This window comes from Phalangium opilio, unplaced genomic scaffold (assembly GCF_054372755.1).
Source record: "Phalangium opilio isolate 3A_F unplaced genomic scaffold, DU_Popi_V2 ptg000390l_1, whole genome shotgun sequence".
Lineage (NCBI taxonomy): Eukaryota > Metazoa > Arthropoda > Arachnida > Opiliones > Phalangiidae > Phalangium > Phalangium opilio.
The window spans coordinates 6,076,942-6,138,266 of record NW_028324234.1 but is presented as its reverse complement, the minus strand read 5'-3'; the positions used below and the strand labels follow the sequence as shown (position 1 = coordinate 6,138,266).

Genomic DNA, 61,325 nt, shown 5'->3' with positions numbered 1-61,325 from the left:
GAAGGGGGTTTGTTTGTTTACGATTAGCTTAATTACTCGACTACTGTTTGTCGTAGCTCAATGTTTTTAGTATGGTTAGATGGGGGACAAATTGGACTATAACATACTCAAAGGACATCCCCGTATCTACAGTAGAAACAGAGTTACGGGCCTGCAAAGTATCGTCTAACTCATTTCCTATGGAGGGGGTTTGTTTCTTTACGTTTTGCTTAAGTACTCGGCCCCTGTTTGTCGTAGCCCAAAGTTTTTAGTATGGTTAGATGAAGGACAAATTGGACTATAACATATCCTAAGGACATCCCGGTATCTCCAGTAGAAACAGAGTTACGAGCCTGCAAAATTTATTTTCAAAAATCAAAAGTAACCTTCTAACAATAAGTGAGACAAAAAATAAGTTGACGACGATATTGCGGTAGCCTCAAGTTTAAAGTATCCTTGTATGGGGAGCAAAGAGTACTATAACATATCCAAAGGAGATCCCAGTATCTCTTGTAGAACAAGAGTTATGAGCCTCCAAAGATTAGTGCAAAAATCATAAGTAACATAATAAAAATAAGTGAGACGATACAAAAGTTGACGAACATTTTGCTTAATATCTCGGACCCTGTTTGTCCTAGCTAAATGTTTTTAGTATGGTTAGATGGGGGACAATTTGGACTATAACATATCCTAAGGACATCCCCGTATCTCTAGTAGACACAGAGTTATGGGCCTGCAAAGTATAGTCTAATGCATTTCCTATGGAGGGGGTTTGTTTCGTTACGTTTTGCTTAAGTACTCGGCCCCTGTTTGTCGTAGCCCAAAGTTTTTAGTATGGTTAGATGGGGGACAATTTGGACTATAACAAATCCTAAGGACATCCCCGTATCTCTAGTAGACACAGAGTTATGGGCCTGCAAAATATAGTCTACTGCATTTCCTATGGACGGGTTGTTTGTTTACGTTTAGCTTAATTACTCGGCCCCTGTTGGTCGTAGCTCAATATTTTTAGTATGGTTAGATGGGGGACAAATTGGACTATAACATACCCAAAGGACATCCCCGTATCTCCAGTAGAAACAGAGTTAGGAGCCTGCAAAGTATAGTCTAATGCATTTTCTATGGAGGGGTTTGTTTTTTCACGTATTGCTTAATTACTTGACCCTGTTCTTTCGATTAAAAATAATAACATATCTTTAGTGTAGCGGTTATCGCATCCGCCTCACTCCCGGAAGGCCACAGGTTCGAAACCGCGAAGTTTTTTTTTATAATTATCCGAACATTTGTGTCAAGGTCACATTATTTACATCCCCGTATCTCTGGTAGAACCACAGTTACGAGCCTCCAGAATTAAGTCTAATGTATATCCTATGGAGGGGGTTTGTTTGTTTACGATTAGCTTAATTACTCGACTACTGTTTGTCGTAGCCCTAATTCTTGGTATGGCTAGATGAAGGACAAATTGGTCTATAACATACTCAAAGGACATCCCCGTATCTCCAGTAGAAACAGAGTTACGAGCCTGCAAAATTTATTTTCAAAAATCAAAAGTAACCTTCTAACAATAAGTGAGACAAAAAATAAGTTGACGACGATATTGCGGTAGCCTCAAGTTTAAAGTATCCTTGTATGGGGAGCAAAGAGTACTATAACGTATCCAAAGGAGATCCCAGTATCTCTTGTAGAACAAGAGTTATGAGCCTCCAAAGTTTAGTGCAAAAATCATAAGTAACATAATAAAAATAAGTGAGACGATACCAAAGTTGACGAACATTTTGCTTAATATCTCGGCCCTTGTTTGTCGTAGCTCAATGTTTTTAGTATGGTTAGATGGGGGACAAATTGGACTATAACATACTCAAAGGACATCCCCGTATCTCCAGTAGAAACAGAGTTACGAGCCTCCAAAGTATAGTCTAATGCATTTCCTATGAAGGGGGTTTGTTTGTTTACGATTAGCTTAATTACTTGACCTTGTTCTTTCGATTAAAAATAATAACATATATTTAGTGTAGCGGTTATCGCATCCGCCTCACTCCCGGAAGGCCACAGGTTCGAAACCGCGAAGTTTTTTTTATAATTATCCGAACATTTGTGTCAAGGTCACATTATTTACATCCCCGTATCTCTGGTAGAACCAGAGTTACGAGCCTCCAGAATTTAGTCTAATGTATTTCCTATGGAGGGGTTTGTTTGTTTACGATTAGCTTAATTACGCGACTACTGTTTGTCGTAGCCCTAATTCTTAGTATGGCTAGATGTTGGACAAATTGGTCTATAACATACTCAAAGGACATCCCCGTATCTCCAGTAGAAACAGAGTTACGAGCCTGCAAAGTTTATTTTCAAAAATTAAAAGTAACCTTCTAACAATAAGTGAGACAAAAAATAAGTTGACGACGATATTGAGGTAGCCTCAAGTTTAAAGTATCCTTGTATGGGGAGCAAAGAGTACTATAACATATCCAAAGGAGATCCCAGTATCTCTTGTAGAACAAGAGTTATGAGCCTCCAAAGTTTAGTGCAAAAATCATAAGTAACATAATAAAAATAAGTGAGACGATACCAAAGTTGACGAACATTTTGCTTAATATCTCGGCCCTTGTTTGTCGTAGCTCAATGTTTTTAGTATGGTTAGATGGGGGACAAATTGGACTATAACATACTCAAAGGACATCCCCGTATCTCCAGTAGAAACAGAGTTACGAGCCTCCAAAGTATAGTCTAATGCATTTCCTATGAAGGGGGTTTGTTTGTTTACGATTAGCTTAATTACTTGACCTTGTTCTTTCGATTAAAAATAATAACATATATTTAGTGTAGCGGTTATCGCATCCGCCTTACTCCCGGAAGGCCACAGGTTCGAAACCGCGAAGTTTTTTTTATAATTATCCGAACATTTGTGTCAAGGTCACATTATTTACATCCCCGTATCTCTGGTAGAACCAGAGTTACGAGCCTCCAGAATTTAGTCTAATGTATTTCCTATGGAGGGGTTTGTTTGTTTACGATTAGCTTAATTACGCGACTACTGTTTGTCGTAGCCCTAATTCTTAGTATGGCTAGATGTTGGACAAATTGGTCTATAACATACTCAAAGGACATCCCCGTATCTCCAGTAGAAACAGAGTTACGAGCCTGCAAAGTTTATTTTCAAAAATTAAAAGTAACCTTCTAACAATAAGTGAGACAAAAAATAAGTTGACGACGATATTGAGGTAGCCTCAAGTTTAAAGTATCCTTGTATGGGGAGCAAAGAGTACTATAACATATCCAAAGGAGATCCCAGTATCTCTTGTAGAACAAGAGTTATGAGCCTCCAAAGTTTAGTGCAAAAATCATAAGTAACATAATAAAAATAAGTGAGACGATACCAAAGTTGACGAACATTTTGCTTAATATCTCGGCCCTTGTTTGTCGTAGCTCAATGTTTTTAGTATGGTTAGATGGGGGACAAATTGGACTATAACATACTCAAAGGACATCCCCGTATCTCCAGTAGAAACAGAGTTACGAGCCTCCAAAGTATAGTCTAATGCATTTCCTATGAAGGGGGTTTGTTTGTTTACGATTAGCTTAATTACTTGACCTTGTTCTTTCGATTAAAAATAATAACATATATTTAGTGTAGCGGTTATCGCATCCGCCTCACTCCCGGAAGGCCACAGGTTCGAAACCGCGAAGTTTTTTTTATAATTATCCGAACATTTGTGTCAAGGTCACATTATTTACATCCCCGTATCTCTGGTAGAACCAGAGTTACGAGCCTCCAGAATTTAGTCTAATGTATTTCCTATGGAGGGGTTTGTTTGTTTACGATTAGCTTAATTACGCGACTACTGTTTGTCGTAGCCCTAATTCTTAGTATGGCTAGATGTTGGACAAATTGGTCTATAACATACTCAAAGGACATCCCCGTATCTCCAGTAGAAACAGAGTTACGAGCCTGCAAAGTTTATTTTCAAAAATCAAAAGTAACCTTCTAACAATAAGTGAGACAAAAAATAAGTTGACGACGATATTGAGGTAGCCTCAAGTTTAAAGTATCCTTGTATGGAGAGCAAAGAGTACTATAACATATCCAAAGGAGATCCCAGTATCTCTTGTAGAACAAGAGTTATGAGCCTCCAAAGTTTAGTGCAAAAATCATAAGTAACATAATAAAAATAAGTGAGACGATACCAAAGTTGACGAACAATTTGCTTAATATCTCGGCCCTTGTTTGTCGTAGCTCAATGTTTTTAGTATGGTTAGATGGGGGACAAATTGGACTATAACATACTCAAAGGACATCCCCGTATCTCCAGTAGAAACAGAGTTACGAGCCTCCAAAGTATAGTCTAATGCATTTCCTATGAAGGGGGTTTGTTTGTTTACGATTAGCTTAATTACTTGACCTTGTTCTTTCGATTAAAAATAATAACATATATTTAGTGTAGCGGTTATCGCATCCGCCTTACTCCCGGAAGGCCACAGGTTCGAAACCGCGAAGTTTTTTTTATAATTATCCGAACATTTGTGTCAAGGTCACATTATTTACATCCCCGTATCTCTGGTAGAACCAGAGTTACGAGCCTCCAGAATTTAGTCTAATGTATTTCCTATGGAGGGGTTTGTTTGTTTACGATTAGCTTAATTACGCGACTACTGTTTGTCGTAGCCCTAATTCTTAGTATGGCTAGATGTTGGACAAATTGGTCTATAACATACTCAAAGGACATCCCCGTATCTCCAGTAGAAACAGAGTTACGAGCCTGCAAAGTTTATTTTCAAAAATTAAAAGTAACCTTCTAACAATAAGTGAGACAAAAAATAAGTTGACGACGATATTGAGGTAGCCTCAAGTTTAAAGTATCCTTGTATGGGGAGCAAAGAGTACTATAACATATCCAAAGGAGATCCCAGTATCTCTTGTAGAACAAGAGTTATGAGCCTCCAAAGTTTAGTGCAAAAATCATAAGTAACATAATAAAAATAAGTGAGACGATACCAAAGTTGACGAACATTTTGCTTAATATCTCGGCCCTTGTTTGTCGTAGCTCAATGTTTTTAGTATGGTTAGATGGGGGACAAATTGGACTATAACATACTCAAAGGACATCCCCGTATCTCCAGTAGAAACAGAGTTACGAGCCTCCAAAGTATAGTCTAATGCATTTCCTATGAAGGGGGTTTGTTTGTTTACGATTAGCTTAATTACTTGACCTTGTTCTTTCGATTAAAAATAATAACATATATTTAGTGTAGCGGTTATCGCATCCGCCTCACTCCCGGAAGGCCACAGGTTCGAAACCGCGAAGTTTTTTTTATAATTATCCGAACATTTGTGTCAAGGTCACATTATTTACATCCCCGTATCTCTGGTAGAACCAGAGTTACGAGCCTCCAGAATTTAGTCTAATGTATTTCCTATGGAGGGGTTTGTTTGTTTACGATTAGCTTAATTACGCGACTACTGTTTGTCGTAGCCCTAATTCTTAGTATGGCTAGATGTTGGACAAATTGGTCTATAACATACTCAAAGGACATCCCCGTATCTCCAGTAGAAACAGAGTTACGAGCCTGCAAAGTTTATTTTCAAAAATTAAAAGTAACCTTCTAACAATAAGTGAGACAAAAAATAAGTTGACGACGATATTGAGGTAGCCTCAAGTTTAAAGTATCCTTGTATGGGGAGCAAAGAGTACTATAACATATCCAAAGGAGATCCCAGTATCTCTTGTAGAACAAGAGTTATGAGCCTCCAAAGTTTAGTGCAAAAATCATAAGTAACATAATAAAAATAAGTGAGACGATACCAAAGTTGACGAACATTTTGCTTAATATCTCGGCCCTTGTTTGTCGTAGCTCAATGTTTTTAGTATGGTTAGATGGGGGACAAATTGGACTATAACATACTCAAAGGACATCCCCGTATCTCCAGTAGAAACAGAGTTACGAGCCTGCAAAGTATAGTCTAATGCATTTTCTATGGAGGGGTTTGTTTGTTCACGTATTGCTTAATTACTTGACCCTGTTATTTCTATTAAAAATAATAACATATCTTTAGTGTAGCGGTTATCGCATCCGCCTCACTCTCGGAAGGCCACAGGTTCGAAACCACGAAGTTTTTTTTTTTTTGCTTGGAACATGCAAAGACCTTTATAATTATCCGAACATTTGTGTCAAGGTCACATTATTTACATCCCCGTATCTCTGGTAGAACCAGAGTTACGAGCCTCCAGAATTTAGTCTAATGTATTTCCTATGGAGGGGTTTGTTTGTATACGATTAGCTTAATTACTCGACTACTGTTTGTCGTAGCCCTAATTCTAAGTATGGCTAGATGGGGGACAAATTGGTCTATAACATACTCAAAGGACATCCCCGTATCTCCAGTAGAAACAGAGTTACGAGCCTGCAAAGTATATTTTCAAAAATCAAAAGTAACCTTCTAACAATAAGTGAGACAAAAAGTAAGTTGACGACGATATTGAGGTAGCCTCAAGTTTAAAGTATCCTTGTATGGGGAGCAAAGAGTACTATAACATATCCAAAGGAGATCCCAGTATCTCTTGTAGAACAAGAGTTATGAGCCTCCAAAGTTTAGTGCAAAAATCATAAGTAACATAATAAAAATATGTGAGACGATACCAAAGTTGACGAACATTTTGCTTAATATCTCGGCCCCTGTTTGTCGTAGCTCAATGTTTTTATTATGGTTAGATGGGGGACTATTTGGACTATATCATATCCTAAGGACATCCCCGTATCTCCTGTAGACACAGAGTTATGGGCCTGCAAAGTATAGTCTTATGGATTTCCTATGGAGGGGTTTGTTTGTTTACGATTAGCTTAATTACTCGACTACTGTTTGTCGTAGCTCAATGTTTTTAGTATGGTTAGATGGGGGACAAATTGGACTATAACATACTCAAAGGACATCCCCGTATCTACAGTAGAAACAGAGTTACGGGCCTGCAAAGTATCGTCTAACTCATTTCCTATGGAGGGGGTTTGTTTCTTTACGTTTTGCTTAACTACTCGGCCCCTGTTTGTCGTAGCCCAAAGTTTTTAGTATGGTTAGATGAAGGACAAATTGGACTATAACATATCCTAAGGACATCCCGGTATCTCCAGTAGAAACAGAGTTACGAGCCTGCAAAGTTTATTTTCAAAAATCAAAAGTAACCTTCTAACAATAAGTGAGACAAAAATAAGTTGACGACGATATTGAGGTAGCCTCAAGTTTAAAGTATCCTTGTATGGGGAGCAAAGAGTACTATAACATATCCAAAGGAGATCCCAGTATCTCTTGTAGAACAAGAGTTATGAGCCTCCAAAGTTTAGTGCAAAAATCATAAGTAACATAATAAAAATAAGTGAGACGATACCAAAGTTGACGAACATTTTGCTTAATATCTCGGCCCTTGTTTGTCGTAGCTCAATGTTTTTAGTATGGTTAGATGGGGGACAAATTGGACTATAACATACTCAAAGGACATCCCCGTATCTGAAGTAGAAACAGAGTTACGAGCCTCCAAAGTATAGTCTAATGCATTTCCTATGAAGGGGGTTTGTTTCGTTACGTTTTGCTTAAGTACTCGGCCCCTGTTTGTCGTAGCCCAAAGTTTTTAGTATGGTTAGATGGGGGACAATTTGGACTATAACATATCCTAAGGACATCCCGGTATCTCCAGTAGAAACAGAGTTACGAGCCTGCAAATTATAGTCTAACTCATTTCCTATGGAGGGGGTTTGTTTCTTTACGTTTTGCTTAAGTACTCGGCCCCTGTTTGTCGTAACCCAAATATTTTAGTATGGTTAGATGGGGGACAAATTGGACAATACCATACTCAAATGACATCCCCATATCTCCGGTAGAAACAGAGTTACGAGCCGGAAAAGTATAGTCTAATGCATTTCCTATGGAGGGGTTGTTTGTTTACGTTTAGCTTAATTACTCGGCCCCTGTTTGTTGTAGCTCAATGTTTTTAGTATGGTTAGATGGGGGACAAATTGGACTATAACATACTCAAAGGACATCCCCGTATCTAGAGTAGAAACAGAGTTACGAGCCTGCAAATTATAGTCTAACTCATTTCCTATGGAGGGGGTTTGTTTCTTTACGTTTTGCTTAAGTACTCGGCCCCTGTTTGTCGTAACCCAAATATTTTAGTATGGTTAGATGGGGGACAAATTGGACAATACCATACTCAAAGGACATCCCCATATCTCCAGTAGAAACAGAGTTACGAGCCGGAAAAGTATAGTCTAATGCATTTCCTATGGAGGGGTTGTTTGTTTACGTTTAGCTTAATTACTCGGCCCCTGTTTGTTGTAGCTCAATGTTTTTAGTATGGTTAGATGGGGGACAAATTGGACTATAACATACTCAAAGGACATCCCCGTATCTCCAGTAGAAACAGAGTTACGAGCCTCCAAAGTATAGTCTAATGCATTTCCTATGAAGGGGGTTTGTTTGTTTACGATTAGCTTAATTACTCGACTACTGTTTGTCGTAGCTCAATGTTTTTAGTATGGTTAGATGGGGGACAAATTGGACTATAACATACTCAAAGGACATCCCCGTATCTCCAGTAGAAACAGAGTTACGAGCCTGCAAAGTATAGTCTAATGCATTTTCTATGGAGGGGTTTGTTTGTTCACGTATTGCTTAATTACTTGACCCTGTTCTTTCGATTAAAAATAATAACATATCTTTAGTGTAGCGGTTATCGCATCCGCCTCACTCTCGGAAGGCCACAGGTTCGAAACCGCGAAGTTTTTTTTTTGCTTGGAACATGCAAAGACCTTTATAATTATCCGAACATTTGTGTCAAGGTCACATTATTTACATCCCCGTATCTCTGGTAGAACCAGAGTTACGAGCCTCCAGAATTTAGTCTAATGTATTTCCTATGGAGGGGTTTGTCTGTTTATGATTAGCTTAATTACTCGACTACTGTTTGTCGTAGCCCTAATTCTTAGTGTGGCTAGATGGGGGACAAATTGGTCTATAACATACTCTAAGGACATCCCCGTATCTCCAGTAGAAACAGAGTTACGAGCCTGCAAATTATAGTCTAACTCATTTCCTATGGAGGGGGTGTGTTTCTTTACGTTTTGCTTAAGTACTCGGCCCCTGTTTGTCGTAGCCCAAAGTTTTTAGAATGGTTAGATGGGGGACAATTTGGACTATAACATATCCTAAGGACATCCCTGTATCTCTAGTGGACACAGAGTTATGGGACTGCAAAGTATAGTCTAATGTATTTCCTATGGAGGGGTTTGTTTGTTTACGATTAGCTTAATTACTCGACTACTGTTTGTCGTAGCTCAATGTTTTTAGTATGGTTAGATGGGGGACAAATTGGACTATAACATACTCAAAGGACAACCCCGTATCTCCAGTAGAAACAGAGTTACGAGCCTGCAAAGTATAGTCTAATGCATTTTCTATGGAGGGGTTTGTTTGTTCACGTATTGCTTAATTACTTGACCCTGTTCTTTCGATTAAAAATAATAACATATCTTTAGTGTAGCGGTTATCGCATCCGCCTCACTCTCGGAAGGCCACAGGTTCGAAACCGCGAAGTTTTTTTTTTTTGCTTGGAACATGCAAAGACCTTTATAATTATCCGAACATTTGTGTCAAGGTCACATTATTTACATCCCCGTATCTCTGGTAGAACCAGAGTTACGAGCCTCCAGAATTTAGTCTAATGTATTTCCTATGGAGGGGTTTGTTTGTTTATGATTAGCTTAATTACTCGACTACTGTTTGTCGTAGCCCTAATTCTTAGTGTGGCTAGATGGGGGACAAATTGGTCTATAACATACTCTAAGGACATCCCCGTATCTCCAGTAGAAACAGAGTTACGAGCCTGCAAAGTTTATTTTCAAAAATCAAAAGTAACCTTCTAACAATAAGTGAGACAAAAAATAAGTTGACGACGATATTGAGGTAGCCTCAAGTTTAAAGTATCCTTGTATGGGGAGCAAAGAGTACTATAACATTTCCAACGGATATCCCAGTATCTCTTGTAGAACAAGAGTTATGAGCCTCCAAAGTTTAGTGCAAAAATCATAAGTAACATAATAAAAATAAGTGAGACGATACCAAAGTTGACGAACATTTTGCTTAATATCTCGGCCCCTGTTTGTCGTAGCTCAATGTTTTTAGTATGGTAAGATGGGGGACAATTTGGACTATATCATATCGTAAGGACATCCCCGTATCTCTAGTAGACACAGAGTTATGGGCCTGCAAAATATAGTCTAATGCATTTCCTATGGACGGGTTGTTTGTTTACGTTTAGCTTAATTACTCGGCCCCTGTTTGTCGTAGCTCAATATTTTTAGTATAGTTAGATGGGGGACAAATTGAACTATAACATACTCAAAGGACATCCCCGTATCTCCAGTGGAAACAGAGTTACGAGCCTGCAAAGTATAGTCTAACTCATTTCCTAAGGAGGGGGTTTGTTTCTTTACGTTTTGCTTAAGTACTCGGCCCCTGTTTGTCGTAGCCCAAAGTTTTTAGTATGGTTAGATGAAGGACAAATTGGACCATAACATATCCTAAGGACATCCCGGTATCTCTAGTAGACACAGAGTTATGGGCCTTGCAAAGTATAGTCTAATGCATTTTCTATGGAGGGGTTGTTTGTTTACGTTTAGCTTAATTTTTCGGCCCCTGTTTGTCGTAGCTCAATGTTTTTAGTATGGTTAGATGGGGGACAAATTGAACTATAACATACTCAAAGGACATCCCCGTATCTCCAGTGGGAACAGAGTTACGAGCCTGCAAAGTATAGTCTAACTCATTTCCTAAGGAGGGGGTTTGTTTCTTTACGTTTTGCTTAAGTACTCGGCCCCTGTTTGTCGTAGCCCAAAGTTTTTAGTATGGTTAGATGCAGGACAAATTGGACCATAACATATCCTAAGGACATCCCGGTATCTCTAGTAGACACAGAGTTATGGGCCTTGCAAAATATAGTCTAATACATTTTCTATGGAGGGGTTGTTTGTTTACGTTTAGCTTAATTTTTCGGCCCCTGTTTGTCGTAGCTCAATGTTTTTAGTATGGTTAGATGGGGGACAAATTGAACTATAACATACTCAAAGGACATCCCCGTATCTCCAGTGGAAACAGAGCTACGAGCCTGCAAAGTATAGTCTAACTCATTTCCTATGGAGGGGGTTTGTTTCTTTACGTTTTGCTTAAGTACTCGGCCGCTGTTTGTCGTAGCCCAAAGTTTTTAGTATGGTTAGATGGGGGACAATTTGGACTATAACATATCCTAAGGACATCCCCGTATCTCCAGTAGAAACAGAGTTACGAGCCTGCAAAGTATATTTTCAAAAATCAAAAGTAACCTTCTAACAATAAGTGAGACAAAAAGTAAGTTGACGACGATATTGAGGTAGCCTCAAGTTTAAAGTATCCTTGTATGGGGAGCAAAGAGTACTATAACATATCCAACGGATATCCAAGTATCTCTTGTAGAACAAGAGTTATGAGCCTCCAAAGTTTAGTGCAAAAATCATAAGTAACATAATAAAAATAAGTGAGACGATACCAAAGTTGACGAACATTTTGCCTAATATCTCGGCCCCTGTTTGTCGTAGCTCAATGTTTTTAGTATGGTTAGATGGGGGACAAATTGAACTATAACATACTCAAAGGACATCCCCGTATCTACAGTAGAAACAGAGTTACGAGCCTGCAAAGTATAGTCTAACTCATTTCCTATGGAGGGGGTTTGTTTCTTTACGTTTTGCTTAAGTACTCGGCCCCTGTTTGTCGTAGCCCAAAGTTTTTAGTATGGTTAGATGGGGGACAATTTGGACTATAACATATCCTAAGGACATCCCCGTATCTCTAGTAGACACAGAGTTATGGGCCTGCAAAGTATAGTCTAATGTATTTCCTATGGAGGGGTTTGTTTGTTTACGATTAGCTTAATTGCTCGACTACTGTTTGTCGTAGCTCAATGTTTTTAGTATGGTTAGATGGGGGACAAATTGGACTATAACATACTCAAAGGACATCCCCGTATCTCCAGTAGAAACAGAGTTACGAGCCTGCAAAGTATAGTCTAATGCATTTTCTATGGAGGGGTTTGTTTGTTCACGTATTGCTTAATTACTTGACCCTGTTCTTTCGATTAAAAATAATAACATATCTTTAGTGTAGCGGTTATCGCATCCGCCTCACTCTCGGAAGGCCACAGGTTCGAAACCGCGAAGTTTTTTTTTTTGCTTGGAACATGCAAAGACCTTTATAATTATCCGAACATTTGTGTCAAGGTCACATTATTTACATCCCCGTATCTCTGGTAGAACCAGAGTTACGAGCCTCCAGAATTTAGTCTAATGTATTTCCTATGGAGGGGTTTGTCTGTTTATGATTAGCTTAATTACTCGACTACTGTTTGTCGTAGCCCTAATTCTTAGTGTGGCTAGATGGGGGACAAATTGGTCTATAACATACTCTAAGGACATCCCCGTATCTCCAGTAGAAACAGAGTTACGAGCCTGCAAATTATAGTCTAACTCATTTCCTATGGAGGGGGTTTGTTTCTTTACGTTTTGCTTAAGTACTCGGCCCCTGTTTGTCGTAGCCCAAAGTTTTTAGAATGGTTAGATGGGGGACAATTTGGACTATAACATATCCTAAGGACATCCCTGTATCTCTAGTGGACACAGAGTTATGGGACTGCAAAGTATAGTCTAATGTATTTCCTATGGAGGGGTTTGTTTGTTTACGATTAGCTTAATTACTCGACTACTGTTTGTCGTAGCTCAATGTTTTTAGTATGGTTAGATGGGGGACAAATTGGACTATAACATACTCAAAGGACATCCCCGTATCTCCAGTAGAAACAGAGTTACGAGCCTGCAAAGTATAGTCTAATGCATTTTCTATGGAGGGGTTTGTTTGTTCACGTATTGCTTAATTACTTGACCCTGTTCTTTCGATTAAAAGTAATAACATATCTTTAGTGTAGCGGTTATCGCATCCGCCTCACTCTCGGAAGGCCACAGGTTCGAAACCGCGAAGTTTTTTTTTTTGCTTGGAACATGCAAAGACCTTTATAATTATCCGAACATTTGTGTCAAGGTCACATTATTTACATCCCCGTATCTCTGGTAGAACCAGAGTTACGAGCCTCCAGAATTTAGTCTAATGTATTTCCTATGGAGGGGTTTGTTTGTTTATGATTAGCTTAATTACTCGACTACTGTTTGTCGTAGCCCTAATTCTTAGTGTGGCTAGATGGGGGACAAATTGGTCTATAACATACTCTAAGGACATCCCCGTATCTCCAGTAGAAACAGAGTTACGAGCCTGCAAAGTTTATTTTCAAAAATCAAAAGTAACCTTCTAACAATAAGTGAGACAAAAAATAAGTTGACGACGATATTGAGGTAGCCTCAAGTTTAAAGTATCCTTGTATGGGGAGCAAAGAGTACTATAACATTTCCAACGGATATCCCAGTATCTCTTGTAGAACAAGAGTTATGAGCCTCCAAAGTTTAGTGCAAAAATCATAAGTAACATAATAAAAATAAGTGAGACGATACCAAAGTTGACGAACATTTTGCTTAATATCTCGGCCCCTGTTTGTCGTAGCTCAATGTTTTTAGTATGGTAAGATGGGGGACAATTTGGACTATATCATATCGTAAGGACATCCCCGTATCTCTAGTAGACACAGAGTTATGGGCCTGCAAAATATAGTCTAATGCATTTCCTATGGACGGGTTGTTTGTTTACGTTTAGCTTAATTACTCGGCCCCTGTTTGTCGTAGCTCAATATTTTTAGTATAGTTAGATGGGGGACAAATTGAACTATAACATACTCAAAGGACATCCCCGTATCTCCAGTGGAAACAGAGTTACGAGCCTGCAAAGTATAGTCTAACTCATTTCCTAAGGAGGGGGTTTGTTTCTTTACGTTTTGCTTAAGTACTCGGCCCCTGTTTGTCGTAGCCCAAAGTTTTTAGTATGGTTAGATGAAGGACAAATTGGACCATAACATATCCTAAGGACATCCCGGTATCTCTAGTAGACACAGAGTTATGGGCCTTGCAAAGTATAGTCTAATGCATTTTCTATGGAGGGGTTGTTTGTTTACGTTTAGCTTAATTTTTCGGCCCCTGTTTGTCGTAGCTCAATGTTTTTAGTATGGTTAGATGGGGGACAAATTGGACTATAACATACTCAAAGGACATCCCCGTATCTCCAGTAGAAACAGAGTTACGAGCCTGCAAAGTATAGTCTAATGCATTTTCTATGGAGGGGTTTGTTTGTTCACGTATTGCTTAATTACTTGACCCTGTTCTTTCGATTAAAAATAATAACATATCTTTAGTGTAGCGGTTATCGCATCCGCCTCACTCTCGGAAGGCCACAGGTTCGAAACCGCGAAGTTTTTTTTTTTGCTTGGAACATGCAAAGACCTTTATAATTATCCGAACATTTGTGTCAAGGTCACATTATTTACATCCCCGTATCTCTGGTAGAACCAGAGTTACGAGCCTCCAGAATTTAGTCTAATGTATTTCCTATGGAGGGGTTTGTTTGTTTATGATTAGCTTAATTACTCGACTACTGTTTGTCGTAGCCCTAATTCTTAGTGTGGCTAGATGGGGGACAAATTGGTCTATAACATACTCTAAGGACATCCCCGTATCTCCAGTAGAAACAGAGTTACGAGCCTGCAAAGTTTATTTTCAAAAATCAAAAGTAACCTTCTAACAATAAGTGAGACAAAAAATATGTTGACGACGATATTGAGGTAGCCTCAAGTTTAAAGTATCCTTGTATGGGGAGCAAAGAGTACTATAACATTTCCAACGGATATCCCAGTATCTCTTGTAGAACAAGAGTTATGAGCCTCCAAAGTTTAGTGCAAAAATCATAAGTAACATAATAAAAATAAGTGAGACGATACCAAAGTTGACGAACATTTTGCTTAATATCTCGGCCCCTGTTTGTCGTAGCTCAATGTTTTTAGTATGGTAAGATGGGGGACAATTTGGACTATATCATATCGTAAGAACATCCCCGTATCTCTAGTAGACACAGAGTTATGGGCCTGCAAAATATAGTCTAATGCATTTCCTATGGACGGGTTGTTTGTTTACGTTTAGCTTAATTACTCGGCCCCTGTTTGTCGTAGCTCAATATTTTTAGTATAGTTAGATGGGGGACAAATTTAACTATAACATACTCAAAGGACATCCCCGTATCTCCAGTGGAAACAGAGTTACGAGCCTGCAAAGTATAGTCTAACTCATTTCCTAAGGAGGGGGTTTGTTTCTTTACGTTTTGCTTAAGTACTCGGCCCCTGTTTGTCGTAGCCCAAAGTTTTTAGTATGGTTAGATGAAGGACAAATTGGACCATAACATATCCTAAGGACATCCCGGTATCTCAAGTAGACACAGAGTTATGGGCCTTGCAAAGTATAGTCTAATGCATTTTCTATGGAGGGGTTGTTTGTTTACGTTTAGCTTAATTTTTCGGCCCCTGTTTGTCGTAGCTCAATGTTTTTAGTATGGTTAGATGGGGGACAAATTGAACTATAACATACTCAAAGGACATCCCCGTATCTAAAGTGGAAACAGAGTTACGAGCCTGCAAAGTATAGTCTAACTCATTTCCTATGGAGGGGGTTTGTTTCTTTTCGTTTTGCTTAAGTACTCGGCCCCTGTTTGTTGTAGCCCAAAGTTTTTAGTATGGTTAGATGGGGGACAATTTGGACTATAACATATCCTAAGGACATCCCCGTATCTCTAGTAGACACAGAGTTATGGGCCTGCAAAGTATAGTCTAATGTATTTCCTATGGAGGGGTTTGTTTGTTTACGATTAGCTTAATTACTCGACTACTGTTTGTCGTAGCTCAATGTTTTTAGTATGGTTAGATGGGGGACAAATTGGACTATAACATACTCAAAGGACATCCCCGTATCTCCAGTAGAAACAGAGTTACGAGCCTGCAAAGTATAGTCTAATGCATTTTCTATGGAGGGGTTTGTTTGTTCATGTATTGCTTAATTACTTGACCTTGTTCTTTCGATTAAAAATAATAACATATCTTTAGTGTAGCGGTTATCGCATCCGCCTCACTCTCGGAAGGCCACAGGTTCGAAACCGCGAAGTTTTTTTTTGCTTGGAACATGCAAAGACCTTTATAATTATCCGAACATTTGTGTCAAGGTCACATTATTTACATCCCCGTATCTCTGGTAGAACCAGAGTTACGAGCCTCCAGAATTTAGTCTAATGTATTTCCTATGGAGGGGTTTGTTTGTTTACGATTAGCTTAATTACTCGACTACTGTTTGTCGTAGCCCTAATTCTTAGTGTGGCTAGATGGGGGACAAATTGGTCTATAACATACTCTAAGGACATCCCCGTATCTCCAGTAGAAACAGAGTTACGAGCCTGCAAAGTTTATTTTCAAAAATCAAAAGTAACCTTCTAACAATAAGTGAGACAAAAAATAAGTTGACGACGATATTGAGGTAGCCTCAAGTTTAAATTATCCTTGTATGGGGAGCAAAGAGTACTATAACATTTCCAAAGGAGATCCCAGTATCTCTTGTAGAACAAGAGCTATGAGCCTCCAAAGTTTAGTGCAAAAATCATAAGTAACATAATAAAAATAAGTGAGACGATACCAAAGTTGACGAACATTTTGCTTAATATCTCGGCCCTTGTTTGTCGTAGCTCAATATTTGTAGTATGGTTAGATGGGGGACAATTTGGACTATAACATATCCTAAGGACATCCCCGTATCTCTAGTAGACACAGAGTTATGGGCCTGCAAAGTATAGTCTAATGCATTTCCTAAGGACGGGTTGTTTGTTTACGTTTAGCTTAATTACTCGGCCCCTGTTTGTCGTAGCTCAATGTTTTTAGTATGGTTAGATGGGGGACAAATTGGACTATAACATACTCAAAGGACATCCCCGTATCTCCAGTGGAAACAGAGTTACGAGCCTGCAAAGTATAGTCTAACTCATTTCCTATGGAGGGGGTTTGTTTCTTTACGTTTCGCTTAAGTACTCGGCCCCTGTTTGTCGTAGCCCAAAGTTTTTAGTATGGTTAGATGAATGACAAATTGGACTATAACATATCCTAAGGACATCCCGGTATCTCTAGTAGACACAGAGTTATGGGCCTTGCAAAGTATAGTCTAATGCATTTTCTATGGAGGGGTTTGTTTGTTCACGTATTGCTTAATTACTTGACCCTGTTCTTTCGATTAAAAATAATAACATATCTTTAGTGTAGCGGTTATCGCATCCGCCTCACTCCCGGAAGGCCACAGGTTCGAAACCGCGAAGTTTTTTTTTTGCTTGGAACATGCAAAGACCTTTATAATTATCCGAACATTTGTGTCAAGGTCACATTATTTACATCACCGTATCTCTGGTAGAACCAGAGTTACAAGCCTCCAGAATTTAGTCTAATGTATTTCCTATGGAGGGGTTTGTTTGTTTACGATTAGCTTAATTACTCGACTACTGTTTGTCGTAGCCCTTATTCTTAGTATGGCTAGATGTTGGACAAATTGGTCTATAACATACTCAAAGGACATCCCCGTATCTCCAGTAGAAACAGATTTACGAGCCTGCAAAGTATAGTCTAATGCATTTTCTATGGAGGGGTTTGTTTGTTCACGTATTGCTTAATTACTTGACCCTGTTCCTTCGATTAAAAATAATAACATATCTTTAGTGTAGCGGTTATCGCATCCGCCTCACTCCCGGAAGGCCACAGGTTTGAAACCGCGAAGTTTTTTTTTTTTGCTTGGAACATGCAAAGACCTTTATAATTATCCGAACATTTGTGTCAAGGTCACATTATTTACATCACCGTATCTCTGGTAGAACCAGAGTTACAAGCCTCCAGAATTTAGTCTAATGTATTTCCTATGGAGGGGTTTGTTTGTTTACGATTAGCTTAATTACTCGACTACTGTTTGTCGTAGCCCTAATTCTTAGTATGGCTAGATGGGGGACAAATTGGTCTATAACATACTCAAAGGACATCCCCGTATCTCCAGTAGAAACAGAGTTACGAGCCTGCAAAGTTTATTTTCAAAAATCAAAAGTAACCTTCTAACAATAAGTGAGACAAAATGTAAGTTGACGACGATATTGCGGTAGCCTCAAGTTTAAAGTATCCTTGTAAGGGGAGCAAAGAGTACTATAACATATCCAAAGGAGATCCCAGTATCTCTTGTAGAACAAGAGTTATGAGCCTCCAAAGTTTAGTGCAAAAATCATAAGTAACATAATAAAAATAAGTGAGACGATACCAAAGTTGACGAACATTTTGCTTAATATCTCGGCCCCTGTTTGTCGTAGCTCAATGTTTTTAGTATGGTTAGATGGGGGACAAATTGGAATAAAACATACTCAAAGGACATCCTTGTATCTCCAGTAGAAACAGAGTTAAGAGCCTGCAAAGTATAGTCTAATGCATTTCCTATGGAGGGGTTGTTTGTTTACGTTTAGCTTAATTACTCGGCCCCTGTTTGTCGTAGCCCAAAGTTTTTAGTATGGTTAGATGGGAAACAAATTGGACTATAACATATCCTAAGGACATCCCCGTATCTCAAGTAGACACAGAGTAATGGGCCTGCAAAGTATAGTCTAATGCATTTCCTATGGAGGGGTTTGTTTGTTTACGATTAGCTTAATTACTCGACTACTGTTTGTCGTAGCCCTAATTCTTAGTATGGCTAGATGGGGGACAAATTGGTCTATAACATACTCAAAGGACATCCCCGTATCTCCAGTAGAAACAGAGTTACGAGCCCGCAAAGTTTTTTTTTCAAAAATCAAAAGTAACCTTCTAACAATAAGTGAGACAAAAAATAAGTTGACGACGATATTGAGGTAGCCTCAAGTTTAAAGTATCCTTGAATGGGGAGCGAAGAGTACTATAACATATCCAAAGGAGATCCCAGTATCTCTTGTAGAACAAGAGTTATGAGCCTCCAAAGTTTAGTGCAAAAATCATAAGTAACATAATAAAAATAAGTGAGACGATACCAAAGTTGACGAACATTTTGCTTAATATCTCGGCCCCTGTTTGTCGTAGCTCAATGTTTTTAGTATGGTTAGATGAGGGACAATTTGCACTATAACATATCCTAAGGACATCCCCGTATCTCTAGTAGACACAGAGTTATGGGCCTACAAAGTATAGTCTTATGCATTTCCTATGGACGGGTTGTTTGTTTACGTTTAGCTTAATTACTCGGCCCCTGTTTGTCGTAGCTCATTGTTTTTAGTATGATTAGATGGGGGACAAATTGGACTATAACATACTCAAAGGACATCGCCGTATCTCCAGTAAAAACAGAGTTACGAGCCTGCAAAGTATAGTCTAAGGCATTTTCTATGGAGGGGTTTGTTTGTTCACGTATTGCTTAACTTCGGTGATCGGACATGAACCGGTGTATTCAGCGTGATATGGCCGTTGCCGAGAGTGCTAGTTAATAATTTGAATTTAATTAACTATCATCTTTATAAAACAATAACAAAAAGAAGATATGTTTGCTTTTTTCATATCTGGTGGAATTTGAAAGAGCAAACAAAAGTGAAAAAACAAACGGCACGCAGTATTCCCAAGTACTGTATGCGCTCGACGCTACTTAACTTCGGTGATCGGACGTGAACCGGTGTTTTCAGCGTGATATGGCCGTTGCCGAGAGTGCTAGTTAATAATTCGAATTTAAATTAAGTGAGACAAATTAACCTTCATCATTTTAAAACTATAACAAAAAGAAAACATGTTTGCTTTTTTCATATCTAATAAAATTTAAAAGAGGAAAAAAAAGTGAAAAAGCCAACGGCACGCAGTGTTCCTAAGTGGTCTCTCTCCCAAGTAGTGACTGCGCTCGACGCTGCTTAACTTCGGTTATCGGACGGGAATCGGTGTATTCAGCGTGATATGGCCGTTGCCGAGAGTGCTAGTTAATAATTTGAATTTAATTAACTTTCATCTTTATAAAACAATAACAAAAAGAAGATATGTTTGCTTTTTTCATATCTGGTGGAATTTGAAAGAGGAAACAAAAGTGAAAAAGCAAACGGCACGCAGAATTCCCAAGTACTGACTGCGCTCGACGCTGCTAACGTCGGCGATCGGACGAGAACCGGTGTTCTCAGCGTGATATGGCCGTTGCCGAGAGTGCTAGATAATAATTCGAATTTAAATTAAGTGAGACAAATTAACCTTCATATTTTTCAAACAATAACAAAAAGAAAATATGTTTGCTTTTTTCATATCTATTGGAATTTAAAAGAGGAAAAAAAAGTGAAAAAGCCAACGGCACGCAGTGTTCCTAAGTGGTCGCCCTCCCAAGTACTGACTGCGCTCGACGCTGCTTAACTTCGGTTATCGGACGAGAACCGGTGTATTCAGCGTGATATGGCCGTTACCGAGAGTGCTAGTTAATAATTCGAATTTAAATTAAGTGAGACAAATTAACCTTCATCATTTTAAAACAATAACAAAAAGAAAACATGTTTGCTTTTTTCATATCTATTAAAATTTAAAAGAGGAAAAAAAAGTGAAAAAGCCAACGGCACGCAGTGTTCCTAAGTGGTCTCCCTCCAGTCGCGCCGCCAGCAGTAGGCACGGGTAGGCACGTGCCTACGTTGGAAAATTTTGGCCTACTTGGAGGGCCTCCAAATTTTTAAAAACGTGCCAATAGAGGCCTTCAAATAAAATTTTAATTCTTACTTTCACAGTTTATATTTCTATCTGTAAAAATCTAACACAACATAACACACCTGTTTGACATATTCGCTACACTATGCTTTTGTAATGTACAAGAGAGCATTTTCAAAACCCGTTTTCTTTATATTCTAAAGAACAAGATCCCCCGCTAAAGTGTTGACCTTTGAACTCCAGGTTAAACCTCTCTTGCATAGAAAATAGAAAGGGCACGAGTCGGAAATTCCTCTCCCTACCTGAAAACGGTAGGCGGCGTGCGTAGAGGAGAGGAGAGGAATAAAATTTCTCAACTCTAATCAGTCGAGGAAGCTTCACACGAAGCTCCGACTCGTTGTTACGTTTGTGAAGAATCCTTCACGGCTACTATAATCAAAACATGCGACCATGACCACTACACTGGAAAATATAGAGGGGGTGCCTGTCAAAGCTGCAATTTGAAATTAAAAGCACCCAAATTCATTCCAGTCGTGATGCACAATCTCACAGGTAATTTAAATAGTCATGTCTAATTAGACTTGATTATTAACTATCAGTAGTATCAAGAACACCCAAGATTTTCCGAGAGTAACTTTTTTTTTGGGTGTACCTTGTGTGAGCAGTTCCCGGTAGAGCAGTTCTCGAAATACCAACCGCAATTCCAAAAAACAGCGGCATTGTTCAAAACTGCTGTTTTAGAAATAGCGGTGGTTGTGTCGAGTTTCGAGCATTTCTTAACAATACAGTTATATTCGTTGGTTTCAAAAACTACCTTTTTCTGCGATCATTTAATCAGTAATGTGACCTACTAACCGATCGTGTTTTTGAATTTTTTCGAAGTACACTTAAATATTGAACTATTCTTCAGGCTGTATCAGTTTACATTTCTCATACCAGGTTAGAAAAATAATTCGTGAAAGCTTATTTTATTTCCAAAGTAGATAATTGTAAACAGTAAACAGTAATTTTTTGGAAAAGGCATATAAGTCAATGAAGATAAACAACAATACTTTGGAAAAGGCGTACCATTGTTGCACTATTTCCAAAATATTACTAACCTATGTCTAACCAAACGAAACAAAACGTAAAAACCCAACCTAACCTGATTTAATTCTGTTTAGTTGAAATAATGAACTTTAACCTAACCAAATTATCCATATCTATACTAGTTCTATTTGAGTTCATTTAACCCAGCTGGGCCAGCTAAGCTTACACCATAATAAACAACTATCGTTTTTCGCATATCTGTTTTACTGCTCTTTAAAGAACTGCTGTAACGGTACGCTGCGTTTAGGAGAACTGCTGTAACGGTACGCTGCGATTACGAGAACTGCTGTAACGGTACGCTGCGATTACGAGAACTGCTGTAACGGTACGCTGCGTTTACGAGAACCGCTGTATCGGCAATTGTTGTAACGGGTAAACTGCCATTTCGGGAAACCGCTATTTATTGAACTGCTGTTATGAGGACCGCTATTATGAAATCCACTCATACGGGAATCGCTCATGTGAGAGCTTCCAGTTACGAGTATTTATTGCCAATGAAAGATGGCTTTCGAGATCTAGTAAAATATTATATTGTTGTTTTGAGTATTCCCGTAGCCAATACAGTTTAAGAAAGATGTTTCAGTTCCCTGAATAGAATTGGAATACGATTACGTACTACAATGGGGGAGGAAAGGTTATCAGACCTGGCCATACTTTTATAATTAACCGAGATAAATCTAACTAAATAAGATGGTCCATGAATTCGGAAAAGCTTCGAATAGAAAAATTTCATTCTTTGACTAAATTTATAAAAAGGGCCGCTAGGACACGTTAGCCAAAAACTCCGTACTCTTAATAATCTCACAAAAAAAAGGAAATACTGAAATATAATCCATAAATCTGGAGATATTCGTCAAAATCCTGAAATATATTCCAAAATTATGCATGATAAATTTTCAAAACAAAAGGGAGGGGGCCTCTAGATCATGCTGTGCCTACGCGAGAAATTATCCTGGCGGCGCTACTGTCTCCCTCCCAAGTAGTGACTGCGCTCGACGCTGCTTAACTTCGGTTATCGAACGAGAAACGGTGTATTCAGCGTGATATGGCCGTTGCCGAGAGTGCTAGTTAATAATTTGAATTTAATTAACTTTCATCACTATAAAACAATAACAAAAAAGAAGATATGTTTGCTTTTTTCATATCTGGTGGAATTTGAAAGAGGAAACAAAAGTGAAAAGCCAACGGCACGCAGTATTCCCAAGTACTGTATGCGCTCGACGCTGCTTAACTTCGGTGATCGGACGTGAACAGGTGTTTTCAGCGTGATATGGCCGTTGCCGAGAGTGCTAGTTAATAATTCGGATTTAAATTAAGTGAGACAAATTAACCTTCATCATTTTAAAACAATAACAAAAAGAAAACCTGTTTGCTTTTTACATATCTATTAAAATTTAAAAGAGGAAAAAAAAGTGAAAAAGCCAACGGCACGCAGTGTTCCTAAGTGGTCTCCCTCCCAAGTAATGACTGCGCTCGACGCTGCTTAACTTCGGTTATCGGACGAGAACCGGTGTATTCAGCGTGATATGGCCGTTGCCGAGAATGCTAGCTAATAATTTGAATTTAATTAACTTTCTTCTTTGTAAAACAATAACAAAAAGAAGATAAGTTTGCTTTTTTCATATCTGGTGGAATTTGAAAGAGGAAACAAAAGTGAAAACGCCAACGGCACGCAGTATTCCCAAGTACTGTATGCGCTCGACGCTGCTTAACTTCGGTGATCGGACGTGAACCGGTGTTTTCAGCGTGATATGGCCGTTGCCGAGAGTGCTAGTTAATAATTCGAATTTAAATTAAGTGAGACAAATTAACCTTCATCATTTTAAAACAATAACAAAAAGAAAACCTGTTTGCTTTTTACATATCTATTAAAATTTAAAAGAGGAAAAAAAAGTGAAAAAGCCATCGGCACGCAGTGTTCCTAAGTGGTCTCCCTCCCAATTAATGACCGCGCTCGACGCTGCTTAACTTCGGTTATCGGACGAGAACCGGTGTATTCAGCGTGATATGGCCGTTGCCGAGAGTGCTAGTTAATAATTTGAATTTAATTAACTTTCATCTTTATAAAACAATAACAAAAAGAAGATATGTTTGCTTTTTTCAAATCTGGTGGAATTTGAAAGAGGAAACAAAAGTGAAAAAGCAAACGGCACGCAGTATTCCCAAGTACTGACTGCGCTCGACGCTGCTAACGTCGGCGATCGGACGAGAACCGGTGTTCTCAGCGTGATATGGCCGTTGCCGAGAGTGCTATTTAATAATTCGGATTTAAATTAAGTGAGACAAATTAACCTTCATCATTTTAAAACAATAACAAAAAGAAAACCTGTTTGCTTTTTACATATCTATTAAAATTTAAAAGAGGAAAAAAAAGTGAAAAAGCCAACGGCACGCAGTGTTCCTAAGTGGTCTCCCTCCCAAGTAATGACTGCGCTGGACGCTGCTTAACTTCGGTTATCGGACGAGAACCGGTGTATTCAGCGTGATATGGCCGTTGCCGAGAGTGCTAGATAATAATTCGAATTTAAATTAAGTGAGACAAATTAACCTTCATCTTTTTCAAACAATAACAAAAAAGAAAATATATTTGCTTTTTTCATATCTATTAAAATTTAAAAGAGGAAAAAAAAGTGAGAAAGCCAACGGCACGCAGTGTTCCTAAGTGGTCTCCCTCCCAAGTAATGACTGCGCTCGACGCTGCTTAACTTCGGTTATCGGACGAGAACCGGTGTATTCAGCGTGATATGGCCGTTGCCGAGAGTGCTAGATAATAATTCGAATTTAAATTAAGTGAGACAAATTAACCTTCATCTTTTTCAAACAATAACAAAAAAGAAAATATGTTTGCTTTTTTCATATCTATTGGAATTTAAAAGAGGAAAAAAAAGTGAAAAAGTTAACGGCACGCAGTGTTCCTAAGTGGTCGCCCTCCCAAGTACTGACTTCGCTCGACGCGGCTTAACTTCGGTTATCGGACGAGAACCGGTGTATTCAGCGTGATATGGCCGTTGCCGAGAGAGCTAGTTAATAATTTGAATTTAATTAACCTTCATCTTTATAAAACAATAACAAAAAGAAGATATGTTTGCTTTTTTCATATCTGGTGGAATTTAAAAGAGGAAACAAAAGTGAAAAAGCAAACGGCACGCAGTATTCCCAAGTACTGTATGCGCTCGACGCTGCTTTACTTCGGTGATCGGACGTGAACCGGTGTTTTCAGCGTGATATGGCCGTTGCCGAGAGTGCTAGTTAATAATTCGAATTTAAATTAAGTGAGACAAATTAACCTTCATCATTTTAAAACAATAACAAAAAGAAAACGTGTTTGCTTTTTTCATATCTATTAAAATTTAAAAGAGGAAAAAAAGTGAAAAAGCCAACGGCACGCAGTGTTCCTAAGTGGTCTCCCTCCCAAGTAATGACTGCGCTCGACGCTGCTTAACTTCGGTTATCGGACGAGAATCGGTGTATTCAGCGTGATATGGCCGTTGCCGAGAGTGAAAGTTAATAATTGAATTTAATTAACTTTCATCTTTATAAAACAATAACAAAAAGAAGATATGTTTGCTTTTTTCATATCTGGTGGAATTTGAAAGAGGAAACAAAAGTGAAAAAGCAAACGGCACGCAGTATTCCCAAGTACTGACTGCGCTCGACGCTGCTAACGTCGGCGATCGGACGAGAACCGGTGTTCTCAGAGTGATATGGCCGTTGCCGAGAGTGCTAGATATTAATTCGAATTTAAATTAAGTGAGACAAATTAACCTTCATCTTTTTCAAACAATAACAAAAAGAAAATATGTTTGCTTTTTTCATATCTATTGGAATTTAAAAGAGAAAAAAAAAGTGAAAAAGCTAACGGCACGCAGTGTTCCTAAGTGGTCGCCCTCCCAAGTACTGACTGCGCTCGACGCTGCTTAACTTCGGTTATCGGACGAGAACCGGTGTATTCAGCGTGATATGGCCGTTGCCGAGAGTGCTAGATAATAATTCGAATTTAAATTAAGTGAGACAAATTAACCTTCATCTTTTTCAAACAATAACAAAAAAGAAAATATATTTCCTTTTTTCATATCTATTAAAATTTAAAAGAGGAAAAAAAAGTGAAAAAGCCAACGGCACGCAGTGTTCCTAAGTGGTCTCCCTCCCAAGTAATGACTGCGCTCGACGCTGCTTAACTTCGGTTATCGGACGAGAACCGGTGTATTCAGCGTGATATGGCCGTTGCCGAGAGTGCTAGATAATAATTCGAATTTAAATTAAGTGAGACAAATTAACCTTCATCTTTTTCAAACAATAACAAAAAAGAAAATATGTTTGCTTTTTTCATATCTATTGGAATTTAAAAGAGGAAAAAAAGTGAAAAAGTTAACGGCACGCAGTGTTCCTAAGTGGTCGCCCTCCCAAGTACTGACTGCGCTCGACGCGGCTTAACTTCGGTTATCGGACGAGAACCGGTGTATTCAGCGTGATATGGCCGTTGCCGAGAGAGCTAGTTAATAATTTGAATTTAATTAACCTTCATCTTTATAAAACAATAACAAAAAGAAGATATGTTTGCTTTTTTCATATCTGGTGGAATTTAAAAGAGGAAACAAAAGTGAAAAAGCAAACGGCACGCAGTATTCCCAAGTACTGTATGCGCTCGACGCTGCTTTACTTCGGTGATCGGACGTGAACCGGTGTTTTCAGCGTGATATGGCCGTTGCCGAGAGTGCTAGTTAATAATTCGAATTTAAATTAAGTGAGACAAATTAACCTTCATCATTTTAAAACAATAACAAAAAGAAAACGTGTTTGCTTTTTTCATATCTATTAAAATTTAAAAGAGGAAAAAAAGTGAAAAAGCCAACGGCACGCAGTGTTCCTAAGTGGTCTCCCTCCCAAGTAATGACTGCGCTCGACGCTGCTTAACTTCGGTTATCGGACGAGAATCGGTGTATTCAGCGTGATATGGCCGTTGCCGAGAGTGCTAGTTAATAATTGAATTTAATTAACTTTCATCTTTATAAAACAATAACAAAAAGAAGATATGTTTGCTTTTTTCATATCTGGTGGAATTTGAAAGAGGAAACAAAAGTGAAAAAGCAAACGGCACGCAGTATTCCCAAGTACTGACTGCGCTCGACGCTGCTAACGTCGGCGATCGGACGAGAACCGGTGTTCTCAGCGTGATATGGCCGTTGCCGAGAGTGCTAGATAATAATTCGAATTTAAATTAAGTGAGACAAATTAACCTTCATCTTTTTCAAACAATAACAAAAAGAAAATATGTTTGCTTTTTTCATATCTATTGGAATTTAAAAGAGAAAAAAAAAGTGAAAAAGCTAACGGCACGCAGTGTTCCTAAGTGGTCGCCCTCCCAAGTACTGACTGCGCTCGACGCTGCTTAACTTCGGTTATCGGACGAGAACCGGTGTATTCAGCGTGATATGGCCGTTGCCGAGAGTGCTAGATAATAATTCGAATTTAAATTAAGTGAGACAAATTAACCTTCATCTTTTTCAAACAATAACAAAAAAGAAAATATATTTCCTTTTTTCATATCTATTAAAATTTAAAAGAGGAAAAAAAAGTGAAAAAGTTAACGGCACGCAGTGTTCCTAAGTGGTCGCCCTCCCAAGTACTGACTGCGCTCGACGCGGCTTAACTTCGGTTATCGGACGAGAACCGGTGTATTCAGCGTGATATGGCCGTTGCCGAGAGAGCTAGTTAATAATTTGAATTTAATTAACCTTCATCTTTATAAAACAATAACAAAAAGAAGATATGTTTGCTTTTTTCATATCTGGTGGAATTTAAAAGAGGAAACAAAAGTGAAAAAGCAAACGGCACGCAGTATTCCCAAGTACTGTATGCGCTCGACGCTGCTTTACTTCGGTGATCGGACGTGAACCGGTGTTTTCAGCGTGATATGGCCGTTGCCGAGAGTGCTAGTTAATAATTCGAATTTAAATTAAGTGAGACAAATTAACCTTCATCATTTTAAAACAATAACAAAAAGAAAACGTGTTTGCTTTTTTCATATCTATTAAAATTTAAAAGAGGAAAAAAAGTGAAAAAGCCAACGGCACGCAATGTTCCTAAGTGGTCTCCCTCCCAAGTAATGACTGCGCTCGACGCTGCTTAACTTCGGTTATCGGACGAGAATCGGTGTATTCAGCGTGATATGGCCGTTGCCGAGAGTGAAAGTTAATAATTGAATTTAATTAACTTTCATCTTTATAAAACAATAACAAAAAGAAGATATGTTTGCTTTTTTCATATCTGGTGGAATTTGAAAGAGGAAACAAAAGTGAAAAAGCAAACGGCACGCAGTATTCCCAAGTACTGACTGCGCTCGACGCTGCTAACGTCGGCGATCGGACGAGAACCGGTGTTCTCAGAGTGATATGGCCGTTGCCGAGAGTGCTAGATATTAATTCGAATTTAAATTAAGTGAGACAAATTAACCTTCATCTTTTTCAAACAATAACAAAAAGAAAATATGTTTGCTTTTTTCATATCTATTGGAATTTAAAAGAGAAAAAAAAAGTGAAAAAGCTAACGGCACGCAGTGTTCCTAAGTGGTCGCCCTCCCAAGTACTGACTGCGCTCGACGCTGCTTAACTTCGGTTATCGGACGAGAACCGGTGTATTCAGCGTGATATGGCCGTTGCCGAGAGTGCTAGATAATAATTCGAATTTAAATTAAGTGAGACAAATTAACCTTCATCTTTTTCAAACAATAACAAAAAAGAAAATATATTTCCTTTTTTCATATCTATTAAAATTTAAAAGAGGAAAAAAAAGTGAAAAAGCCAACGGCACGCAGTGTTCCTAAGTGGTCTCCCTCCCAAGTAATGACTGCGCTCGACGCTGCTTAACTTCGGTTATCGGACGAGAACCGGTGTATTCAGCGTGATATGGCCGTTGCCGAGAGTGCTAGATAATAATTCGAATTTAAATTAAGTGAGACAAATTAACCTTCATCTTTTTCAAACAATAACAAAAAAGAAAATATGTTTGCTTTTTTCATATCTATTGGAATTTAAAAGAGGAAAAAAAGTGAAAAAGTTAACGGCACGCAGTGTTCCTAAGTGGTCGCCCTCCCAAGTACTGACTGCGCTCGACGCGGCTTAACTTCGGTTATCGGACGAGAACCGGTGTATTCAGCGTGATATGGCCGTTGCCGAGAGAGCTAGTTAATAATTTGAATTTAATTAACCTTCATCTTTATAAAACAATAACAAAAAGAAGATATGTTTGCTTTTTTCATATCTGGTGGAATTTAAAAGAGGAAACAAAAGTGAAAAAGCAAACGGCACGCAGTATTCCCAAGTACTGTATGCGCTCGACGCTGCTTTACTTCGGTGATCGGACGTGAACCGGTGTTTTCAGCGTGATATGGCCGTTGCCGAGAGTGCTAGTTAATAATTCGAATTTAAATTAAGTGAGACAAATTAACCTTCATCATTTTAAAACAATAACAAAAAGAAAACGTGTTTGCTTTTTTCATATCTATTAAAATTTAAAAGAGGAAAAAAAGTGAAAAAGCCAACGGCACGCAGTGTTCCTAAGTGGTCTCCCTCCCAAGTAATGACTGCGCTCGACGCTGCTTAACTTCGGTTATCGGACGAGAATCGGTGTATTCAGCGTGATATGGCCGTTGCCGAGAGTGCTAGTTAATAATTGAATTTAATTAACTTTCATCTTTATAAAACAATAACAAAAAGAAGATATGTTTGCTTTTTTCATATCTGGTGGAATTTGAAAGAGGAAACAAAAGTGAAAAAGCAAACGGCACGCAGTATTCCCAAGTACTGACTGCGCTCGACGCTGCTAACGTCGGCGATCGGACGAGAACCGGTGTTCTCAGCGTGATATGGCCGTTGCCGAGAGTGCTAGATAATAATTCGAATTTAAATTAAGTGAGACAAATTAACCTTCATCTTTTTCAAACAATAACAAAAAGAAAATATGTTTGCTTTTTTCATATCTATTGGAATTTAAAAGAGAAAAAAAAAGTGAAAAAGCTAACGGCACGCAGTGTTCCTAAGTGGTCGCCCTCCCAAGTACTGACTGCGCTCGACGCTGCTTAACTTCGGTTATCGGACGAGAACCGGTGTATTCAGCGTGATATGGCCGTTGCCGAGAGTGCTAGATAATAATTCGAATTTAAATTAAGTGAGACAAATTAACCTTCATCTTTTTCAAACAATAACAAAAAAGAAAATATATTTCCTTTTTTCATATCTATTAAAATTTAAAAGAGGAAAAAAAAGTGAAAAAGTTAACGGCACGCAGTGTTCCTAAGTGGTCGCCCTCCCAAGTACTGACTGCGCTCGACGCGGCTTAACTTCGGTTATCGGACGAGAACCGGTGTATTCAGCGTGATATGGCCGTTGCCGAGAGAGCTAGTTAATAATTTGAATTTAATTAACCTTCATCTTTATAAAACAATAACAAAAAGAAGATATGTTTGCTTTTTTCATATCTGGTGGAATTTAAAAGAGGAAACAAAAGTGAAAAAGCAAACGGCACGCAGTATTCCCAAGTACTGTATGCGCTCGACGCTGCTTTACTTCGGTGATCGGACGTGAACCGGTGTTTTCAGCGTGATATGGCCGTTGCCGAGAGTGCTAGTTAATAATTCGAATTTAAATTAAGTGAGACAAATTAACCTTCATCTTTTTCAAACAATAACAAAAAGAAAATATGTTTGCTTTTTTCATATCTATTGGAATTTAAAAGAGAAAACAAAAGTGAAAAAGCTAACGGCACGCAGTGTTCCTAAGTGGTCGCCCTCCCAAGTACTGACTGCGCTCGACGCTGCTTAACTTCGGTTATCGGACGAGAACCGGTGTATTCAGCGTGATATGGCCGTTGCCGAGAGTGCTAGTTAATAATTTGAATTTAATTAACTTTCATCTTTATAAAACAATAACTAAAAGAAGATTTGTTTGCTTTTTTCATATCTGGTGGAATTTGAAAGAGGAAACTAAAGTGAAAAAAGCAAACGGCACGCAGTATTCCCAAGTACTGACTGCGCTCGACGCTGCTTACGTCGGCGATCGGACGAGAACCGGTGTTCTCAGCGTGATATGGCCGTTGCCGAGAGTGCTAGATAATAATTCGAATTTAAATTAAGTGAGACAAATTAACCTTCATCTTTTTCAAACAATAACAAAAAGAAAATATGTTTGCTTTTTTCATATCTATTGGAATTTAAAAGAGGAAAAAAAGTGAAAAAGCAAACGGCACGCAGTATTCCCAAGTACTGACTGCGCTCGACGCTGCTAACGTCGGCGATCGGACGAGAACCGGTGTTCTCAGCGTGATATGGCCGTTGCCGAGAGTGCTAGATAATAATTCGAATTTAAATTAAGTGAGACAAGTTAACCTTCATCTTTTTCAAACAATAACAAAAAGATAATATGTTTGCTTTTTTCATATCTATTGGAATTTAAAAGAGAAAAAAAAAGTGAAAAAGCTAACGGCACGCAGTGTTCCTAAGTGGTCGCCCTCCCAAGTACTGACTGCGCTCGAAGCTGCTTAACTTCGGTTATCTAACGAGATCCGGTGTGTTCAGCGTGATATGGCCGTTGCCGAGAGTGCTAGTTAATAATTCGAATTTAAATTAAGTGAGACAAATTAACCTTCATCATTTTAAAACAATAACAAAAAGAAAACATGTTTGCTTTTTTCATATCTATTAAAATTTAAAAGAGGAAAAAAAAGTGAAAAAGCCAACGGCACGCAGTGTTCCTAAGTGGTCTCCCTCCCAAGTAGTGACTGCGCTCGACGCTGCTTAACTTCGGTTATCTGACGAGAACCGGTGTATTCAGCGTGATATGGCCGTTGCCGAGAGTGCTAGTTAATAATTTGAATTTAATTAACTTTCATCTTTATAAAACAATAACTAAAGGAAGATTTGTTTGCTTTTTTCATATCTGGTGGAATTTGAAAGAGGAAACAAAAGTGAGAAAAGCAAACGGCACGCAGTATTCCCAAGTACTGACTGCGCTCGACGCTGCTAACGTCGGCGATCGGACGAGATCCGGTGTTCTCAGCGTGATATGGCCGTTGCCGAGAGTGCTAGATAATAATTCGAATTTAAATTAAGTGAGACAAATTAACCTTCATCTTTTTCAAACAATAACAAAAAGAAAATATGTTTGCTTTTTTCATATCTATTGGAATTTAAAAGAGAAAAAAAAAGTGAAAAAGCTAACGGCACGCAGTGTTCCTAAGTGGTCGCCCTCCCAAGTACTGACTGCGCTCGACGCTGCTTAACTTCGGTTATCGGACGAGAACCGGTGTATTCAGCGTGATATGGCCGTTGCCGAGAGTGCTAGTTAATAATTTGAATTTAATTAACTTTCATCTTTATAAAACAATAACTAAAAGAAGATTTGTTTGCTTTTTTCATATCTGGTGGAATTTGAAAGAGGAAACTAAAGTGAAAAAAGCAAACGGCACGCAGTATTCCCAAGTACTGACTGCGCTCGACGCTGCTTACGTCGGCGATCGGACGAGAACCGGTGTTCTCAGCGTGATATGGCCGTTGCCGAGAGTGCTAGATAATAATTCGAATTTAAATTAAGTGAGACAAATTAACCTTCATCTTTTTCAAACAATAACAAAAAGAAAATATGTTTGCTTTTTTCATATCTATTGGAATTTAAAAGAGGAAAAAAAGTGAAAAAGCAAACGGCACGCAGTATTCCCAAGTACTGACTGCGCTCGACGCTGCTAACGTCGGCGATCGGACGAGAACCGGTGTTCTCAGCGTGATATGGCCGTTGCCGAGAGTGCTAGATAATATTTCGAATTTAAATTAAGTGAGACAAATTAACCTTCATCTTTTTCAAACAATAACAAAAAGAAAATATGTTTGCTTTTTTCATATCTATTGGAATTTAAAAGAGAAAAAAAAAAGTGAAAAAGCTAACGGCACGCAGTGTTCCTAAGTGGTCGCCCTCCCAAGTACTGACTGCGCTCGAAGCTGCTTAACTTCGGTTATCGGACGAGAACCGGTGTGTTCAGCGTGATATGGCCGTTGCCGAGAGTGCTAGTTAATAATTCGAATTTAAATTAAGTGAGACAAATTAACCTTCATCATTTTAAAACAATAACAAAAAGAAAACATGTTTGCTTTTTTCATATCTATTAAAATTTAAAAGAGGAAAAAAAAGTGAAAAAGCCAACGGCACGCAGTGTTCCTAAGTGGTCTCCCTCCCAAGTAGTGACTGCGCTCGACGCTGCTTAACTTCGGTTATCTGACGAGAACCGGTGTATTCAGCGTGATATGGCCGTTGCCGAGAGTGCTAGTTAATAATTTGAATTTAATTAACTTTCATCTTTATAAAACAATAACTAAAGGAAGATTTGTTTGCTTTTTTCATATCTGGTGGAATTTGAAAGAGGAAACAAAAGTGAGAAAAGCAAACGGCACGCAGTATTCCCAAGTACTGACTGCGCTCGACGCTGCTAACGTCGGCGATCGGACGAGATCCGGTGTTCTCAGCGTGATATGGCCGTTGCCGAGAGTGCTAGATAATAATTCGAATTTAAATTAAGTGAGACAAATTAACCTTCATCTTTTTCAAACAATAACAAAAAGAAAATATGTTTGCTTTTTTCATATCTATTGGAATTTAAAAGAGAAAACAAAAGTGAAAAAGCTAACGGCACGCAGTGTTCCTAAGTGGTCGCCCTCCCAAGTACTGACTGCGCTCGACGCTGCTTAACTTCGGTTATCGGACGAGAACCGGTGTATTCAGCGTGATATGGCCGTTGCCGAGAGTGCTAGTTAATAATTTGAATTTAATTAACTTTCATCTTTATAAAACAATAACTAAAAGAAGATTTGTTTGCTTTTTTCATATCTGGTGGAATTTGAAAGAGGAAACTAAAGTGAAAAAAGCAAACGGCACGCAGTATTCCCAAGTACTGACTGCGCTCGACGCTGCTTACGTCGGCGATCGGACGAGAACCGGTGTTCTCAGCGTGATATGGCCGTTGCCGAGAGTGCTAGATAATAATTCGAATTTAAATTAAGTGAGACAAATTAACCTTCATCTTTTTCAAACAATAACAAAAAGAAAATATGTTTGCTTTTTTCATATCTATTGGAATTTAAAAGAGGAAAAAAAGTGAAAAAGCAAACGGCACGCAGTATTCCCAAGTACTGACTGCGCTCGACGCTGCTAACGTCGGCGATCGGACGAGAACCGGTGTTCTCAGCGTGATATGGCCGTTGCCGAGAGTGCTAGATAATAATTCGAATTTAAATTAAGTGAGACAAGTTAACCTTCATCTTTTTCAAACAATAACAAAAAGATAATATGTTTGCTTTTTTCATATCTATTGGAATTTAAAAGAGAAAAAAAAAGTGAAAAAGCTAACGGCACGCAGTGTTCCTAAGTGGTCGCCCTCCCAAGTACTGACTGCGCTCGAAGCTGCTTAACTTCGGTTATCGGACGAGAACCGGTGTGTTCAGCGTGATATGGCCGTTGCCGAGAGTGCTAGTTAATAATTCGAATTTAAATTAAGTGAGACAAATTAACCTTCATCATTTTAAAACAATAACAAAAAGAAAACATGTTTGCTTTTTTCATATCTATTGGAATTTAAAAGAGAAAAAAAAAGTGAAAAAGCTAACGGCACGCAGTGTTCCTAAGTGGTCGCCCTCCCAAGTACTGACTGCGCTCGACGCTGCTTAACTTCGGTTATCGGACGAGAACCGGTGTATTCAGCGTGATATGGCCGTTGCCGAGAGTGCTAGTTAATAATTTGAATTTAATTAACTTTCATCTTTATAAAACAATAACTAAAAGAAGATTTGTTTGCTTTTTTCATATCTGGTGGAATTTGAAAGAGGAAACTAAAGTGAAAAAAGCAAACGGCACGCAGTATTCCCAAGTACTGACTGCGCTCGACGCTGCTTACGTCGGCGATCGGACGAGAACCGGTGTTCTCAGCGTGATATGGCCGTTGCCGAGAGTGCTAGATAATAATTCGAATTTAAATTAAGTGAGACAAATTAACCTTCATCTTTTTCAAACAATAACAAAAAGAAAATATGTTTGCTTTTTTCATATCTATTGGAATTTAAAAGAGGAAAAAAAGTGAAAAAGCTAACGGCACGCAGTGTTCCTAAGTGGTCGCCCTCCCAAGTACTGACTGCGCTCGAAGCTGCTTAACTTCGGTTATCGGACGAGAACCGGTGTGTTCAGCGTGATATGGCCGTTGCCGAGAGTGCTAGTTAATAATTCGAATTTAAATTAAGTGAGACAAATTAACCTTCATCATTTTAAAAAACAATAACAAAAAGAAAACATGTTTGCTTTTTTCATATCTATTAAAATTTAAAAGAGGAAAAAAAAGTGAAAAAGCCAACGGCACGCAGTGTTCCTAAGTGGTCTCCCTCCCAAGTAGTGACTGCGCTCGACGCTGCTTAACTTCGGTTTTCTGACGAGAACCGGTGTATTCAGCGTGATATGGCCGTTGCCGAGAGTGCTAGTTAATAATTTGAATTTAATTAACTTTCATCTTTATAAAACAATAACTAAAAGAAGATTTGTTTGCTTTTTTCATATCTGGTGGAATTTGAAAGAGGAAACAAAAGTGAAAAAAGCAAACGGCACGCAGTATTCCCAAGTACTGACTGCGCTCGACGCTGCTAACGTCGGCGATCGGACGAGATCCGGTGTTCTCAGCGTGATATGGCCGTTGCCGAGAGTGCTAGATAATAATTCGAATTTAAATTAAGTGAGACAAATTAACCTTCATCTTTTTCAAACAATAACAAAAAGAAAATATGTTTGCTTTTTTCATATCTATTGGAATTTAAAAGAGGAAAAAAAAGTGAAAAAGTTAACGGCAAGCAGTGTTCCTAAGTGGTCGCCCTCCCAAGTACTGACTGCGCTCGACGCTGCTTAACTTCGGTTATCGGACGAGAACCGGTGTATTCAGCGTGATATGGCCGTTGCCGAGAGTGCTAGTTAATAATTTGAATTTAATTAACCTTCATCTTTATAAAACAATAACAAAAAGAAGATATGTTTGCTTTTTTCATATCTGGTGGAATTTAAAAGAGGAAACAAAAGTGAAAAAGCAAACGGCACGCAGTATTCCCAAGTACTGTATGCGCTCGACGCTGCTTTACTTCGGTGATCGGACGTGAACCGGTGTTTTCAGCGTGATATGGCCGTTGCCGAGAGTGCTAGTTAATAATTTGAATTTAATTAACTTTCATCTTTATAAAACAATAACAAAAAGAAGATATGTTTGCTTTTTTCATATCTGGTGGAATTTGAAAGAGGAAACAAAAGTGAAAAAGCAAACGGCACGCAGTATTCCCAAGTACTGACTGCGCTCGACGCTGCTAACGTCGGCGATCGGACGAGAACCGGTGTTCTCAGCGTGATATGGCCGTTGCCGAGAGTGCTATTTAATTATTCGGATTTAAAATAAGTGAGACAAATTAACCTTCATCATTTTAAAACAAAAACAAAAAGAAAACCTGTTTGCTTTTTACATATCTATTAAAATTTAAAAGAGGAAAAAAAGTGAAAAAGCCAACGGCACGCAGTGTTCCTAAGTGGTCTCCCTCCCAAGTAATGACTGCGCTCGACGCTGCTTAACTTCGGTTATCGGACGAGAACCGGTGTATTCAGCGTGATATGGCCGTTGCCGAGAGTGCTAGATAATAATTCGAATTTAAATTAAGTGAGACAAATTAACCTTCATCTTTTTCAAACAATAACAAAAAAGAAAATATATTTGCTTTTTTCATATCTATTAAAATTTAAAAGAGGAAAAAAAAGTGAAAAAGCCAACGGCACGCAGTGTTCCTAAGTGGTCTCCCTCCCAAGTAATGACTGCGCTCGACGCTGCTTAACTTCGGTTATCGGACGAGAACCGGTGTATTCAGCGTGATATGGCCGTTGCCGAGAGTGCTAGATAATAATTCGAATTTAAATTAAGTGAGACAAATTAACCTTCATCATTTTAAAACAATAACAAAAAGAAAACGTGTTTGCTTTTTTCATATCTATTAAAATTTAAAAGAGGAAAAAAAGTGAAAAAGCCAACGGCACGCAGTGTTCCTAAGTGGTCTCCCTCCCAAGTAATGACTGCGCTCGACGCTGCTTAACTTCGGTTATCGGACGAGAATCGGTGTATTCAGCGTGATATGGCCGTTGCCGAGAGTGCTAGTTAATAATTGAATTTAATTAACTTTCATCTTTATAAAACAATAACAAAAAGAAGATATGTTTGCTTTTTTCATATCTGGTTGAATTTGAAAGAGGAAACAAAAGTGAAAAAGCAAACGGCACGCAGTATTCCCAAGTACTGACTGCGCTCGACGCTGCTAACGTCGGCGATCGGACGAGAACCGGTGTTCTCAGCGTGATATGGCCGTTGCCGAGAGTGCTAGATAATAATTCGAATTTAAATTAAGTGAGACAAATTAACCTTCATCTTTTTCAAACAATAACAAAAAGAAAATATGTTTGCTTTTTTCATATCTATTGGAATTTAAAAGAGAAAAAAAAAGTGAAAAAGCTAACGGCACGCAGTGTTCCTAAGTGGTCGCCCTCCCAAGTACTGACTGCGCTCGACGCTGCTTAACTTCGGTTATCGGACGAGAACCGGTGTATTCAGCGTGATATGGCCGTTGCAGAGAGTGCTAGTTAATAATTCGAATTTAAATTAAGTGAGACAAATTAACCTTCATCATTTTAAAACAATAACAAAAAGAAAACATGTTTGCTTTTTTCATATCTATTAAAATTTAAAAGAGGAAAAAAAAGTGAAAAAGCCAACGGCACGCAGTGTTCCTAAGTGGTCTCCCTCCCAAGTAATGACTGCGCTCGACGCTGGTTAACTTCGGTTATCGGACGAGAATCGGTGTATTCAGCGTGATATGGCCGTTGCCGAGAGTGCAAGTTAATAATTTGAATTTAATTAACTTTCATCTTTATAAAACAATAACTAAAAGAAGATTTGTTTGCTTTTTTCATATCTGGTGGAATTTGAAAGAGGAAACTAAAGTGAAAAAAGCAAACGGCACGCAGTATTCCCAAGTACTGACTGCGCTCGACGCTGCTAACGTCGGCGATCGGACGAGAACCGGTGTTCTCAGCGTGATATGGCCGTTGCCGAGAGTGCTAGATAATAATTCGAATTTAAATTAAGTGAGACAAATTAACCTTCACCTTTTTCAAACAATAACAAAAAGAAAATATGTTTGCTTTTTTCATATCTATTGGAATTTAAAAGAGGAAAAAAAGTGAAAAAGCAAACGGCACGCAGTATTCCCAAGTACTGACTGCGCTCGACGCTGCTAACGTCGGCGATCGGACGAGAACCGGTGTTCTCAGCGTGATATGGCCGTTGCCGAGAGTGCTAGATAATAATTCGAATTTAAATTAAGTGAGACAAGTTAACCTTCATCTTTTTCAAACAATAACAAAAAGAAAATATGTTTGCTTTTTTCATATCTATTGGAATTTAAAAGAGAAAAAAAAAGTGAAAAAGCTAACGGCACGCAGTGTTCCTAAGTGGTCGCCCTCCCAAGTACTGACTGCGCTCGACGCTGCTTAACTTCGGTTATCGGACGAGAACCGGTGTATTCAGCGTGATATGGCCGTTGCCGAGAGTGCTAGTTAATAATTCGAATTTAAATTAAGTGAGACAAATTAACCTTCATCATTTTAAAACAATAACAAAAAGAAAACATGTTTGCTTTTTTCATATCTATTAAAATTTAAAAGAGGAAAAAAAAGTGAAAAAGCCAACGGCACGCAGTGTTCCTAAGTGGTCTCCCTCCCAAGTAATGACTGCGCTCGACGCTGGTTAACTTCGGTTATCGGACGAGAATCGGTGTATTCAGCGTGATATGGCCGTTGCCGAGAGTGCAAGTTAATAATTTGAATTTAATTAACTTTCATCTTTATAAAACAATAACTAAAAGAAGATTTGTTTGCTTTTTTCATATCTGGTGGAATTTGAAAGAGGAAACTAAAGTGAAAAAAGCAAACGGCACGCAGTATTCCCAAGTACTGACTGCGCTCGACGCTGCTAACGTCGGCGATCGGACGAGAACCGGTGTTCTCAGCGTGATATGGCCGTTGCCGAGAGTGCTAGATAATAATTCGAATTTAAATTAAGTGAGACAAATTAACCTTCACCTTTTTCAAACAATAACAAAAAGAAAATATGTTTGCTTTTTTCATATCTATTGGAATTTAAAAGAGGAAAAAAAGTGAAAAAGCAAACGGCACGCAGTATTCCCAAGTACTGACTGCGCTCGACGCTGCTAACGTCGGCGATCGGACGAGAACCGGTGTTCTCAGCGTGATATGGCCGTTGCCGAGAGTGCTAGATAATAATTCGAATTTAAATTAAGTGAGACAAGTTAACCTTCATCTTTTTCAAACAATAACAAAAAGATAATATGTTTGCTTTTTTCATATCTATTGGAATTTAAAAGAGAAAAAAAAAGTGAAAAAGCTAACGGCACGCAGTGTTCCTAAGTGGTCGCCCTCCCAAGTACTGACTGCGCTCGAAGCTGCTTAACTTCGGTTATCGGACGAGAACCGGTGTGTTCAGCGTGATATGGCCGTTGCCGAGAGTGCTAGTTAATAATTCGAATTTAAATTAAGTGAGACAAATTAACCTTCATCATTTTAAAACAATAACAAAAAGAAAACATGTTTGCTTTTTTCATATCTATTAAAATTTAAAAGAGGAAAAAAAAGTGAAAAAGCCAACGGCACGCAGTGTTCCTAAGTGGTCTCCCTCCCAAGTAGTGACTGCGCTCGACGCTGCTTAACTTCGGTTATCTGACGAGAACCGGTGTATTCAGCGTGATATGGCCGTTGCCGAGAGTGCTAGTTAATAATTTGAATTTAATTAACTTTCATCTTTATAAAACAATAACTAAAGGAAGATTTGTTTGCTTTTTTCATATCTGGTGGAATTTGAAAGAGGAAACAAAAGTGAGAAAAGCAAACGGCACGCAGTATTCCCAAGTACTGACTGCGCTCGACGCTGCTAACGTCGGCGATCGGACGAGATCCGGTGTTCTCAGCGTGATATGGCCGTTGCCGAGAGTGCTAGATAATAATTCGAATTTAAATTAAGTGAGACAAATTAACCTTCATCTTTTTCAAACAATAACAAAAAGAAAATATGTTTGCTTTTTTCATATCTATTGGAATTTAAAAGAGAAAAAAAAAGTGAAAAAGCTAACGGCACGCAGTGTTCCTAAGTGGTCGCCCTCCCAAGTACTGACTGCGCTCGACGCTGCTTAACTTCGGTTATCGGACGAGAACCGGTGTATTCAGCGTGATATGGCCGTTGCCGAGAGTGCTAGTTAATAATTTGAATTTAATTAACTTTCATCTTTATAAAACAATAACTAAAAGAAGATTTGTTTGCTTTTTTCATATCTGGTGGAATTTGAAAGAGGAAACTAAAGTGAAAAAAGCAAACGGCACGCAGTATTCCCAAGTACTGACTGCGCTCGACGCTGCTAACGTCGGCGATCGGACGAGATCCGGTGTTCTCAGCGTGATATGGCCGTTGCCGAGAGTGCTAGATAATAATTCGAATTTAAATTAAGTGAGACAAATTAACCTTCATCTTTTTCAAACAATAACAAAAAGAAAATATGTTTGCTTTTTTCATATCTATTGGAATTTAAAAGAGGAAAAAAAAGTGAAAAAGTTAACGGCAAGCAGTGTTCCTAAGTGGTCGCCCTCCCAAGTACTGACTGCGCTCGACGCTGCTTAACTTCGGTTATCGGACGAGAACCGGTGTATTCAGCGTGATATGGCCGTTGCCGAGAGTGCTAGTTAATAATTTGAATTTAATTAACTTTCATCATTATAAAACAATAACAAAAAAGAAGATATGTTTGCTTTTTTCATATCTGGTGGAATTTGAAAGAGGAAACAAAAGTGAAAAAGCCAACGGCACGCAGTATTCCCAAGTACTGTATGCGCTCGACGCTGCTTAACTTCGGTGATCGGACGTGAACCGGTGTTTTCAGCGTGATATGGCCGTTGCCGAGAGTGCTAGTTAATAATTCGAATTTAAATTGAGTGAGACAAATTAACCTTCATCATTTTAAAACAATAACAAAAAGAAAACATGTTTGCTTTTTTCATATCTATTAAAATTTAAAAGAGGAAAAAAAAGTGAAAAAGCCAACGGCACGCAGTGTTCCTAAGTGGTCTCCCTCCCAAGTAGTGACTGCGCTCGACGCTGCTTAACTTCGGTTATCGGACGAGAACCGGTGAATTCAGCGTGATATGGCCGTTGCCGAGAGTGCTAGTTAATAATTTGAATTTCATTAACCTTCATCTTTATAAAACAATAACAAAAAGAAGATATGTTTGATTTTTTCATATCTGGTGGAATTTAAAAGAGGACACAAAAGTGAAAAAACAAACGGCACGCAGTATTCCCAAGTACTGTATGCGCTCGACGCTGCTTAACTTCGGTGATCGGACGTGAACCGGTGTTTTCAGCGTGATATGGCCGTTGCCGAGAGTGCTAGTTAATAATTCGAATTTAAATTAAGTGAGACAAATTAACCTTCATCATTTTAAAACAATAACAAAAAGAAAACATGTTTGCTTTTTTCATATCTCTTAAAATTTAAATGGGGAAGAAAAATTGAAAAAGCCAACGGCACGCAGTGTTCCTAAGTGGTCTCCCTCCCAAGTAGTGACTGCGCTCGACGCTGCTTAACTTCGGTTATCGGACGAGAGCCGGTGTATTCAGCGTGATATGGCCGTTGCCGAGAGTGCTAGTTAATAATTTGAATTTAATTAACTTTCATCATTATAAAACAATAACAAAAAGAAGATATGTTTGCTTTTTTCATATCTGGTAGAATTTGAAAGAGGAAACAAAAGTGAAAAAGCAAACGGCACGCAGTATTCCCAAGTACTGACTGCGCTCGACGCTGCTAACGTCGGCGATCGGACGAGAACCGGTGTTCTCAGCGTGATATGGCCGTTGCCGAGAGTGCTAGATAATAATTCGAATTTAAATTAAGTGAGACAAATTAACCTTCATCTTTTTCAAACAATAACAAAAAGAAAATATGTTTGCTTTTTTCATATCTATTGGAATTTAAAGGAGGAAAAAAAAGTGAAAAAGCTAACGGCACGCAGTGTTCCTAAGTGGTCGCCCTCCCAAGTACTGACTGCGCTCGACGCTGCTTAACTTTGGTTATCGGACGAGAACTGGTGTATTCAGCGTGATATGGCCGTTGCCGAGAGTGCTAGTTAATAATTTGAATTTAATTAACCTTCATCTTTATAAAACAATAACAAAAAGAAGATATGTTTCCTTTTTTCATATCTGGTGGAATTTAAAAGAGGAAACAAAAGTGAAAAAACAAACGGCACGCAGTATTCCCAAGTACTGTATGCGCTCGACGCTGCTTAACTTCGGTGATCGGACGTGATCCGGTGTTTTCAGCGTGATATGGCCGTTGCCGAGAGTGCTAGTTAATAATTCGAATTTAAATTAAGTGAGACAAATTAACCTTCATCATTTTAAAACAATAACAAAAAGAAAACATGTTTGCTTTTTTCATATCTATTAAAATTTAAATGGGGAAGAAAAATTGAAAAAGCCAACGGCACGCAGTGTTCCTAAGTGGCCTCCCTCCCAAGTAGTGACTGCGCTCGACGCTGCTTAACTTCGGTTATCGGACGAGAACCGGTGTATTCAGCGTGATATGGCCGTTGCCGAGAGTGCTAGTTAATAATTTGAATTTAATTAACCTTCATCTTTATAAAACAATAACAAAAAGAAGATATGTTTCCTTTTTTCATATCTGGTGGAATTTAAAAGAGGAAACAAAAGTGAAAAAACAAACGGCACGCAGTATTCCCAAGTACTGTATGCGCTCGACGCTGCTTAACTTCGGTGATCGGACGTGATCCGGTGTTTTCAGCGTGATATGGCCGTTGCCGAGAGTGCTAGTTAATAATTCGAATTTAAATTAAGTGAGACAAATTAACCTTCATCATTTTAAAACAATAACAAAAAGAAAACATGTTTGCTTTTTTCATATCTATTAAAATTTAAATGGGGAAGAAAAATTGAAAAAGCCAACGGCACGCAGTGTTCCTAAGTGGCCTCCCTCCCAAGTAGTGACTGCGCTCGACGCTGCTTAACTTCGGTTATCGGACGAGAACCGGTGTATTCAGCGTGATATGGCCGTTGCTGAGAGTGCTAGTTAATAATTTGAATTTAATTAACTTTCATCATTATAAAACAATAACAAAAAGAAGATATGTTTGCTTTTTTCATATCTGGTAGAATTTGAAAGAGGAAACAAAAGTGAAAAAGCAAACGGCACGCAGTATTCCCAAGTACTGACTGCGCTCGACGCTGCTAACGTCGGCGATCGGACGAGAACCGGTGTTGTCAGCGTGATATGGCCGTTGCCGAGAGTGCTAGATAATAATTCGAATTTAAATTAAGTGAGACAAATAAACCTTCATCTTTCTCAAACAATAACAAAAAGAAAATATGTTTGCTTTTTTCATATCTATTGGAATTTAAAAGAGGAAAAAAAAGTGAAAAAGTTAACGGCACGCAGTGTTCCTAAGTGGTCGCCCTCCCAAGTACTGACTGCGCTCGACGCTGCTTAACTTTGGTTATCGGACGAGAACTGGTGTATTCAGCGTGATATGGCCGTTGCCGAGAGTGCTAGTTAATAATTTGAATTTAATTAACCTTCATCTTTATAAAACAATAACAAAAAGAAGATATGTTTGCTTTTTTCATATCTGGTGGAATTTAAAAGAGGAAACAAAAGTGAAAAAACAAACGGCACGCAGTATTCCCAAGTACTGTATGCGCTCGACGCTGCTTAACTTCGGTGATCGGACGTGAACCGGTCTTTTCAGCGTGATATGGCCGTTGCCGAGAGTGCTAGATAATAATTCGAATTTAAATTAAGTGAGACAAATTAACCTTCATCTTTTTCAAACAATAACAAAAAGAAAATATGTTTGCTTTTTTCATATCTATTGGAATTTAAAGGAGGAAAAAAAAGTGAAAAACTAACGGCACGCAGTGTTCCTAAGTGGTCGCCCTCCCAAGTACTGACTGCGCTCGACGCTGCTTAACTTTGGTTATCGGACGAGAACTGGTGTATTCAGCGTGATATGGCCGTTGCCGAGAGTGCTAGTTAATAATTTGAATTTAATTAACCTTCATCTTTATAAAACAATAACAAAAAGAAGATATGTTTGCTTTTTTCATATCTGGTGGAATTTAAAAGAGGAAACAAAAGTGAAAAAACAAACGGCACGCAGTATTCCCAAGTACTGTATGCGCTCGACGCTGCTTAACTTCGGTGATCGGACGTGAACCGGTCTTTTCAGCGTGATATGGCCGTTGCCGAGAGTGCTAGTTAATAATTCGAATTTAAATTAAATGAGACAAATTAACCTTCATCATTTTAAAACAATAACAAAAAGAAAACATGTTTGCTTTTTTCATATCTATTAAAATTTAAAAGAGGAAAAAAAAGTGAAAAAGCCAACGCCACGCAGTGTTCCTAAGTGGTCTCCCTCCCAAGGAGTGACTGCGCTCGACGCTGCTTAACTTCGGTTATCGGACGAGAACCGGTGTACTCAGCGTGATATGGCCGTTGCCGAGAGTGCTAGTTAATAATGTGAATTTAATTAACCTTCATCTTTATAAAACAATAACAAAAAGAAGATATGTTTGCTTTTTTCATATCTGGTGGAATTTAAAAGAGGAAACAAAAGTGAAAAAACAAACGGCACGCAGTATTCCCAAGTACTGTATGCGCTCGACGCTGCTTAACTTCGGTGATCGGACGTGAACCGGTGTTTTCTGCGTGATATGGCCGTTGTCGAGAGTGCTAGTTAATAATTCGAATTTAAATTAAGTGAGACAAATTAACCTTCATCATTTTAAAACAATAACAAAAAGAAAACATGTTTTCTTTTTTCATATCTATTAAAATTTAAATGGGGAAAAAAAGTGAAAAAGACAACGGCACGCAGTGTTCCTAAGTGGTCTCCCTCCCAAGTAGTGACTGCGCTCGACGCTGCTTAACTTCGGTTATCGGACGAGAACCGGTGTATTCAGCGTGATATGGCCGTTGCCGAGAGTGCTAGTTAATAATTTGAATTTAATTAACTTTCATCATTATAAAACAATAACAAAAAGAAGATATGTTTGCTTTTTTCATATCTGGTGGAATTTGAAAGAGGAAACAAAAGTGAAAAAGCAAACGGCACGCAGTATTCCCAAGTACTGACTGCGCTCGACGCTGCTAACGTCGGCGATCGGACGAGAACCGGTGTTCTCAGCGTGATATGGCCGTTGCCGAGAGTGCTAGATAATAATTCGAATTTAAATTAAGTGAGACAAATTAACCTTCATCTTTTTCAAACAATAACAAAAAGAAAATATGTTTGCTTTTTTCATATCTATTGGAATTTAAAAGAGGAAAAAAAAGTGAAAAAGCTAACGGCACGCAGTGTTCCTAAGTGGTCGCCCTCCCAAGTACTGACTGCGCTCGACGCTGCTTAACTTTGGTTATCGGACGAGAACCGGTGAATTCAGCGTGATATGGCCGTTGCCGAGAGCTACGACATTGAGCTACGACAAACAAGGGCCGAGATATTAAGCAAAATGTTCGTCAACTTTGGTATCGTCTCACTTATTTTTGTTATGTTACTTATGATTTTTGCACTAAACTTTGGAGGCTCATAATTCTTGTTCTACAAGAGATACTGGGATCTCCTTTGGAAATGTTATAGTACTCGTTGCTCCCCATACAAGGATACTTTAAACTTGAGGCTACCTCAATATCGTCGTCAACTTATTTTTTGTCTCACTTATTGTTAGAAGGTTACTTTTGATTTTTGAAAATAAACTTTGCAGGCTCGTAACTCTGGTTCTACCAGAGATACGGGGATGTAAATAATGTGACCTTGACACAAATGTTCGGATAATTATAAAGGTCTTTGCATGTTCCAAGCAAAAAAAAAAACTTCGCGGTTTCGAACCTGTGGCCTTCCGGGAGTGAGGCGGATGCGATAACCGCTACACTAAAGATATGTTATTATTTTTAATCGAAAGAACAGGGTCAAGTAATTAAGCAATACGTGAACAAACAAACCCCTCCATAGAAAATGCATTAGACTATACTTTGCAGGCTCGTAACTCTGTTTCTACTGGAGATACGGGGATGTCCTTTGAGTATGTTATAGTCCAATTTGTCCCCCATCTAACCATACTAAAAACATTGAGCAACGACAAACAAGGGCCGAGATATTAAGCAAAATGTTCGTCAACTTTGGTATCGTCTCACTTATTTTTATTATGTTACTTATGATTTTTGCACTAAACTTTGGAGGCTCATAACTCTTGTTCTACAAGAGATACTGGGATCTCCTTTGGATATGTTATAGTACTCTTTGCTCCCCATACAAGCATACTTTAAACTTGAGGCTACCTCAATATCGTCGTCAACTTATTTTTTGTCTCACTTATTGTTAGAAGGTTACTTTTGATTTTTGAAAATAAACTTTGCAGGCTCGTAACTCTGTTTCTACTGGAGATACCGGGATGTCCTTAGGATATGTTATAGTCCAATTTGTCCCCCATCTAACCATACTAAAAACATTGAGCTACGACAAACAAGGGCCGAGATATTATTTTTTGTCTCACTTATTGTTAGAAGGTTACTTTTGATTTTTGAAAATAAACTTTGCAGGCTCGTAACTCTGGTTCTACCAGAGATACGGGGATGTAAATAATGTGACCTTGACACAAATGTTCGGATAATTATAAAGGTCTTTGCATGTTCCAAGCAAAAAAAAAAAACTTCGCGGTTTCGAACCTGTGGCCTTCCGGGAGTGAGGCGGATGCGATAACCGCTACACTAAAGATATGTTATTATTTTTAATCGAAAGAACAGGGTCAAGTAATTAAGCAATACGTGAACAAACAAACCCCTCCATAGAAAATGCATTAGACTATACTTTGCAGGCTCGTAACTCTGTTTCTACTGGAGATACGGGGATGTCCTTTGAGTATGTTATAGTCCAATTTGTCCCCCATCTAACCATACTAAAAACATTGAGCTACGACAAACAAGGGCCGAGATATTAAGCAAAATGTTCGTCAACTTTGGTATCGTCTCACTTATTTTTATTATGTTACTTATGATTTTTGCACTAAACTTTGGAGGCTCATAACTCTTGTTCTACAAGAGATACTGGGATCTCCTTTGGATATGTTATAGTACTCTTTGCTCCCCATACAAGCATACTTTAAACTTGAGGCTACCTCAATATCGTCGTCAACTTATTTTTTGTCTCACTTATTGTTAGAAGGTTACTTTTGATTTTTGAAAATAAACTTTGCAGGCTCGTAACTCTGTTTCTACTGGAGATACCGGGATGTCCTTAGGATATGTTATAGTCCAATTTGTCCCCCATCTAACCATACTAAAAACATTGAGCTACGACAAACAAGGGCCGAGATATTATTTTTTGTCTCACTTATTGTTAGAAGGTTACTTTTGATTTTTGAAAATAAACTTTGCAGGCTCGTAACTCTGGTTCTACCAGAGATACGGGGATGTAAATAATGTGACCTTGACACAAATGTTCGGATAATTATAAAGGTCTTTGCATGTTCCAAGCAAAAAAAAAAAACTTCGCGGTTTCGAACCTGTGGCCTTCCGGGAGTGAGGCGGATGCGATAACCGCTACACTAAAGATATGTTATTATTTTTAATCGAAAGAACAGGGTCAAGTAATTAAGCAATACGTGAACAAACAAACCCCTCCATAGAAAATGCATTAGACTATACTTTGCAGGCTCGTAACTCTGTTTCTACTGGAGATACGGGGATGTCCTTTGAGTATGTTATAGTCCAATTTGTCCCCCATCTAACCATACTAAAAACATTGAGCTACGACAAACAAGGGCCGAGATATTAAGCAAAATGTTCGTCAACTTTGGTATCGTCTCACTTATTTTTATTATGTTACTTATGATTTTTGCACTAAACTTTGGAGGCTCATAACTCTTGTTCTACAAGAGATACTGGGATCTCCTTTGGATATGTTATAGTACTCTTTGCTCCCCATACAAGCATACTTTAAACTTGAGGCTACCTCAATATCGTCGTCAACTTATTTTTTGTCTCACTTATTGTTAGAAGGTTACTTTTGATTTTTGAAAATAAACTTTGCAGGCTCGTAACTCTGTTTCTACTGGAGATACCGGGATGTCCTTAGGATATGTTATAGTCCAATTTGTCCCCCATCTAACCATACTAAAAACATTGAGCTACGACAAACAAGGGCCGAGATATTAAGCAAAATGTTCGTCAACTTTGGTATCGTCTCACTTATTTTTATTATGTTACTTATGATTTTTGCACTAAACTTTGGAAGCTCATAACTCTTGTTCTACAAGAGATACTGGGATCTCCTACACTAAAGATATGTTATTATTTTTAATCGAAAGAACAGGGTCAAGTAATTAAGCAATACGTGAACAAACAAACCCCTCCATAGAAAATGCATTAGACTATACTTTGCAGGCTCGTAACTCTGTTTCTACTGGAGATACGGGGATGTCCTTTGAGTATGTTATAGTCCAATTTGTCCCCCATCTAACCATACTAAAAACATTGAGCTACGACAAACAAGGGCCGAGATATTAAGCAAAATGTTCGTCAACTTTGGTATCGTCTCACTTATTTTTATTATGTTACTTATGATTTTTGCACTAAACTTTGGAGGCTCATAACTCTTGTTCTACAAGAGATACTGGGATCTCCTTTGGATATGTTATAGTACTCTTTGCTCCCCATACAAGCATACTTTAAACTTGAGGCTACCTCAATATCGTCGTCAACTTATTTTTTGTCTCACTTATTGTTAGAAGGTTACTTTTGATTTTTGAAAATAAACTTTGCAGGCTCGTAACTCTGTTTCTACTGGAGATACCGGGATGTCCTTAGGATATGTTATAGTCCAATTTGTCCTTCATCTAACCATACTAAACACTTTGGGCTACGACAAACAGGGGCCGAGTACTTAAGCAAAACGTAAAGAAACAAACCCCCTCCATAGGAAATGAGTTAGACGATACTTTGCAGGCCCGTAACTCTGTTTCTACTGTAGATACGGGGATGTCCTTTGAGTATGTTATAGTCCAATTTGTCCCCCATCTAACCATACTAAAAACATTGAGCTACGACAAACAGTAGTCGAGTAATTAAGCTAATCGTAAACAAACAAACCCCTCCATAGGAAATCCATTAGACTAAATTCTGGAGGCTCGTAACTCTGGTTCTACCAGAGATACGGGGATGTAAATAATGTGACCTTGACACAAATGTTCGGATAATTATAAAAAAAAACTTCGCGGTTTCGAACCTGTGGCCTTCCGGGAGTGAGGCGGATGCGATAACCGCTACACTAAAGATATGTTATTGTTTTTAATCGAAAGAACAGGGTCAAGTAATTAAGCAATACGTGAACAAACAAACCCCTCCATAGAAAATGCATTAGACTATACTTTGCAGGCTCGTAACTCTGTTTCTACTGGAGATACGGGGATGTCCTTTGAGTATGTTATAGTCCAATTTGTCCCCCATCTAACCATACTAAAAACATTGAGCTACGACAAACAAGGGCCGAGATATTAAGCAAAATGTTCGTCAACTTTGGTATCGTCTCACTTATTTTTATTATGTTACTTATGATTTTTGCACTAAACTTTGGAGGCTCATAACTCTTGTTCTACAAGAGATACTGGGATCTCCTTTGGATATGTTATAGTACTCTTTGCTCCCCATACAAGCATACTTTAAACTTGAGGCTACCTCAATATCGTCGTCAACTTATTTTTTGTCTCACTTATTGTTAGAAGGTTACTTTTGATTTTTGAAAATAAACTTTGCAGGCTCGTAACTCTGTTTCTACTGGAGATACCGGGATGTCCTTAGGATATGTTATAGTCCAATTTGTCCCCCATCTAACCATACTAAAAACATTGAGCTACGACAAACAAGGGCCGAGATATTATTTTTTGTCTCACTTATTGTTAGAAGGTTACTTTTGATTTTTGAAAATAAACTTTGCAGGCTCGTAACTCTGGTTCTACCAGAGATACGGGGATGTAAATAATGTGACCTTGACACAAATGTTCGGATAATTATAAAGGTCTTTGCATGTTCCAAGCAAAAAAAAAAAACTTCGCGGTTTCGAACCTGTGGCCTTCCGGGAGTGAGGCGGATGCGATAACCGCTACACTAAAGATATGTTATTATTTTTAATCGAAAGAACAGGGTCAAGTAATTAAGCAATACGTGAACAAACAAACCCCTCCATAGAAAATGCATTAGACTATACTTTGCAGGCTCGTAACTCTGTTTCTACTGGAGATACGGGGATGTCCTTTGAGTATGTTATAGTCCAATTTGTCCCCCATCTAACCATACTAAAAACATTGAGCTACGACAAACAAGGGCCGAGATATTAAGCAAAATGTTCGTCAACTTTGGTATCGTCTCACTTATTTTTATTATGTTACTTATGATTTTTGCACTAAACTTTGGAGGCTCATAACTCTTGTTCTACAAGAGATACTGGGATCTCCTTTGGATATGTTATAGTACTCTTTGCTCCCCATACAAGCATACTTTAAACTTGAGGCTACCTCAATATCGTCGTCAACTTATTTTTTGTCTCACTTATTGTTAGAAGGTTACTTTTGATTTTTGAAAATAAACTTTGCAGGCTCGTAACTCTGTTTCTACTGGAGATACCGGGATGTCCTTAGGATATGTTATAGTCCAATTTGTCCCCCATCTAACCATACTAAAAACATTGAGCTACGACAAACAAGGGCCGAGATATTAAGCAAAATGTTCGTCAACTTTGGTATCGTCTCACTTATTTTTATTATGTTACTTATGATTTTTGCACTAAACTTTGGAAGCTCATAACTCTTGTTCTACAAGAGATACTGGGATCTCCTACACTAAAGATATGTTATTATTTTTAATCGAAAGAACAGGGTCAAGTAATTAAGCAATACGTGAACAAACAAACCCCTCCATAGAAAATGCATTAGACTATACTTTGCAGGCTCGTAACTCTGTTTCTACTGGAGATACGGGGATGTCCTTTGAGTATGTTATAGTCCAATTTGTCCCCCATCTAACCATACTAAAAACATTGAGCTACGACAAACAAGGGCCGAGATATTAAGCAAAATGTTCGTCAACTTTGGTATCGTCTCACTTATTTTTATTATGTTACTTATGATTTTTGCACTAAACTTTGGAGGCTCATAACTCTTGTTCTACAAGAGATACTGGGATCTCCTTTGGATATGTTATAGTACTCTTTGCTCCCCATACAAGCATACTTTAAACTTGAGGCTACCTCAATATCGTCGTCAACTTATTTTTTGTCTCACTTATTGTTAGAAGGTTACTTTTGATTTTTGAAAATAAACTTTGCAGGCTCGTAACTCTGTTTCTACTGGAGATACCGGGATGTCCTTAGGATATGTTATAGTCCAATTTGTCCTTCATCTAACCATACTAAACACTTTGGGCTACGACAAACAGGGGCCGAGTACTTAAGCAAAACGTAAAGAAACAAACCCCCTCCATAGGAAATGAGTTAGACGATACTTTGCAGGCCCGTAACTCTGTTTCTACTGTAGATACGGGGATGTCCTTTGAGTATGTTATAGTCCAATTTGTCCCCCATCTAACCATACTAAAAACATTGAGCTACGACAAACAGTAGTCGAGTAATTAAGCTAATCGTAAACAAACAAACCCCTCCATAGGAAATCCATTAGACTAAATTCTGGAGGCTCGTAACTCTGGTTCTACCAGAGATACGGGGATGTAAATAATGTGACCTTGACACAAATGTTCGGATAATTATAAAAAAAAACTTCGCGGTTTCGAACCTGTGGCCTTCCGGGAGTGAGGCGGATGCGATAACCGCTACACTAAAGATATGTTATTGTTTTTAATCGAAAGAACAGGGTCAAGTAATTAAGCAATACGTGAACAAACAAACCCCTCCATAGAAAATGCATTAGACTATACTTTGCAGGCTCGTAACGCTGTTTCTACTGGAGATACGGGGATGTCCTTTGAGTATGTTATAGTCCAATTTGTCCCCCATCTAACCATACTAAAAACATTGAGCTACGACAAACAAGGGCCGAGATATTAAGCAAAATGTTCGTCAACTTTGGTATCGTCTCACTTATTTTTATTATGTTACTTATGATTTTTGCACTAAACTTTGGAGGCTCATAACTCTTGTTCTACAAGAGATACTGGGATCTCCTTTGGATATGTTATAGTACTCTTTGCTCCCCATACAAGCATACTTTAAACTTGAGGCTACCTCAATATCGTCGTCAACTTATTTTTTGTCTCACTTATTGTTAGAAGGTTACTTTTGATTTTTGAAAATAAACTTTGCAGGCTCGTAACTCTGTTTCTACTGGAGATACCGGGATGTCCTTAGGATATGTTATAGTCCAATTTGTCCCCCATCTAACCATACTAAAAACATTGAGCTACGACAAACAAGGGCCGAGATATTAAGCAAAATGTTCGTCAACTTTGGTATCGTCTCACTTATTTTTATTATGTTACTTATGATTTTTGCACTAAACTTTGGAGGCTCATAACTCTTGTTCTACAAGAGATACTGGGATCTCCTTTGGATATGTTATAGTACTCTTTGCTCCCCATACAAGCATACTTTAAACTTGAGGCTACCTCAATATCGTCGTCAACTTATTTTTTGTCTCACTTATTGTTAGAAGGTTACTTTTGATTTTTGAAAATAAACTTTGCAGGCTCGTAACTCTGTTTCTACTGGAGATACCGGGATGTCCTTAGGATATGTTATAGTCCAATTTGTCCTTCATCTAACCATACTAAAAACTTTGGGCTACGACAAACAGGGGCCGAGTACTTAAGCAAAACGTAAAGAAACAAACCCCCTCCATAGGAAATGAGTTAGACGATACTTTGCAGGCCCGTAACTCTGTTTCTACTGTAGATACGGGGATGTCCTTTGAGTATGTTATAGTCCAATTTGTCCCCCATCTAACCATACTAAAAACATTGAGCTACGACAAACAGTAGTCGAGTAATTAAGCTAATCGTAAACAAACAAACCCCTCCATAGGAAATCCATTAGACTAAATTCTGGAGGCTCGTAACTCTGGTTCTACCAGAGATACGGGGATGTAAATAATGTGACCTTGACACAAATGTTCGGATAATTATAAAAAAAAACTTCGCGGTTTCGAACCTGTGGCCTTCCGGGAGTGAGGCGGATGCGATAACCGCTACACTAAAGATATGTTATTGTTTTTAATCGAAAGAACAGGGTCAAGTAATTAAGCAATACGTGAACAAACAAACCCCTCCATAGAAAATGCATTAGACTATACTTTGCAGGCTCGTAACGCTGTTTCTACTGGAGATACGGGGATGTCCTTTGAGTATGTTATAGTCCAATTTGTCCCCCATCTAACCATACTAAAAACATTGAGCTACGACAAACAAGGGCCGAGATATTAAGCAAAATGTTCGTCAACTTTGGTATCGTCTCACTTATTTTTATTATGTTACTTATGATTTTTGCACTAAACTTTGGAGGCTCATAACTCTTGTTCTACAAGAGATACTGGGATCTCCTTTGGATATGTTATAGTACTCTTTGCTCCCCATACAAGCATACTTTAAACTTGAGGCTACCTCAATATCGTCGTCAACTTATTTTTTGTCTCACTTATTGTTAGAAGGTTACTTTTGATTTTTGAAAATAAACTTTGCAGGCTCGTAACTCTGTTTCTACTGGAGATACCGGGATGTCCTTAGGATATGTTATAGTCCAATTTGTCCCCCATCTAACCATACTAAAAACATTGAGCTACGACAAACAAGGGCCGAGATATTAAGCAAAATGTTCGTCAACTTTGGTATCGTCTCACTTATTTTTATTATGTTACTTATGATTTTTGCACTAAACTTTGGAGGCTCATAACTCTTGTTCTACAAGAGATACTGGGATCTCCTTTGGATATGTTATAGTACTCTTTGCTCCCCATACAAGCATACTTTAAACTTGAGGCTACCTCAATATCGTCGTCAACTTATTTTTTGTCTCACTTATTGTTAGAAGGTTACTTTTGATTTTTGAAAATAAACTTTGCAGGCTCGTAACTCTGTTTCTACTGGAGATACCGGGATGTCCTTAGGATATGTTATAGTCCAATTTGTCCTTCATCTAACCATACTAAAAACTTTGGGCTACGACAAACAGGGGCCGAGTACTTAAGCAAAACGTAAAGAAACAAACCCCCTCCATAGGAAATGAGTTAGACGATACTTTGCAGGCCCGTAACTCTGTTTCTACTGTAGATACGGGGATGTCCTTTGAGTATGTTATAGTCCAATTTGTCCCCCATCTAACCATACTAAAAACATTGAGCTACGACAAACAGTAGTCGAGTAATTAAGCTAATCGTAAACAAACAAACCCCTCCATAGGAAATCCATTAGACTAAATTCTGGAGGCTCGTAACTCTGGTTCTACCAGAGATACGGGGATGTAAATAATGTGACCTTGACACAAATGTTCGGATAATTATAAAAAAAAACTTCGCGGTTTCGAACCTGTGGCCTTCCGGGAGTGAGGCGGATGCGATAACCGCTACACTAAAGATATGTTATTGTTTTTAATCGAAAGAACAGGGTCAAGTAATTAAGCAATACGTGAACAAACAAACCCCTCCATAGAAAATGCATTAGACTATACTTTGCAGGCTCGTAACGCTGTTTCTACTGGAGATACGGGGATGTCCTTTGAGTATGTTATAGTCCAATTTGTCCCCCATCTAACCATACTAAAAACATTGAGCTACGACAAACAAGGGCCGAGATATTAAGCAAAATGTTCGTCAACTTTGGTATCGTCTCACTTATTTTTATTATGTTACTTATGATTTTTGCACTAAACTTTGGAGGCTCATAACTCTTGTTCTACAAGAGATACTGGGATCTCCTTTGGATATGTTATAGTACTCTTTGCTCCCCATACAAGCATACTTTAAACTTGAGGCTACCTCAATATCGTCGTCAACTTATTTTTTGTCTCACTTATTGTTAGAAGGTTACTTTTGATTTTTGAAAATAAACTTTGCAGGCTCGTAACTCTGTTTCTACTGGAGATACCGGGATGTCCTTAGGATATGTTATAGTCCAATTTGTCCCCCATCTAACCATACTAAAAACATTGAGCTACGACAAACAAGGGCCGAGATATTAAGCAAAATGTTCGTCAACTTTGGTATCGTCTCACTTACTTTTATTATGTTACTTATGATTTTTGCACTAAACTTTGGAGGCTCATAACTCTTGTTCTACAAGAGATACTGGGATCTCCTACACTAAAGATATGTTATTATTTTTAATCGAAAGAACAGGGTCAAGTAATTAAGCAATACGTGAACAAACAAACCCCTCCATAGAAAATGCATTAGACTATACTTTGCAGGCTCGTAACTCTGTTTCTACTGGAGATACGGGGATGTCCTTTGAGTATGTTATAGTCCAATTTGTCCCCCATCTAACCATACTAAAAACATTGAGCTACGACAAACAAGGGCCGATATATTAAGCAAAATGTTCGTCAACTTTGCTATCGTCTCACTTATTTTTATTATGTTACTTATGATTTTTGCACTAAACTTTGGAGGCTCATAACTCTTGTTCTACAAGAGATACTGGGATCTCCTTTGGATATGTTATAGTACTCTTTGCTCCCCATACAAGCATACTTTAAACTTGAGGCTACCTCAATATCGTCGTCAACTTATTTTTTGTCTCACTTATTGTTAGAAGGTTACTTTTGATTTTTGAAAATAAACTTTGCAGGCTCGTAACTCTGTTTCTACTGGAGATACCGGGATGTCCTTAGGATATGTTATAGTCCAATTTGTCCTTCATCTAACCATACTAAAAACTTTGGGCTACGACAAACAGGGGCCGAGTACTTAAGCAAAACGTAAAGAAACAAACCCCCTCCATAGGAAATGAGTTAGACGATACTTTGCAGGCCCGTAACTCTGTTTCTACTGTAGATACGGGGATGTCCTTTGAGTATGTTATAGTCCAATTTGTCCCCCATCTAACCATACTAAAAACATTGAGCTACGACAAACAGTAGTCGAGTAATTAAGCTAATCGTAAACAAACAAACCCCTCCATAGGAAATCCATTAGACTAAATTCTGGAGGCTCGTAACTCTGGTTCTACCAGAGATACGGGGATGTAAATAATGTGACCTTGACACAAATGTTCGGATAATTATAAAAAAAAACTTCGCGGTTTCGAACCTGTGGCCTTCCGGGAGTGAGGCGGATGCGATAACCGCTACACTAAAGATATGTTATTGTTTTTAATCGAAAGAACAGGGTCAAGTAATTAAGCAATACGTGAACAAACAAACCCCTCCATAGAAAATGCATTAGACTATACTTTGCAGGCTCGTAACGCTGTTTCTACTGGAGATACGGGGATGTCCTTTGAGTATGTTATAGTCCAATTTGTCCCCCATCTAACCATACTAAAAACATTGAGCTACGACAAACAAGGGCCGAGATATTAAGCAAAATGTTCGTCAACTTTGGTATCGTCTCACTTATTTTTATTATGTTACTTATGATTTTTGCACTAAACTTTGGAGGCTCATAACTCTTGTTCTACAAGAGATACTGGGATCTCCTTTGGATATGTTATAGTACTCTTTGCTCCCCATACAAGCATACTTTAAACTTGAGGCTACCTCAATATCGTCGTCAACTTATTTTTTGTCTCACTTATTGTTAGAAGGTTACTTTTGATTTTTGAAAATAAACTTTGCAGGCTCGTAACTCTGTTTCTACTGGAGATACCGGGATGTCCTTAGGATATGTTATAGTCCAATTTGTCCCCCATCTAACCATACTAAAAACATTGAGCTACGACAAACAAGGGCCGAGATATTAAGCAAAATGTTCGTCAACTTTGGTATCGTCTCACTTACTTTTATTATGTTACTTATGATTTTTGCACTAAACTTTGGAGGCTCATAACTCTTGTTCTACAAGAGATACTGGGATCTCCTACACTAAAGATATGTTATTATTTTTAATCGAAAGAACAGGGTCAAGTAATTAAGCAATACGTGAACAAACAAACCCCTCCATAGAAAATGCATTAGACTATACTTTGCAGGCTCGTAACTCTGTTTCTACTGGAGATACGGGGATGTCCTTTGAGTATGTTATAGTCCAATTTGTCCCCCATCTAACCATACTAAAAACATTGAGCTACGACAAACAAGGGCCGATATATTAAGCAAAATGTTCGTCAACTTTGCTATCGTCTCACTTATTTTTATTATGTTACTTATGATTTTTGCACTAAACTTTGGAGGCTCATAACTCTTGTTCTACAAGAGATACTGGGATCTCCTTTGGATATGTTATAGTACTCTTTGCTCCCCATACAAGCATACTTTAAACTTGAGGCTACCTCAATATCGTCGTCAACTTATTTTTTGTCTCACTTATTGTTAGAAGGTTACTTTTGATTTTTGAAAATAAACTTTGCAGGCTCGTAACTCTGTTTCTACTGGAGATACCGGGATGTCCTTAGGATATGTTATAGTCCAATTTGTCCTTCATCTAACCATACTAAAAACTTTGGGCTACGACAAACAGGGGCCGAGTACTTAAGCAAAACGTAAAGAAACAAACCCCCTCCATAGGAAATGAGTTAGACGATACTTTGCAGGCCCGTAACTCTGTTTCTACTGTAGATACGGGGATGTCCTTTGAGTATGTTATAGTCCAATTTGTCCCCCATCTAACCATACTAAAAACATTGAGCTACGACAAACAGTAGTCGAGTAATTAAGCTAATCGTAAACAAACAAACCCCTCCATAGGAAATCCATTAGACTAAATTCTGGAGGCTCGTAACTCTGGTTCTACCAGAGATACGGGGATGTAAATAATGTGACCTTGACACAAATGTTCGGATAATTATAAAAAAAAACTTCGCGGTTTCGAACCTGTGGCCTTCCGGGAGTGAGGCGGATGCGATAACCGCTACACTAAAGATATGTTATTGTTTTTAATCGAAAGAACAGGGTCAAGTAGTTAAGCAATACGTGAACAAACAAACCCCTCCATAGAAAATGCATTAGACTATACTTTGCAGGCTCGTAACGCTGTTTCTACTGGAGATACGGGGATGTCCTTTGAGTATGTTATAGTCCAATTTGTCCCCCATCTAACCATACTAAAAACATTGAGCTACGACAAACAAGGGCCGAGATATTAAGCAAAATGTTCGTCAACTTTGGTATCGTCTCACTTATTTTCATTATGTTACTTATGATTTTTGCACTAAACTTTGGAGGCTCATAACTCTTGTTCTACAAGAGATACTGGGATCTCCTTTGGATATGTTATAGTACTCTTTGCTCCCCATACAAGGATACTTTAAACTTGAGGCTACCTCAATATCGTCGTCAACTTATTTTTTGTCTCACTTATTGTTAGAAGGTTACTTTTGATTTTTGAAAATAAACTTTGCAGGCTCGTAACTCTGTTTCTACTGGAGATACCGGGATGTCCTTAGGATATGTTATAGTCCAATTTGTCCTTCATCTAACCATACTAAAAACTTTGGGCTACGACAAACAGGGGCCGAGTACTTAAGCAAAACGTAAAGAAACAAACCCCCTCCATAGGAAATGAGTTAGACGATACTTTGCAGGCCCGTAACTCTGTTTCTACTGTAGATACGGGGATGTCCTTTGAGTATGTTATAGTCCAATTTGTCCCCCATCTAACCATACTAAAAACATTGAGCTACGACAAACAGTAGTCGAGTAATTAAGCTAATCGTAAACAAACAAACCCCTCCATAGGAAATCCATTAGACTAAATTCTGGAGGCTCGTAACTCTGGTTCTACCAGAGATACGGGGATGTAAATAATGTGACCTTGACACAAATGTTCGGATAATTATAAAAAAAAACTTCGCGGTTTCGAACCTGTGGCCTTCCGGGAGTGAGGCGGATGCGATAACCGCTACACTAAAGATATGTTATTGTTTTTAATCGAAAGAACAGGGTCAAGTAATTAAGCAATACGTGAACAAACAAACCCCTCCATAGAAAATGCATTAGACTATACTTTGCAGGCTCGTAACGCTGTTTCTACTGGAGATACGGGGATGTCCTTTGAGTATGTTATAGTCCAATTTGTCCCCCATCTAACCATACTAAAAACATTGAGCTACGACAAACAAGGGCCGAGATATTAAGCAAAATGTTCGTCAACTTTGGTATCGTCTCACTTATTTTTATTATGTTACTTATGATTTTTGCACTAAACTTTGGAGGCTCATAACTCTTGTTCTACAAGAGATACTGGGATCTCCTTTGGATATGTTATAGTACTCTTTGCTCCCCATACAAGCATACTTTAAACTTGAGGCTACCTCAATATCGTCGTCAACTTATTTTTTGTCTCACTTATTGTTAGAAGGTTACTTTTGATTTTTGAAAATAAACTTTGCAGGCTCGTAACTCTGTTTCTACTGGAGATACCGGGATGTCCTTAGGATATGTTATAGTCCAATTTGTCCCCCATCTAACCATACTAAAAACATTGAGCTACGACAAACAAGGGCCGAGATATTAAGCAAAATGTTCGTCAACTTTGGTATCGTCTCACTTACTTTTATTATGTTACTTATGATTTTTGCACTAAACTTTGGAGGCTCATAACTCTTGTTCTACAAGAGATACTGGGATCTCCTACACTAAAGATATGTTATTATTTTTAATCGAAAGAACAGGGTCAAGTAATTAAGCAATACGTGAACAAACAAACCCCTCCATAGAAAATGCATTAGACTATACTTTGCAGGCTCGTAACTCTGTTTCTACTGGAGATACGGGGATGTCCTTTGAGTATGTTATAGTCCAATTTGTCCCCCATCTAACCATACTAAAAACATTGAGCTACGACAAACAAGGGCCGATATATTAAGCAAAATGTTCGTCAACTTTGCTATCGTCTCACTTATTTTTATTATGTTACTTATGATTTTTGCACTAAACTTTGGAGGCTCATAACTCTTGTTCTACAAGAGATACTGGGATCTCCTTTGGATATGTTATAGTACTCTTTGCTCCCCATACAAGCATACTTTAAACTTGAGGCTACCTCAATATCGTCGTCAACTTATTTTTTGTCTCACTTATTGTTAGAAGGTTACTTTTGATTTTTGAAAATAAACTTTGCAGGCTCGTAACTCTGTTTCTACTGGAGATACCGGGATGTCCTTAGGATATGTTATAGTCCAATTTGTCCTTCATCTAACCATACTAAAAACTTTGGGCTACGACAAACAGGGGCCGAGTACTTAAGCAAAACGTAAAGAAACAAACCCCCTACATAGGAAATGAGTTAGACGATACTTTGCAGGCCCGTAACTCTGTTTCTACTGTAGATACGGGGATGTCCTTTGAGTATGTTATAGTCCAATTTGTCCCCCATCTAACCATACTAAAAACATTGAGCTACGACAAACAGTAGTCGAGTAATTAAGCTAATCGTAAACAAACAAACCCCTCCATAGGAAATCCATTAGACTAAATTCTGGAGGCTCGTAACTCTGGTTCTACCAGAGATACGGGGATGTAAATAATGTGACCTTGACACAAATGTTCGGATAATTATAAAAAAAAACTTCGCGGTTTCGAACCTGTGGCCTTCCGGGAGTGAGGCGGATGCGATAACCGCTACACTAAAGATATGTTATTGTTTTTAATCGAAAGAACAGGGTCAAGTAGTTAAGCAATACGTGAACAAACAAACCCCTCCATAGAAAATGCATTAGACTATACTTTGCAGGCTCGTAACGCTGTTTCTACTGGAGATACGGGGATGTCCTTTGAGTATGTTATAGTCCAATTTGTCCCCCATCTAACCATACTAAAAACATTGAGCTACGACAAACAAGGGCCGAGATATTAAGCAAAATGTTCGTCAACTTTGGTATCGTCTCACTTATTTTTGTTATGTTACTTATGATTTTTGCACTAAACTTTGGAGGCTCATAACTCTTGTTCTACAAGAGATACTGGGATCTCCTTTGGATATGTTATAGTACTCTTTGCTCCCCATACAAGGATACTTTAAACTTGAGGCTACCTCAATATCGTCGTCAACTTATTTTTTGTCTCACTTATTGTTAGAAGGTTACTTTTGATTTTTGAAAATAAACTTTGCAGGCTCGTAACTCTGTTTCTACTGGAGATACCGGGATGTCCTTAGGATATGTTATAGTCCAATTTGTCCTTCATCTAACCATACTAAAAACTTTGGGCTCCGACAAACAGGGGCCGAGTACTT

The 61,325-nt window shown here is 38.4% G+C and overlaps 57 pseudogenes; all 57 read right to left on the bottom strand.

Moving 5' to 3' along the window:
• Positions 1-19,839: 19,839 nt before the first annotated feature.
• On the bottom strand, positions 19,840-19,958 carry LOC149596577 (5S ribosomal RNA; annotated as a pseudogene).
• Positions 19,959-20,319: 361 nt separating this feature from the next.
• On the bottom strand, positions 20,320-20,438 carry LOC149596576 (5S ribosomal RNA; annotated as a pseudogene).
• Positions 20,439-22,937: 2,499 nt separating this feature from the next.
• LOC149596575 (5S ribosomal RNA) lies at positions 22,938-23,040 on the bottom strand (annotated as a pseudogene).
• A 137-nt stretch (positions 23,041-23,177) lies between these two features.
• LOC149596574 (5S ribosomal RNA) lies at positions 23,178-23,296 on the bottom strand (annotated as a pseudogene).
• A 122-nt stretch (positions 23,297-23,418) lies between these two features.
• On the bottom strand, positions 23,419-23,521 carry LOC149596573 (5S ribosomal RNA; annotated as a pseudogene).
• A 137-nt stretch (positions 23,522-23,658) lies between these two features.
• On the bottom strand, positions 23,659-23,777 carry LOC149596572 (5S ribosomal RNA; annotated as a pseudogene).
• A 361-nt stretch (positions 23,778-24,138) lies between these two features.
• Positions 24,139-24,257, bottom strand: LOC149596571 (5S ribosomal RNA; annotated as a pseudogene).
• A 138-nt stretch (positions 24,258-24,395) lies between these two features.
• On the bottom strand, positions 24,396-24,514 carry LOC149596570 (5S ribosomal RNA; annotated as a pseudogene).
• Positions 24,515-24,652: 138 nt separating this feature from the next.
• LOC149596569 (5S ribosomal RNA) lies at positions 24,653-24,771 on the bottom strand (annotated as a pseudogene).
• Positions 24,772-25,132: 361 nt separating this feature from the next.
• LOC149596568 (5S ribosomal RNA) lies at positions 25,133-25,251 on the bottom strand (annotated as a pseudogene).
• A 360-nt stretch (positions 25,252-25,611) lies between these two features.
• On the bottom strand, positions 25,612-25,730 carry LOC149596567 (5S ribosomal RNA; annotated as a pseudogene).
• Positions 25,731-25,868: 138 nt separating this feature from the next.
• LOC149596566 (5S ribosomal RNA) lies at positions 25,869-25,987 on the bottom strand (annotated as a pseudogene).
• A 137-nt stretch (positions 25,988-26,124) lies between these two features.
• LOC149596565 (5S ribosomal RNA) lies at positions 26,125-26,243 on the bottom strand (annotated as a pseudogene).
• A 361-nt stretch (positions 26,244-26,604) lies between these two features.
• On the bottom strand, positions 26,605-26,723 carry LOC149596564 (5S ribosomal RNA; annotated as a pseudogene).
• A 360-nt stretch (positions 26,724-27,083) lies between these two features.
• LOC149596563 (5S ribosomal RNA) lies at positions 27,084-27,202 on the bottom strand (annotated as a pseudogene).
• Positions 27,203-27,340: 138 nt separating this feature from the next.
• Positions 27,341-27,459, bottom strand: LOC149596562 (5S ribosomal RNA; annotated as a pseudogene).
• A 361-nt stretch (positions 27,460-27,820) lies between these two features.
• Positions 27,821-27,939, bottom strand: LOC149596561 (5S ribosomal RNA; annotated as a pseudogene).
• A 360-nt stretch (positions 27,940-28,299) lies between these two features.
• Positions 28,300-28,418, bottom strand: LOC149596560 (5S ribosomal RNA; annotated as a pseudogene).
• Positions 28,419-28,556: 138 nt separating this feature from the next.
• LOC149596559 (5S ribosomal RNA) lies at positions 28,557-28,675 on the bottom strand (annotated as a pseudogene).
• A 137-nt stretch (positions 28,676-28,812) lies between these two features.
• Positions 28,813-28,931, bottom strand: LOC149596558 (5S ribosomal RNA; annotated as a pseudogene).
• Positions 28,932-29,292: 361 nt separating this feature from the next.
• On the bottom strand, positions 29,293-29,411 carry LOC149596557 (5S ribosomal RNA; annotated as a pseudogene).
• A 360-nt stretch (positions 29,412-29,771) lies between these two features.
• Positions 29,772-29,890, bottom strand: LOC149596556 (5S ribosomal RNA; annotated as a pseudogene).
• A 138-nt stretch (positions 29,891-30,028) lies between these two features.
• Positions 30,029-30,147, bottom strand: LOC149596555 (5S ribosomal RNA; annotated as a pseudogene).
• Positions 30,148-30,509: 362 nt separating this feature from the next.
• Positions 30,510-30,628, bottom strand: LOC149596554 (5S ribosomal RNA; annotated as a pseudogene).
• Positions 30,629-31,228: 600 nt separating this feature from the next.
• Positions 31,229-31,347, bottom strand: LOC149596553 (5S ribosomal RNA; annotated as a pseudogene).
• A 137-nt stretch (positions 31,348-31,484) lies between these two features.
• Positions 31,485-31,603, bottom strand: LOC149596552 (5S ribosomal RNA; annotated as a pseudogene).
• Positions 31,604-31,965: 362 nt separating this feature from the next.
• On the bottom strand, positions 31,966-32,084 carry LOC149596551 (5S ribosomal RNA; annotated as a pseudogene).
• Positions 32,085-32,685: 601 nt separating this feature from the next.
• On the bottom strand, positions 32,686-32,804 carry LOC149596550 (5S ribosomal RNA; annotated as a pseudogene).
• A 137-nt stretch (positions 32,805-32,941) lies between these two features.
• LOC149596549 (5S ribosomal RNA) lies at positions 32,942-33,060 on the bottom strand (annotated as a pseudogene).
• A 362-nt stretch (positions 33,061-33,422) lies between these two features.
• On the bottom strand, positions 33,423-33,541 carry LOC149596548 (5S ribosomal RNA; annotated as a pseudogene).
• A 600-nt stretch (positions 33,542-34,141) lies between these two features.
• LOC149596547 (5S ribosomal RNA) lies at positions 34,142-34,260 on the bottom strand (annotated as a pseudogene).
• Positions 34,261-34,397: 137 nt separating this feature from the next.
• LOC149596546 (5S ribosomal RNA) lies at positions 34,398-34,516 on the bottom strand (annotated as a pseudogene).
• Positions 34,517-34,877: 361 nt separating this feature from the next.
• LOC149596545 (5S ribosomal RNA) lies at positions 34,878-34,996 on the bottom strand (annotated as a pseudogene).
• A 139-nt stretch (positions 34,997-35,135) lies between these two features.
• On the bottom strand, positions 35,136-35,254 carry LOC149596544 (5S ribosomal RNA; annotated as a pseudogene).
• A 362-nt stretch (positions 35,255-35,616) lies between these two features.
• Positions 35,617-35,735, bottom strand: LOC149596543 (5S ribosomal RNA; annotated as a pseudogene).
• A 585-nt stretch (positions 35,736-36,320) lies between these two features.
• On the bottom strand, positions 36,321-36,439 carry LOC149596542 (5S ribosomal RNA; annotated as a pseudogene).
• Positions 36,440-36,577: 138 nt separating this feature from the next.
• LOC149596541 (5S ribosomal RNA) lies at positions 36,578-36,696 on the bottom strand (annotated as a pseudogene).
• A 136-nt stretch (positions 36,697-36,832) lies between these two features.
• Positions 36,833-36,951, bottom strand: LOC149596540 (5S ribosomal RNA; annotated as a pseudogene).
• Positions 36,952-37,311: 360 nt separating this feature from the next.
• LOC149596539 (5S ribosomal RNA) lies at positions 37,312-37,429 on the bottom strand (annotated as a pseudogene).
• A 138-nt stretch (positions 37,430-37,567) lies between these two features.
• On the bottom strand, positions 37,568-37,686 carry LOC149596538 (5S ribosomal RNA; annotated as a pseudogene).
• Positions 37,687-38,286: 600 nt separating this feature from the next.
• LOC149596537 (5S ribosomal RNA) lies at positions 38,287-38,405 on the bottom strand (annotated as a pseudogene).
• Positions 38,406-38,542: 137 nt separating this feature from the next.
• LOC149596536 (5S ribosomal RNA) lies at positions 38,543-38,661 on the bottom strand (annotated as a pseudogene).
• Positions 38,662-39,261: 600 nt separating this feature from the next.
• LOC149596535 (5S ribosomal RNA) lies at positions 39,262-39,380 on the bottom strand (annotated as a pseudogene).
• A 137-nt stretch (positions 39,381-39,517) lies between these two features.
• LOC149596534 (5S ribosomal RNA) lies at positions 39,518-39,636 on the bottom strand (annotated as a pseudogene).
• Positions 39,637-39,998: 362 nt separating this feature from the next.
• On the bottom strand, positions 39,999-40,117 carry LOC149596533 (5S ribosomal RNA; annotated as a pseudogene).
• Positions 40,118-40,479: 362 nt separating this feature from the next.
• Positions 40,480-40,598, bottom strand: LOC149596532 (5S ribosomal RNA; annotated as a pseudogene).
• A 123-nt stretch (positions 40,599-40,721) lies between these two features.
• On the bottom strand, positions 40,722-40,824 carry LOC149596531 (5S ribosomal RNA; annotated as a pseudogene).
• A 137-nt stretch (positions 40,825-40,961) lies between these two features.
• On the bottom strand, positions 40,962-41,080 carry LOC149596530 (5S ribosomal RNA; annotated as a pseudogene).
• Positions 41,081-41,442: 362 nt separating this feature from the next.
• On the bottom strand, positions 41,443-41,561 carry LOC149596529 (5S ribosomal RNA; annotated as a pseudogene).
• A 361-nt stretch (positions 41,562-41,922) lies between these two features.
• Positions 41,923-42,041, bottom strand: LOC149596528 (5S ribosomal RNA; annotated as a pseudogene).
• A 362-nt stretch (positions 42,042-42,403) lies between these two features.
• On the bottom strand, positions 42,404-42,522 carry LOC149596527 (5S ribosomal RNA; annotated as a pseudogene).
• Positions 42,523-42,884: 362 nt separating this feature from the next.
• LOC149596526 (5S ribosomal RNA) lies at positions 42,885-43,003 on the bottom strand (annotated as a pseudogene).
• A 361-nt stretch (positions 43,004-43,364) lies between these two features.
• Positions 43,365-43,483, bottom strand: LOC149596525 (5S ribosomal RNA; annotated as a pseudogene).
• A 361-nt stretch (positions 43,484-43,844) lies between these two features.
• Positions 43,845-43,963, bottom strand: LOC149596524 (5S ribosomal RNA; annotated as a pseudogene).
• Positions 43,964-44,325: 362 nt separating this feature from the next.
• LOC149596523 (5S ribosomal RNA) lies at positions 44,326-44,444 on the bottom strand (annotated as a pseudogene).
• A 361-nt stretch (positions 44,445-44,805) lies between these two features.
• LOC149596522 (5S ribosomal RNA) lies at positions 44,806-44,924 on the bottom strand (annotated as a pseudogene).
• A 361-nt stretch (positions 44,925-45,285) lies between these two features.
• LOC149596521 (5S ribosomal RNA) lies at positions 45,286-45,404 on the bottom strand (annotated as a pseudogene).
• Positions 45,405-61,325: the final 15,921 nt, after the last annotated feature.